The sequence below is a fragment of the Lathyrus oleraceus genome, chromosome 5, assembly GCF_024323335.1.
Source record: "Lathyrus oleraceus cultivar Zhongwan6 chromosome 5, CAAS_Psat_ZW6_1.0, whole genome shotgun sequence".
In the NCBI taxonomy this organism is placed as follows: domain Eukaryota; kingdom Viridiplantae; phylum Streptophyta; class Magnoliopsida; order Fabales; family Fabaceae; genus Lathyrus; species Lathyrus oleraceus.
Window position 1 is genome coordinate 299493342 of NC_066583.1, and position 72089 is coordinate 299565430.

At 36.0% G+C, this 72089-nt stretch overlaps 3 protein-coding genes across 3 annotated transcripts; all 3 read left to right on the forward strand.

The window, feature by feature from the left end:
* The first annotated feature begins 25808 nt into the window (after positions 1-25808).
* On the forward strand, positions 25809-27091 carry LOC127080295 (uncharacterized). Its single transcript, XM_051020619.1, has 3 exons — positions 25809-26554; positions 26639-26867; positions 27005-27091. The coding sequence occupies exons 1-3, from the start codon at positions 25809-25811 to the stop codon at positions 27089-27091; spliced, it is 1062 nt and encodes a 353-aa protein (XP_050876576.1).
* A 7576-nt stretch (positions 27092-34667) lies between these two features.
* LOC127080297 (uncharacterized) lies at positions 34668-38876 on the forward strand. The gene is made up of 3 exons (XM_051020620.1): positions 34668-34671; positions 38102-38171; positions 38405-38876. Exons 1-3 carry the CDS (start codon positions 34668-34670, stop codon positions 38874-38876), a joined length of 546 nt encoding a protein of 181 aa, XP_050876577.1.
* Positions 38877-38879: 3 nt separating this feature from the next.
* On the forward strand, positions 38880-40748 carry LOC127080298 (uncharacterized). Its single transcript, XM_051020621.1, has one exon. The coding sequence runs from the start codon at positions 38880-38882 to the stop codon at positions 40746-40748; it is 1869 nt and encodes a 622-aa protein (XP_050876578.1).
* Positions 40749-72089: the final 31341 nt, after the last annotated feature.

Genomic DNA, 72089 nt, shown 5'->3' on the forward strand with positions numbered 1-72089 from the left:
TGGAACACCTTTGTCTGGACCAGTCAATTGATGGTCAAAGTTATGAGCCTCAAAATCAATCGAATGATGTTTAGAGTGCTGATTATCTTGGCTATAGATGGTTGTTCAAGATATTGGTCTTTGCCTTCTTCATTGATTGGTTCAGTGGTGTTTTCCTCTACTAGAGTGTTGGGCGTTGTTTGTTGTAATGGTGAGTTTACAGTAGCTTCATTATCGGGGTAGGGGAAAATGACAGAAATAGGTAGTTCCTATAGAGAAGAGAAAACTTGAATTAGATTATAACATTGTGAGATGTGGATCAACTAGGAGGTGTAAATGAACTCAAAACACCTTATTTTCCTTAAATCTAGGACTCAAATTCTCACTCTCTGAGCTTTCATCAAGAGGAGTTTGCTTTGCTCGTTCTGCCTTCTTTCAAATAAGTTGAGGTGTTTCTTCTTCCTAGTCCTTATCATCAATGGTGATAATAGGTTCTTTTCTTGATTTTTTGGATGCACTAGCCTTAGAGGCTTGGCTTTTTGTTTTCTTTTTCTTGCTCCATCGAAGTTATAGATCCTCGATAGAAGCCATTTTCTTCTTAGCATCTCGCGAGTTTGAGGCTGTAATTTTTGTGAGGCGATGGTATGATATTTAGGAGGTATGGGTTGGGTAGAGACCAAGCTTTTGTTACTCTCATCGGTGGACTCGACTTCTTTATCTCTTTGTTCATATTATAACATGCATAATTATTTGTATAATAAAGAATGAAGGTAAAGAAATAAAAAAGAGTCAAAGAATGGTTTAAACTTGTGTTTATTCGCTATCAAGAGTTGCATATACTTTATATTTTTTGGCTTTATTTTTACTTGGAGTGGCAGTGGTGGAATTGCTTCCTCTTTTTCGACTCTGGAAAAAGAATAAACAAGAGAGAAAGCCAGACATGTTATCAAAAGAAAATAAAAGGTTTAGAAAATAGACTTGTTTTGCTTCTTAGGGTTGGATGGGCTTTTCATTAGTGTCGACTGCTTCAACTTCCTTCCCTTTCTTCGACCCTTTTGGAAGAGACACAACTGCAAGGTTTTGACACAAGTAAATAAGGTGAAAACATAAAGTGGAGTTAGTAAATTCTACAAGTTTTTAATTTCACCTTCTTGGATGGTTTCGAGGACTTGAACATGAACAATGTCAATTCTCAAGGGCAGTGGGAAATTGTGTATATTGCACTTAATTGAAACTACTCTTTGGGCATATTTTTTCAATTCATTGTTTAAAGCTTACAAAAACCCACAAATAAACCAATATGGAACTGGTGGATGAAAAGCCAAGCCAAATTTACAAGTTGACAATGATGGAAGTTTGGAAAAATAAAACTTTAAAGCAAAATCATACCTATCTTTTACATAAGGGGGAAATTCCAGTTCTGGGATATTTTTAGTAATTTTAAGTTTTAAAGAAAAGGTTGCATCATAGATAGTTTGACTAAGTTGACATGGGTTATACACAATTTCGAAGTAACATTCAAAAGCTTGAATTTCTTTTATGTGCATACCTCGACTTTAGTTCTTCCATTTAGTCTGCAGAGAGGAGAAAGCGTATGTTAAAAGTTATAAAAGAACTTAGTGTTCCACATAAACATCAAGAAAATAATCCAACCATCATTCTTCAAATTATTGTATGCATAAATCAGAAGCTTGAAATTTAAATGGGGTTAGAGTAAGGGTTACTTGGCATGATAGTCTAAACATGCTTGATAGCTTTCCTCCAACAGAGTATTGGTGGTCAAAGAGATTTCGTCCTGTGATACGGTGAACTGACTTTGTGTTTTTGCTTTGAAAAGTAATGTTGCGGATAGCAAGAGTCGCCACCGACTTTTCTTTTATCCAATAAGGAAATGAGGAAAAGAACAGGAAAGACCTCGATTAGATTTTGAGTTCGGGAGGTATATTATACAAAGGGAAGGTGTTAGCACCCTTTGTATCCATGGTTATCCATGAGCTCTTAATTGCTTAACTCACTTATGTTTTCCTTGTTTGAGAAAGTGTTTGAGAAATGTGGTGTGTTTAGAAAATATTTTGAAAGGAGAATTTAACTTTGTAATGATTCTTGTACGAATGTATACAAAGTGTTTGTCTCGTTTGATTTTGAAAGATGTTTAGAAAAATATAACTCGGCGATGATTCTGGCGCGAATGTATACCAAGTGGTGATTTTCTAAAAGATGTTTTGAAAAGTGTGAGGTGTGAAAAGTATTTTAAGCTGTGAGCAAGCATATAAGAGTTATACCTAACCAAAGTCTTTATAGGTATTTCCTATCCTTAGGAGGGTAAAACTGTCCTTACTATTGAGAAGTAAGTAGTCTTATCCTTTGGATGTAAAGGGACATCGTGGGGTCGTCGATTGGCTATTGAAGACAACATTTGTAAGGATACCTTAGCATTCGAAGGGACGATCATCATTTAATCGTAGGCTACAACGAAGGGTCATCGAGGGACAAAGTCATATATTCGAAGGCAACGTTCGAGGGACAAGGTCATATATTTGAAGGCAACGTTCGAGGGACTATGATTTATCTTGTAGGGACATTGACCTTTTGATCGAAGGGACTATGACTTATCTGTTTAGGGATGATGATGATTTAATCGAAAGGGTCTTTGCTAAGGGTATCCCCACATTCGCGGGACATGACCGTAATATCGTAAGGCAACAAAAAGAGCGTTACCCTAGAGGTGCAAGTGTGGAAATGATATATTATCTTGAATTAATTTATCTAAGTTCGATTATTTATCTTTCCATGCAATCCTATTAGCATACATCTAGTTATATTCATAGTATGGAAAAATTAAAGTGCGGAAAATAAGACTACGCTATTACATGGCTTCGGGATGGGGGGTACAACATTAAAAGGGCATACAAAATAATAAAACCTAATTAAACTAAAAAGAAAGAAATAAAAAAAAATTCTAATTAAATCTATTACATAGAAAGTTCATGACAAATGAAATAAATAAACTAAATTTAAGAATGAATTAAGAATATTTTTAGTCTATAATAATAGAAACTTTTTTTTAATGAATTTATGGAAAAACTTAGACTAAATTGATAGAAATTTTAAAAGAAAAGAGGAAAAAAATATATAATTAGATTTTTATTATTCAAAATAGCCCATTTTAATTAATTATAGTGGAAAGGGAGTAAACATAGTAAAACACTGAAAAGCTAAAAAATAGGTCTTGGGGGACCGAAACTAGGACCTCTACGTTGCAGTGAGGGGGGAGCTACCAATGAGCCATGTTGGTTCATTCGTTATTTATTCGCCTTCATTAAAATATATATTAATTCTACATGGATTTTTCCATTTTGACACAACACCACCATGCATGTTACAACTTTCTCTCTTACGGCAAGCTACTTTATTTTTTCTCATGCTGTTTCTTTCATGTGAATACAACAAACCTATAACTTCATCTTATATCAAACCACACACATAAAATAAGATCATATGTAATCATCATGCAATAATAAAAATAGCCATGCACAAATCAAGAAGCTTATATTATTTTACTCATGTATTAGTTCTCTTTACTGCAAGTGATAATGATAAAATAAACCTTACACATACATGTTAAAGACAACCAATGATTTATATTATCACCATTATATCATCATCATCATTATTATGTAATAACAGCATGTGAAATAAACATAATCATGCTAGAAACGACACTCATATAATAATAATTAAATGGCAGATATAATTCTTTAATCATGCAAACAGAATTTCTCCAACATGCTATGACATATCAAGAACAGATGCATACTTGAATAAAGCAATATCAACATCCACCAAACCATGAATACATCATCTCAATATATATATTAAACCAATATTATTCATGCATGAATTAAGGAGTATTGCAAGGTAATCATGCTGGATGCAAATTCCATAATGAACACTTACTGAGGATTTGATTCTTCTAGCTTGCTCACTGTATGTGTGTTGTTCTTACTCAAGATATGAGTGCTTTATGGTTGCTTCTCTTTTCCCTGCCCGTGAATCTTCTTGCTTCTGCATTGCCTTGTGTATCTTCTTCTCCTGTATCTCTCCTCTTTTTTCTCTTCCCTCTTGCTGCAGCCATATGAAGTATTTATAACGGTGTGGATTAGGGTTTAACCTTGCTAAATATTTGGATCCCTTCCTATACTTTAGGAGAGTTAGGATTTAACCTTGCTAAATATTTGGATCCCTTCCTATACTTTAGGAGAGTTAGGGTTTAACCTTGCTAAATATTTATTAAATACAAATATTATTATAAATAATGAATAATTTAAATAACTTTTAACAAATAAAAATTAATTTAAATTTTAGTTACATAATTGAATTAAAATTTAAACATATTTCTATTTTTACTTTCATCATTTAAAAAAAATCAAAATTATTCTTACTTATATCAACCAAAATTATTTTATAATTTATGGGCCTTTTTTTAAAAAAATGTTACTCTTATAAATAAATTTTATGAAGTAAAAACGTGAATTACTAAATAAATACTATTTATAAATAATGAATAAATGGAACATGAGTCACTAAATTATAAAAAATAGTTATTATAATTTAATGAGCTTTAACAAATAAAATTAATTTAAAATTTTAATTATACAATTAAAATTCAAATCTATTTTTATTTATCATTAAATTAAAACTATTTTATTTATATATATAAAATTTATTTATATCATACAGATAACCAAAATCATTATTATTTTTTATATCTGTATCACATAATAAATAAATTAAAATTTATAATTTATATGAGAATGTATGCTAATGAATGAATGCAAATGTGAAATGAATGCCATGCATGAATCAATTTATCATAAAAATTAACAGGCAAATTTTGGGGTATGACACGTCCTTATGAATAAAAAGGGACTTTGGTAGAAATTAGCTAAATCTAAGTTGTCTGGGCACCAGGTTTGGTTGAGAACTGACAAGTCCCATGCCAACTTTCTCTATTGAAGTTTTAGTCGATATGAGAGTGAGTGTAAGGAAGGCTGCTCAAATGTCGAGGGCTTTAGAATGGTGTTCAGGAGAAAGAGTTGGAAATTATCTATTAAACCAATCTAACACATATCTTTGATTGACAAATGGGGCCATGGAAGAAATGAATGCAGCAGTCAACGTACATAAAGAAATAGTCTTTGAAGGCCTTTTTAGTTGAACGACTGGTATCTTCTAGAGTAAGTAGAACGAGCCTAGTGCCTTCGGCCTGTCTATTTTCAACTTATCTTGTCAAATCATATGGGATGGTGACCTTCAAAGAGGGTTTGAAAATGACATTAAGATAGAGTTGTAGGAGCCACATGGGGCGTGATATCAAAAGCTAGTCATCAGGATGGTTTATGGATTTTATTTCGGAGGCAGTAATCCCTAACGTTTCATAAAGGGAACCTATGATTAGTTTGTTGAGACAAGTGTTTTTCCCCTCATGGACCTGAGTGGCCAAAGTTATGAACTTCTTGGCTTTCTGTAGAGAAACAGAGCAAAAGATGAAGTCGGATAGCCAGAGGATGAGGAAGGCAATGTGTTCATAATAAGAAATCTCTTCATCGTCCTCGTGATGGTCTTCAATATAATTACTGAAGCCTGGACGGGTGAAATAAAACTTAGGCTTGATTTTACTTTTGAGAATGGGGTCGAGGGTATCCCCAATTGGTTGAAGACTAGTAAAAGCAGCCACATAAAAAAGAGTGAGGGTTATCATTCCATAGCGGAGTTGAAAGGTGTTGGTCGAACCCTCCCAAAAGTATAGAGCTGAAATGTACATATCATGGTTGTATTTAGGATCAGTTATAGACAAGTGAATCAAGTCATATATACCTTGATTTTTCCATATTTTTTCTTTTTTTTTTCTTTTTTACTATGTCCAACCAATTGATATAAGCTTCATTGCTGATGGTAGGAGAAGAGCGGAACACACGTAAGGGTGAACTCATAAAACCTAATTCATATATAGTGTCTTCAAATGCACGATATTTGCAACGACGATGGCAAGGAAAATTTTTCTTTAATTTATCAGGTTCTACAATGAATATGGGAAATGGAACCAAGAACGCATGAACTTTTCCAGAAATGAAAAAAGATATTAATACTTGGGAATCCCAAATAATGCTCTTTTCCTTCTCTATCGGAGGTTCAAGAATGTCGCTTTAATTGTGGATGAACATATGTTCTTGAAGATCAGAAGCAGATGGGATATGAAGTTATTTCTTCGAACCAGAGGAATCCATTGTTGTTAGAACTTAAGAAGAAGATTGTTGAAGTTAAGTTTGCAGAAAAGTGAAAAGGCTCTTAGGGTTCAGAGAAGAAGAAGTTGGCGAAAAAGAAGAAATAACGAATGAGGGTCTATATATAGCTTGTGAAGTGAAACTTTTCAGTTTCCCCATCTAAATTAAGACCCACTAACATTTGATTTTCTGAATTAAGATTTGTTTTTAAAATGGTCAATTCTTATGGCTCGTGATGGCCTAGTAAATTGGAATGATGATGACATGTCGCACACACGTTCTTGGTGTGACGGTTTGGGGAAAGTAGTTATTATGACGATGACATATACGTACATCCATGGACAATGTTGAGAGTTATTAAAAATTCCAACTTTCTTCCATATTACAAACATGATCGAAAGTGACATTTTTGGGGACATCTGTTAGCCTGAAGATTTTAGTTTAGCATTTTTGATATGAAAGTGTGATACAAAAGCATGAGATGGTTTACCAACAATTTTGACATGTGGATTACTTTGACTGAGGTGGTGAGTTCGACTTTCCTACCAAGTGTTTTTGGACTTAGCGTTTTCTGGAATTCAGGTATTAGACAACATGGAGACCCACGAAACCTGGTTTGGAGGAATCTCAGGAATAGATCCACAAGATTATGATCACTCTCTCTTCAAAACATGTCCAGAATTTCGAAAAGGTTTGCAGTGATTTGACATATTTGATAGGATTGAGGGCAATAAAATAAATACGTAAGTTAAAACACAAGCAGTTTAATCACATTTCGACACCACTACAGGGTTTGATAGAAAAACTCCTCGACAAGAGCAATTTAGAGACCGTTTCAAAGACCAACACGTGGAAGCAAAATAGAGGATAAAAGGTCACGTAATGGTCTACATTTCGAGTGATGAAGAGTACACCGTTATCGACAGTTATGAAAATGTAGTATATAAGCAGATTTCATTCATGTAAGAATGGTTTACAAATTTTATCAATATCCTCTATAGAACTCGAGTATCCAAGTCATAGAGAGAAAAAACTTTGTAAAAAAAAAACATGTATGAATTTACGTCCCTTTTATAATTCTTTAATCATAGCACTTTATTTAATTATTTTTATTGTTTTTCTTTGTTTTATTTGTTATTGAGATTTTCACCCATTTTCTTTGCATTTAACTATCAAATACCCAAACACAAATATAGTTTTTTTTGTGTATAAAATATCTATTTTCTTTTCCGAATTTAATCATTTAAATGAACAAAAGCTTTTGACTCGATTTACTAAAAGCAAACACTAAATAATACGAAAGTGATTTTATTTTCTGAAAATAAAAAAATTTAAAAGTTTATTTATACTTTTCCTTACTTGTGGCAGATACTATTATAAAATAGTATAAAATGATCACTATAATAGAGAATTTCCATTAACAAGATGAGATTTCTCATTGATCGAAGAGCTGTTAGATATAGGTTCTCTTATTGATGGGCACGGTTCTATTTTTTTAATGAAGGTGTATCAATTAGAATGACCCTTCACTAATCAAGGTATCTGTTTAAGATTCAATACTCGTCACAAGACTAATAATCTTAGGTTTATTTATAACGGGAAACATAATTAATGTTGTCTACCTCTAAGGGCACAATATTGTTGATAACGTATTCATTGACATAAATCACTATTTAGAGTTTTTAAATGTTCACCCACCCACGCCTAAACCTGTTTCATTGCATATTTGAGACAAATAATTGCCACGAATATACGTGACAAATCAACTTGTCATAACTTGACGTTGAAATTTCATTAAATTAAGTTTATTGATTTATGTCAAATATACAACTAGCACCTTGAAATATTTATCAAGGGACGAAAATAGATCTATTAGCAGGCCCCGCAAATCACGCTATTTAACACGTTGAAGAGGTTTTGTATCATATACATTGCCTTTCATAGATACCTAAAAGTTACTACATAAAGTATAGACATGTACATTTCCTATATTGCCAATGATAATGAAGACATAGTCCACACTATTGGTGTTTTGTTAGGTACATATACTTGTACCTATGGCTTTGAAAAAGACTTATTTTGATTTGCCACACATGTCAATTTGCTACAAAATTCATTTCATAATTTTTAATAAAACTCGATTGATTTTGCATTTGGTAACCCTCTTACTAATATATTTGAAAGTGTCAAATTAAAAGTAAAATACATATATTTGAGGTGAATTTGAGGTTGAATCTCATATTTTCTCAAGAAAGTTGATTAGTAGTAAAAATTTCTGATTCAGGTTGAAGAAAATTGATACTACTAGTTTGTTCATATTATTATTTATTAATGTTATTTTAAAAAATATATATATAATAAAAGTTATATTAATGGTTATTTTATAACTGTTAATAAATTTAAACCATATCCCTTTAAATTAAAAAGTTGGATAATCATATAAATTTGTGAGTCAAAAGTAAAATAATAAAAATGTACATGTTATATATTTGTATATAACATAGCCTTGAGCTTTATTTGGCTAAAATGTGTATTCTAGTGAAAAATAAAAACAAAACAACAATGCTAAAATAAAATTAATCAATTTGAATTGGTTTTTCAAGAAAGATAACAAACCGACTTGTTTTTGTGGATTAAACGAATTGAACGCCTAATCAATTTTTTATTCAACCTCAACTAATTAAATTAGTCGATCTAATCTAATTTCTAAAACGTAATTGAAAAAGGATAATTAACCTGTGCTAATAGTTATTTGTATTAATTAATTAAGACAGTCATTGGAATATATATATATATATATATATATATATATATATATATATATATATATATATATATATATATATATATATATATATATATATATATATATATATATATATATATATATATATATATATATATATATATATATATATATATATATATATATATATATATATATATATATATATATATATATATATATATATATATATATATACTACCTAGTCCCTAATTATATAAACAAAAATTCTAATATTCTCTTATCTCAATCTTAATATAGATGAATGGTGTTGTCGCCGTAGTAGAGATAGGGATGACAAAATGGATCGGATATGTCGGATCGTGATTTTTTTCTCATTAAGAAAAAATGAAGATTCCTTAATTCTTCCGGAATTTGTAGTTAACGGTTGCTATTTGTCCCTAAATTTTTACTTTTCTTTTGTAACTGTTGGGTCAAGTTAAATTTTTTGATTTATTGCCTTAAGTTAGTCTGTGTCACCTAATCCCTTTAAAAATAAGATGGAGTGGGTTTTGCTCCTGAGTTTTTTTTTTTTTTTTTTTTATTTAGAATGAAATTTGACAAGTGTATTGAGGATGCCAACCCACTAATATTTTTTCTTTATTGATAAAAAACTAGAATTTAAATACTTATATCTAAGGTCGCTATGAATTTGAAAACTTGTTTTTATGTTATTTTGCTTAATGTGATAATGAATGCTAGTTGCAACCATGAAAACTAATAATTTATGAGATAGGAATTTAAAAATTGAAAAGTAATTAAATAGTAAAAAAAAAGTTATTGGTTAGTAAAATACTACAATATTTTGTATATATATTATTGTTCAGTGACTCTTAAAAGTGTGTGTTATTATTTGGAAGGTGATGACATATGGAATCAAAAATCAATAAGGTATAAAAGTTTGTAAATAAAATAGTAAATCAAACCGTAAATAGAGCAGTAAATCATATTAAAATTGTAAATAAAGTAGTAAATCAAATTGGAAAGAAAAAAAAAGAAAAAAGTTTGGTGGATCAGTTTGCCAACCCGCCAACTCGTTAGTAAATGGAGCGAATTTGACTTTTGTGCCCAGACATCTAAGTTGATTTGCCTCGCTTTTGAGTCACACGCTTTCCATCCCTAAGTAAAGACAAGATTTTTTTCGTTGTCGCCTTTGTCTATTAGATTTTCCTTGTTCTTAATAATCTCTTCGCTCTCTATGTTAAGAGTTCAAATTTGACCTTTTCTATCATTTGGGATAGTTGGACCCCTTTAAAGTGGTGATCTTCTCTTGACAACTTTTGGAAGATTGATTTTCCTTCAAAGAAGATAGTTAGGCCCCCTTAATGTTGTCTTGCTTGAAATCTCTTGCCCTTTGGATGCAGATAGAGTAAAGTGAGTTTCTCATTTATTTGTCACTTGTAAGATAGTTATGTCAGTGTGATATAAGATCTTTCATTAGTTTGGGTGATTAGTGGTTCTCCCAAGGGATCCTAGGCTCCATTTTTAGTTTATTCTCCCTTTAGGTGGTAGGACTAAGATCAGGAGTGAACTTGCTATGATTTCACATTATGTAGTTTGAATAATTTGGAAACCTCAAAATTATATAATTTTCTCTATCTCATCAACAAATATGAAAGATGTAGAAGAAAAAAGTATTTTCTGATGGATCATCATGAGAGGGAAGCATACACATTGGATCAAACACTTATCTAAAGGTCAAAGAATCACCCAAACAGGTGAAAGGGAACCACATTTTCATCCAAAATCTTAAGGTGATAGGTGTATGGGTCATCTTACTTATAAAGTACTAAACTGTTAGATGCCCAAAAGTGCTTCTTTGAGCTATCATATGTGGGCATCTTTCACTCTTATTCCTTGCTAATGTGGTCAAAACCACATTCATTTTACATAGAATGCATCACATTGATAAGCAAGCTTGGTGCCTTTGATTTGTGTGTTATTGTGCAGGAAAAGGCATGAACTAATTGAAAATGAAGACACAAGAAAATTGGCAAAGGAACCAAGTTCACAAGCATTCTATCTGCCAGCTCGCTAGGCGAGGATGTGGCGAAGCAAAACCTTCGCTAGGCGAGCTCCTAGCGAAAGGCTCCAGTAAATTGGTTAATTAATTCGCTAGGCGAACTGAAGGCGAAGTGGCAGCGAATTCAGTCTGTTTTGGTGAAAAGAGCAGCCAGCACTAGCTCGCTAGGCGAGGCTCTAGCGAGTCCCCAGCGAGCATTCCAGTAGCAAAACCTCTCAACCTCGCTGGGGCGAAGGTTGAAGCGAGTTCTTCGCTAGGCGAAGGTCTGTTCGCTAGGCGAGCATGACAGTTCCACAGGCCCAGTTTTCTCTGGGCGCAGGGGCATTTTGTGCCCATTTTTGGCCTTCGCTAGGCGAGCCATTCTGCTCGCCTAGCGAACGTGACAGTCCTGCACTTGTCTATAAGTAGCAGGTGCCACTTTTTGAGCCCATACCACTTTTTACCAACTTTTCCATTTTTTTGTACTTTCTCTTAGATATTTTACAGCATTGCTTTGTGGGAGATTTTATGCCCTAATTTCATTTCTCTTCATCTAGCAACCATCTTCCACAAAAAGAAGGTGGATTCCCATCCAACTTCGATCATTCGACTTGGATGTTGATCAACCCTCTTTTCTTACTTGCCGACCAAGCTACCATGAAAATGAGTAGCTAAGTCTCCATTTGTCAAGGTTAGATGTAGGTGATTTCCAAGCTTTGTGTGTAAATGTAAGGATCCTCATTTGTAAACTCTTTAACGGTAAATATATGATGAAAACTTTGTTTCTATTTAAAACTCTTTGTGTTGGTATTTGATCGAGAGATGTTTACCGATTCTTGACCTAGGTTTTCATCCAAACTTGTTTGTTAGCTAGAGATAGTAACGAATGATTTTGTTCACCATAAGGTTGAACCAAAACGTTGTCTTTTTGATAGATTGTGTTCGAGAGAAACAATGGATCAAAATGACAAAACTCACAATGGGTGTTCGAGAGAAACGCATTGAGAGGACTTTGTGAAATTATTTATCATCTAAAGGAGTTTATAAGATTGTTGACCGAGCAAATACATGCAAAGCAAATGTAATCATTGAAACCTAACTTTGACAATATTTCTCATATTAATCAAAACATAACTTTTACCGCAATTAATTACTTTGTATGCAAGATAACTTGATTAAAACCAAAACCCTAGTGTTACATTAAGTTAAGATTAATTCAACCATTGAACGGCAGTGATATCTTACAATCTCTGTGGATACGATAACAAAACCCGACACTTAAAAACTGTCTCAACAAAATGGCGCCGTTGCCGGGGATTGTAAATTGATATTGCGAGCATCGCATTGGTTGTTTAAGTTTTAGCTTGTGAATTTTTGACTTGTGCTTGTAATTCGTTTGGTTTAGTGTGCAGCTTACGTTTTATGCGAGGGAAAATCCCTGTGGACGAACTTCTTTTTGATCCGGAGATCGAGAGAACCGCAAGGAGGCTCAATAGCAAAACAAGACGTAGGAGGCAACAGGCTAGGCAACGCCAAGAGCAAGGAGAAAGTTCTTCAACCACAAATCCACACCCATTCGTACCAAACATGGAGCCACAACCACCACCACCGATTTCTACTCCATGTATCAACAGTCCAAGGAACACCGCTCAGTTTGCCAACCAAACTGGAAGGCAAGCTGAGATGAAGACGGGAACTCTGAATTTATTGTATGGGAGTCCATTCACCGGAATGGACCACGAAGACCCATTTGCTTTTCTCACAAAATTCTATGAGATAGCATTGGCTGCCGGAGTGGATCAGGCTCAGGAGCTTCCGTTGTTCAGACGTTTATTTCCTCACGCTTTGCTCGGTAAAGCAAAGGACTGGTACCTCGATCAAACACCTGCCGTAATGACAGATTGGAATGTGTTAGAGGAGAAATTCATTGAAAGATTTTTCTCTCATAACCGATTCATGGAATCAAAGACGGCCATCTCGGTGTTTGCTCAAGGAACCAGTGAATCGTTGAATGAAGCGTGGGAGAGATTCAAGTCCATGCTAAGAAAATGTAAAGGGCATGGATTTGATGAATTAACTCAAATCCATATCTTCAGAAATGGACTTCAACCAAACTGTAAGACGTTGTTGGATGCCACCTCGGGTGGCTCGTTGATGTCAAAGAGTGCCGAAGAAGCCACCAACATTATCAACCGTATGGCTTTGAATGATCTTCAAAGTCAAAGTCGTGGAAATTCTTTGAAGAAGGCGGGAGTGCTTGAGTTAGGGACGAATGATGCCATACTTGCCCAAAACAAGCTCATCTCACAACAAGTGGAACTTTTAACGCAACAAATCAAAGAGTTAAGAGAACCGTCAAAAGCTAAACAAATAGCTTGTTGTGAACTTTGTAAAGGTGAACATGACACCGGATTTTGTCCACCTCCCGGTTTTGACGAAGTAAATTACATGGCCAATCAACGGGACTATCAACCAAGACAACAACAACCTTATCAACCGCACCCTCAACAACAACAACAACAATTCCAAGGGAACCAAGGGTTCCAACCTAGAAGCAACTATTATCATAACCAAGGTTATGGAGGTGGTTCTTCTAGCCGTCAAAATCCTCCCCAAAATCCGTATCAATCTCAACAACCGCCGGTAGTCAATTCTAAATTGGAAGAGACATTGACGCAATTCATGCAAATGTCAATGGCCAATCAAAAGAGTAATGACGCGGCCATAAAAAATCTTGAAACTCAAGTTGGGCAACTTGCCAAGCAACTAGCTGAACAACAAACCGGTCCTTCTTTCTCGGCCAATACGCAAACAAATCCTAAGGAGCATTGTAAGGCGATTGTGACGAGAAGTGGAAGGGAGTTGGGTAGTGAAAACGAAAAAAGAGTGGAGAGTGAAAAAAGAGAGAAAGAGAAGGAGATTGAGGAGGAGATAGTGGAAGAAAATGTTGATGGTGAAGTAGGAGTGTGGAGTGATGAGGAAGTAGTTGAAAAGAATAAAAATAATGGTGAAGTTGAAAATGAAAAAAATGTGGAGATTGAGGAGAATAAAAATGATGAGGTAATAAGGGAGGTAGTGAAGAAGCCGAGATGGAAAAGCGCTAGAGTAGCGAAAGGGAAGGAGGTAGTGAGCGCTACTCCTGTCCAAAACCTTCCTTACCCTCATGCCTCTTCCAAAAGGGAAATGAACGGCATTACGCCCGGTTCATGGATATTTTTAAGCAATTACAAATAAACATTCCGTTTGCTGAAGCTTTGGAACAAATGCCAAAGTATGCCAAGTTCATGAAGGACATACTAACCAAAAAGCGGAGGTATACGGAACCGGAGACCATCGTCCTTGATGCGAGCTGTAGTGCCATCATTCAAAGGACGCTTCCTAAGAAAGAGGTTGATCCGGGAAGAGTTACATTGCCGGTTAAAATTGGTGATGTGTATGTCGGAAAGGGACTTATTGACTTGGGGTCGAGCATAAATCTTATACCTTTGTCAATTATCAAGAGGCTTGGCAACATCGAGATTAAGTCCATCCGAATGACATTACAATTGGCGGATAAGTCGACGACCCATCCTCATGGCGTAGCCCAAGATGTGTTGGTGAAGGTCGACAAATTCTTTTTCCCGGTGGATTTTATTGTAATTGATATGGAGGAAGATGATGATGCTCCGCTCATATTGGGCCGACCATTCATGAAGACCGCAAGAATGATGATTGATGTTGATGACGGTTTAATGAAGGTGCGTGTTCAAAATGAGGAGGTCACCTTTGATCTATTCGAGGCGATGAAGCATTCCAAAGATAGACATGATAGCTTTCGAATCGATGTGATCGAAGACGCTATTATGGAAGTTTCAAAGCATATTCACGAGATATCTCCTATGGAGTTAGCTCTCGACGACTCATTGGAGGTTTTCACTGTTGAAGAGGAGCTAGCTCTTGAGGAATGCTTGAAGGAACTTGATAGCTTGGAAGACCTACAACCGTGGGAAGTAGAGGAAGAAAATTTGAAGAAGGAGGTAATTGACGAGAAAGCGTCAATTGAATTAAAAGAGTTACCTTCGACTTTGAAATATGTATTCCTTGATGATACCGAGGACAAGCCGGTTATCATAAGCAACCTTTTGACAATTGAAGAAGAAGCCCGTCTTATATTTGTGCTAAAGACCAATCAAGAAGCTATGGGTTGGACTCTTTCCGATCTTAAAGGAATTAGTCCATCCTATTGTATGCACAAGATTTTGATGGAGGAGGATTTCAAGCCGGTGGCTCAACCACAACGCCGCTTAAATCCTACAATGAAAGAGGTTGTAAGAAAGGAGGTGGTGAAGCTTTTGGATGCGGGAATGATTTACCCGATCTCGGATAGTCCGTGGGTTAGTCCCGTGCACGTGGTTCCGAAGAAGGGTGGAATGACCGTAATCCGTAATGACAAAGACGAATTGATCCCGACTAAAGTTGCCACGGGATGGAGAATGTGTATAGATTATAGACGGTTGAATACCGCGACTCGTAAGGACCATTTTCCACTCCCATTTATGGATCAAATGCTTGAAAGACTATCGGGCCAACAATACTACTGTTTTTTAGACGGCTACTCCGGGTACAACCAAATTGCGGTTGACCCGGTTGATCATGAGAAGACGGCTTTCACGTGTCCGTTTGGAGTGTTCGCATACAGAAAAATGCCTTTTGGGCTTTGCAATGCGCCGGCGACATTCCAACGATGTGTCCAAGCTATTTTTGCCGATCTAATAGAGAAAACAATGGAAGTCTTCATGGATGACTTCTCGGTGTTTGGTGGGACGTTTAGTCTATGCTTGGCAAATTTGAAGACGGTGTTGGAAAGGTGTGTGAAGACTAATTTGGTGCTAAATTAGGAAAAATGTCACTTTATGGTGACCGAGGGGATTGTGCTAGGCCACAAAGTCTCTAAAAGGGGGCTTGAAGTGGATAAAGCTAAGGTTGATGTAATTGAAAAATTACCCCCTCCGGTCAATGTGAAGGGCATCCGTAGTTTTTTGGGGCACGCGGGGTTCTACCGGCGCTTCATCAAGGACTTCTCAAAGGTGGCTAAACCTTTGAGCAATTTACTCGCCAAAGATCAGGTATTTCTCTTCACCGACGATTGTTTGCAAGCTTTCGAGGTTTTAAAAGAAAAATTGGTTACCGCTCCAATAATAGTCGCTCCCGATTGGAAGGAAAATTTTGAACTAATGTGTGACGCGAGTGACTATGCCGTTGGAGCGGTACTTGGCCAAAGAAAGGACAAAATTTTTCATGCTATACATTATGCGAGTAAGGTTCTTAACGAGGCTCAAATAAATTATGCCACAACGGAAAAAGAACTACTCGCAATAGTGTATGCGCTAGAAAAGTTTAGGTCCTATCTTATAGGGTCTAAAGTCGTGGTGTACACCGACCACGCGGCGATTAAATATCTGCTGACCAAGCCGGATTCGAAGCAAAGGCTCATCCGTTGGATCCTCTTGTTACAAGAATTCGATGTCGAAATTAAAGACAAGAAGGGGTCGGAAAACTTGGTAGCGGATCATTTATCCCGCTTGGTGAATGTCGAGGTTACCGCATCTGAAAAGGAAATCCGGGAAGAATTTCCTGATGAAAAATTGTTTAAGGTTCAAGTTAGGCCGTGGTTTGCAGACTTTGCAAACCACAAGGCTAGTGGTTGTGTGCCGGCCGATCTAACTTCGAACCAAAAGAGGAAGTTCCTTTCGGATGCGAAGTATTATGTTTGGGATGACCCATACTTGTTTAAGTTGGGTAGCGATAACCTGTTAAGGAGATGCGTAACTGGTGATGAAGCCCAGAGCATCCTTTGGCATTGTCACAACTCGCCTTATGGAGGTCATTATAATGGGGTTAGAACGGCCACTAAAATTCTTCAATCGGGATTTTATTGGCCAACTATTTTTAAAGACGCACATACCCATGCGCAAAGTTGTGACAGTTGCCAAAGAAGTGGTGGGATAGGTAAGAGAGATGAGATGCCTCTCCAAAATATCCAAGAAGTGGAAGTGTTCGATTGTTGGGGCATAGATTTTGTTGGACCTTTCCCACCCTCTTACGGGAATGAGTACATGCTTGTAGCTGTTGATTATGTCTCTAAGTGGGTTGAGGCGATTGCCTCACCTCGGGCGGATGCCAAAACAGTGATAAAATTTTTAAAGAAAAACATCTTTTCCCGTTTTGGAACACCCCGAGTGTTGATAAGTGACGGAGGGTCACACTTTTGCAATGCACCTTTGGAAACAATTCTAAAACATTATGGTGTGTCGCATAGGGTGACAACTCCGTACCACCCTCAGGCTAACGGGCAAGCGGAGGTCTCTAATCGAGAGATTAAGAGAATCCTAGAAAAAACCGTGTCTAATTCTAAAAAAGAGTGGTCCCAAAAATTGGACGAAGCATTATGGGCCTACCGTACGGCCTTTAAAGCTCCAATTGGCCTAACTCCGTTTCAATTGGTATTTGGTAAAACTTGCCATTTGCCGGTTGAATTGGAGCACAAGGCCTTGTGGGCCCTAAAATTTCTAAATTTTGAACATGAGTTGGCCGGTAACAAAAGGAAAGTACAACTACTTGAGTTGGAGGAGATGCGCAATGCCGCATACCACTCAAGTTGGTTGTACAAGGAAAAAGCAAAAAAATATCATGACAAGAAGATCCGAACCAAAGAATTCGTGCCCGGACAATTGGTCTTATTGTTCAACTCCCGGTTGAAGTTGTTTCCCGGGAAGTTGAAATCAAAATGGTCCGGGCCATTTCGGGTGAAAGAAGTAAAAGAATACGGGGCCATTATCATTGAAGACATGGACGAGAAAGACAGTTGGACCGTGAACGGCCAACGATTGAAAGTGTATCTCGGCGGTCATGTGGATTGCGAGAGTTGTGCTCAGCCGCTCGATGCTCCTCTGTGAGCATCGCACCGTCGAGCTTAGCCGACGTTAAACAAGCGCTAGTTGGGAGGCACCCCAACATTGTAAGTATTTCCTGTTTTATGTTTGATGTTGTATGAGTATTGTGTGCTTTTTCAGGCTGGATGACATGCAAGTGCTGCATTTGCAAAAGCACTTGCTGTCATGCTCGCTTGCAGCTCGCTAGGCGAGGCTGCAGCGAGCGCTCTCGCTGGCTGCTCGCTAGGCGAGGCAGTAGCGAGCGCACCAGTACTGTTCTATTTAAACAGTTCAGCAGGGCAGTTTTGCCCTTACCCTAAAAATTCTTCTAAACTGCTCTGCTGAAGAGTGCGATTTGCCTTCTCAAATTCTCTACTGTGCATCCATATCAACAACATTTGTGTGTCGGTCAATTGCAAACACTTCCCACTTCTCCTTTCCAAATCCGTTTACCTCAAGGTTTGCCCTATTGCATGTTTCTTTTGTTGCATTATTTATTTCCAAATTTGAATGGTAAATAGGATAGGTGTGATAGGAACCTTGAGGTTGCATGCAATTTCGGGAGTTTGCAATGTTGTGCATTTAGGTTTTTAAATTGGGGATTTACTCTTACTTAGGTTTTCCATGAAATTAGGTATCCCCAATAGCATAGAACAATTCATAGTAATGAGAAATCATTGGGTTTGCTGTGGAAACCTTGTATGTACGGGTTTTGGGGGAAATAATTTTGAAAATGCAGAAAACCCCAAAACCCGTAAGGTTCGCTAGCACTCGCTAAGCGAACCTGGGGTGAGCATTCGCTGCCACTTCGCTAGGCGAAGCAGCAGCGAGCAAACCAGTCCCTTATAAAAACTGTTTTGGTTCTAATCTGTTTGTTTCGTGTTTGTTGCTTTATCTCTTGTTTTGCAGAATGGAGTCAAGATCTAGTGCTGGCAAGAAAAGAAAGGGTGCGGCAACTACTTCACGAACCGTGCCGATCCAATTCGATACCGACAAGTTTGTCGGTGCAAAGCAAGCGGCACGGTACATCGCTTTGGAGAAGCGAAAAATTTTGCCTGAGAAGCGTTTTCTGATCAACCCACAGGGCACGTATAGGAGTTTTGCCGGGTTGATCGATACAAAGAAATGGGATAGGTTGATAAATCCCTTGGAACACTATGACATCGCTACAGTGCGGGAGTTCTACGCTAACGCATTGCCAGATGATGATGAGCCCTTCACTTGGGTCTCTAGAGTGGCCGGTCGGCCAGTTCCTTTTGACAGGGATACGATCAACCAAATCCTCGGGGAGCCGCTTCAGCTGGGTGCTGACCAAAGAGACCAGTACCATATTGACCTCCGGCTGCACAAGGATGTCCCAGCAATTACGGCCGCCCTGCTTTTACCTGGGAAAACAGTTGAGCCGAACCCATATGGGGTTCCTGTGAGATATCATCGGGAGGACATGACTCCCATGGCTCAGCTGATTCTACTTCTGGTTTTGACCAACATACAACCCAAATCCCACACCTCTACTGTGCCGATCCCAGTGGCACATTTAGTACATTCCATCCTCGCCAATGTCGAGATTGATGTGGCGAGGATCATTGCCAATGAGCTGAAGACGGTAATAGAGAGCGGACTGAAGTCGGGGGCTCGGGTGAATTGCCCCCTTGCATTCCCTTGTTTGATTATGAGTCTGTGCATTAAGGCACGAGTGCGACTTCCGTCTCGGGGTCAGGTTAGGATCCCGGCTCCTATTGATGACCGGTATGTGGCAAAATACTGCAGAGCTAAGGCCACCGGCAGCAGTGCAGCCTCAGGTAGCACTAGGGTTTCTGATGGTCCTAGTGCTTCTACTTCCAGGGTCGATCCATACCTGCGGGCTGCGTGTGAATTCAATTTCGAGTGGATGGCAGCATCGCAGAGGGCTATGATTGACATGCACGACTCGATGCAGCGTTTGCAGCTGCAGGGTAGTGGTGCACATGCTTTGATGACACGGGAGCAGTTTCTGACTAATGCAAATTGGCCCGTGGACGTGCCAGTCTATTCTGAGGGGGTGGGAGCTGATGATGATGATGAGGATGATGATGAGGCGACCGGTTCTGAGGCCGGTAGTGAGGAGGAGTCTTGAGCCCTTTGTGGGTTAAGTTTTTGTTTTTGTATTTCAGTTTTTTTATTATGGCATTTTTATTTGTACTTTTGAATTTTGTATTTTGACCATGGGTTGTACTATTGGGGTGTTTTGTCCCCCACGAACAAAATTTTATTTTTCAGTTAATGTTATTTATGTTTGTTGTTAATTTTGTGTGTTTAATAAATTTTTGGTTGAATAAGTGGCAAACCCTTCTAGATTGGTTGCTCCTCAAGAAGTACCCAATGAAGGTGCATCCGAGCTTGGATGGCAATGATAAGAATAACAAGTGAATGAAGCTAAGGTACATGGTTACCGTCGGTTAGAATTTTAGAATGCATTAGGAACTTTACTCTTTTTGGTAAATAGAATATTGTCTTTTTGCAACATAATTGAATGAATGTTTCATCTAGAACTTAGAACCATATATTGTGAGGAAACCTCCATTGTACACTTAAATGCTGGAGTCTAATAAGTTTTGTTGATTCATTTGATTCATTATTTGTCTGTTATTATTGTGAGATTGTGGAAGCAATTAGAAATGATCAAGGCACTTGTTTTCTTTCGAGCACAACTACATCCAAAAACAACTTACCTGTGAGCAGAGAGAGTATTTGTTAACCCCTTTGAGCCTGAACAGTTGAATCTCGGCTTGAAAAAAAGCGGGATCTCAAAAATTTTTTTTTTACAACCCGGAAAATCGTGTCTATTGTTCTTTTGCCGTAAGAAGTTAAGAGCATTCACTTAGGTTGTGGAAGAAATAAGTTGGGGAGAACGAAAAAGAATCGGTAAATTCCACAACTCTTGAAAAAGAAAAGAAAAACCGAGCAAGCATAGAAAAATATATGTATAGAAAATGTAGAAAATAAACATCTGTTTTGTATATTTGATGTGAAAGAAAAGAACAAAAATAGAAAATGAATGCTTGCTTGGAAGAAAAATAGTGAAAAATAAAAGTGGAGTTGTGAAAATGTGTTGTGAAGGTTACAAATAAGAAACAAAGGAAACAAAGTCGAGTAGTGTGAATAATACTGTGAATGTCTCTTTTGCATCGGCACTTTCGTTTCAATGGCCTTAGAAATGTCCCTTGTTTGTTAACCCGACCAAGTTTCAACCGAAAAGCCCTTAGTGATCTTTATGCTTCCACAGTACCATTTATGATTGATTAGACATTGTATGAATCTGTTTGATTTCTTCATTATTTGTTAGAGAGTGAGATTAGTCCCGCGGTTGCAAACGCGCAAAATCTTCATTCCTTATTCGAAGAGGAGAGATAGGATGATTCATTCAGAATAGCATTGTTGTAGATAGATAAATATTTTGCATTGCTATTTAAGTTTTAGTTCTTATGTATTATTTTATTCAAAACCGTTGGAAACGTGTATTTGCGGATTTCGCTTGTGTTTGAGCCGTTTATCCAACTTCGGAGAAACCGTTTTCTTAAAAGCAAATCCTCTTGTTCTTCAAAGAGGCATACTTTGCTTGAGGACAAGCAAGAATCTAGTTGGGGAGAGTTGTTAGATGCCCAAAAGTGCTTCTTTGAGCTATCATATGTGGGCATCTTTCACTCTTATTCCTTGCTAATGTGGTCAAAACCACATTCATTTTACATAGAATGCATCACATTGATAAGCAAGCTTGGTGCCTTTGATTTGTGTGTTATTGTGCAGGAAAAGGCATGAACTAATTGAAAATGAAGACACAAGAAAATTGGCAAAGGAACCAAGTTCACAAGCATTCTATCTGCCAGCTCGCTAGGCGAGGATGTGGCGAAGCAAAACCTTCGCTAGGCGAGCTCCTAGCGAAAGGCTCCAGTAAATTGGTTAATTAATTCGCTAGGCGAACTGAAGGCGAAGTGGCAGCGAATTCAGTCTGTTTTGGTGAAAAGAGCAGCCAGCACTAGCTCGCTAGGCGAGGCTCTAGCGAGTCCCCAGCGAGCATTCCAGTAGCAAAACCTCTCAACCTCGCTGGGGCGAAGGTTGAAGCGAGTTCTTCGCTAGGCGAAGGTCTGTTCGCTAGGCGAGCATGACAGTTCCACAGGCCCAGTTTTCTCTGGGCGCAGGGGCATTTTGTGCCCATTTTTGGCCTTCGCTAGGCGAGCCATTCTGCTCGCCTAGCGAACGTGACAGTCCTGCACTTGTCTATAAGTAGCAGGTGCCACTTTTTGAGCCCATACCACTTTTTACCAACTTTTCCATTTTTTTGTACTTTCTCTTAGATATTTTACAGCATTGCTTTGTGGGAGATTTTATGCCCTAATTTCATTTCTCTTCATCTAGCAACCATCTTCCACAAAAAGAAGGTGGATTCCCATCCAACTTCGATCATTCGACTTGGATGTTGATCAACCCTCTTTTCTTACTTGCCGACCAAGCTACCATGAAAATGAGTAGCTAAGTCTCCATTTGTCAAGGTTAGATGTAGGTGATTTCCAAGCTTTGTGTGTAAATGTAAGGATCCTCATTTGTAAACTCTTTAACGGTAAATATATGATGAAAACTTTGTTTCTATTTAAAACTCTTTGTGTTGGTATTTGATCGAGAGATGTTTACCGATTCTTGACCTAGGTTTTCATCCAAACTTGTTTGTTAGCTAGAGATAGTAACAAATGATTTTGTTCACCATAAGGTTGAACCAAAACGTTGTCTTTTTGATAGATTGTGTTCGAGAGAAACAATGGATCAAAATGACAAAACTCACAATGGGTGTTCGAGAGAAACGCATTGAGAGGACTTTGTGAAATTATTTATCATCTAAAGGAGTTTATAAGATTGTTGACCGAGCAAATACATGCAAAGCAAATGTAATCATTGAAACCTAACTTTGACAATATTTCTCATATTAATCAAAACATAACTTTTACCGCAATTAATTACTTTGTATGCAAGATAACTTGATTAAAACCAAAACCCTAGTGTTACATTAAGTTAAGATTAATTCAACCATTGAACGGCAGTGATATCTTACAATCTCTGTGGATACGATAACAAAACCCGACACTTAAAAACTGTTTCAACATAAACCTCCACTTTTTCTAAGCAATGTGGGATTTAGAACTCACACTTGTTTCTCAACACAACTCACACTTATTTCCCAATAATCTTTCCCTTAAGTGTGAGCCCATCCATTATATTCTCCCTCAAGCGAAAGCTCTTTTATCCACATGCGTGTACCGCCGTTAAGAGACACCCTAACTCATCATGGACACTTCAACATAACACGCCATCTAACCACCATGTCAAGAAGACTTTCGAAACAAGGAGTCGATCCCTTACTCGAACCATTAACTTTGATACCACTGATGGATCATCGTGAGGGGGAAACGTACACATTGGATCAAACACTTACTTAAAGGTCAAAGACTCACCCAAACAAGTGAGAGAGACAACACATATTCACCCAAAACTTTTAGGTGATAAATATATGGGTCCTTTACTTATAAAGTGCTCAACCTCCACTTTTTCTAAGCAATGTGAGACTTAGAACTCACACTTGTTTCTCAACACAACTCACACTTGTTTCCCAATATTTTCCATACTTGGAAGTGGTATCTTAAACTTGTGTTCCTTCTCTGATTAACTTCAGAGCCTTATTCTTTGTCTTAACCAATAGCAAGTCGAGTGTCCATGACTTAATTCCAGAGTTAGTTAGTGGCCATCTTTCTTTTCCAGGAGATATTTATTTTTATTGATGGAGGTCTTAATGGAGTGACCTCTAAGATTTTTAAAAGTGTGGTTTTAATGCATGATTTTTTTTCTCTCTATAGGGTTTATTTGAGGTGGCTTCTTTCTTTATTTTTTATTGGCTTTTAATTGTCTTTTTTTATTTCTTTGTTTTACACAGAGTTTGCAGCTATAGGCACACATTATACTGATTGAAACCTCTTTTCTTATGCTTTGTGGTTGATTTTATTTTCCTTTTATCAATATATAATATTTTGTCATTCAAAATTTTTGTATCATAAAAGTCATAAAGTTTAAGATACATTAACTACTAATATTTATTTATACATGTTCCGTCGAGGAACCAGGAATACTTGAATTAGGTGATGAAAAATCCTGAATCGATGGTGTTGATCTTTGATATGGCGACGCAGGGGGTGACCTACAAGGTTAACACTCCAATTCTCAAGTCAATTCAAGATTCAAGATGAGTATAATTGAAAGTGGAGATCAAAAAAGTGTACCTTGCATTTTGTGTAAGATGACTTTTATATCTTGGGTCATGTGTAATGGATTTGCATATATTTAGGACTTTAGTCGGCCCATAAAAGTTTCCCCCAAGGCTTTTAGGGAACTTAGGGAGTCAGGGAAGTCTGTAGCGGTCATGGCCGGCCTCTAAGGATGTCGTCTGCTTCGAACCAAAAAGGAAAAACTTGAGTTAGTTAAAATATTAACGGAGAACATGCACATTAAATGCATTTCCATCATTGAAACGTTATGTCACTTCTCTCTGACACGTGGGATGAAGCGACTAGTTAGGGCATGAAGTTGCTTATAGAGCACTCGAGTTTGTTTACGTTTCCAAGGGAAAATCCATTTGTTGATCTTGTAATTTCTTTTAATAGCTGATCTGGTTCGTTTGATCACCTATGCATATATATATATATATATATATATATATATATATATATATATATATATATATATATATATGGGTTGTTAAGTGCAAATGAAACTTTTTATAATTCCTGAGTCAGTTTTGATTCACAAGTGTTGCTTATTAACAAGTGTCTTCTTCTCTTCCTTCCCGAAAGTTCTTATTAGAGCAAATGCAACTCTTTGCTCAAAGCTCCTACCTTTATCCATTACATTTTTCTTACCAACTTCTACTTACCAAGTAACCTTCTTAACTCAAACTTTTACGTTCAACATTTTTTGTTATTTGTTTAAGATGAGTGGAAGCCTTATTTGTATAGTTAGTGATTTTGAGAGTGATGTTTCTTCCATTGCGGGAATGAGGGTATCTCCCAATTCATATTCCCCCCATGGTCATGGTTTCATAGACCACGTAGTTGTGTCCTTGATCGATGATTCTGATTTAGAAAAGGTATATGGGAAACCCCTTAATGAAAAAGCTTCTCCCAAGATTCTTTTGTCGCCCTCTTGTGAGATATTGACATTGAGGAAGGTCACAATGATGTTACTATGCCCCCTCCTATTTTGTCTGATTGCGGAAATACAAGTTGCCATATTAAGGAGATAATGAATCGGGGATCTTATTCATGTTTATCATAGAACCTACAACTATGAACCTAGTGATGCTAAAACTAAGACCCACATGGCGCATAGGGGTAGACCAAATGTAGTTTCTCGGCTCATGCTCTACGAGCATTTAGAATGTGAATTGTGAAATTTGTGCAGGACCTCATTTGACTATATACTGTGTTGCAACTACGCAACAAATTGAAGAGATAAAATTTCTAAAGCAGGACAACCCTTATTCTAACACTTATAATCCAGGGTGGAAGAATCATCCAAATTTTTCCTAGAAAGATCAGAAAGAGAATGTTCCAAAGCAGGGTTCCATTCAATATCAGAACCAACCACATCAGTACCAATAACAACAAAAGTACCAACAACAACATCATCAATATCAGCAACGAGCACCCAAAAAGGACGATTGGGAACTTTCCATTGAAAAGATGGCAGCTCAAAATTCCTAGTTCCAAGAGGAAACAAGAAATAATCACAGGAACACAATCACTTCTATAAAAAAACTTGAAGTTTAGATGGGTCAGATAGCACAACAAATAGCAGGTTCTCGAACACAAGGTTCCTTACCTAGTGAAACATTACAAAATCCAAGAAATCATGATAATGTTAATGTTGTCACGCCGCGAAGTGAGAAAATTGCTAAAGATGAAGAAGTTATACCACCAATAAAGCCAGTTGAAGAGAAAAATAAAAAGGAGCCTAAACTTGTGATTAAGTTACCCTACCCTCAGAGAGTAACAAAGAAGGAACCTAGAGAGACAGACTTTGAGAAATTCATTATAATGTTTAAAAAGATAGAGAGTCATATGCCTTTTTTTGAAGCACTCGAGCAAATGCCCATGTACACAAAATTCATGAAAGAGGTAATCACCAAAAAGAGACCAATAGGAGATGGGTCGGTAGCCTTAAATGAAAAGTGTAGTGCAATATCACCAGGTAGGAGAATCCCAAGCAAGCAGAAGGATCCCGGAGCGATCACAGTCCCATGCACTATAAAAGACAGAACTTTCAAAAAGGTACTAATTAATTCTAGAGCCAGTGTGAGTCTGATGTCACTGGAAATCTACCAAAGGCTTGGTATTGGAAATGTCAGTAATACAAGGACAAATCTGAAGTTTGCAGACCACTTCATAAAGAATGCATATGGGATGGCAGAAGACATACTGATGACAATAGAAGAATTAAGTTTTCCTGTTGGTTTTGTGATCATAGACATACCTGAGGATGAAGAAACACCTATTATTTTTGGTCGACCATTCATGTAGACAAGTCGATGCAATTTCGACATAGACCAGGGCACACTAACTTTAAAAGTTTATGATGATGAAATAACCTTGAATGTTAGTGAAGACAGGAAGCTAGAGGTAGAAAAAGAAAATCACTATCAAGTAGGCATGATCAGGACAGATGTGAAAAGCCAAAGTAACATACCAACATCAGAAAAAGACTCAAGAAGGCCTTCTCAACTACTACCACCTCCATTAGCAACTCCAAGTGAAAAAATTCCTGTTCCCAGTCCAAAATCTACAATAAAGAGAGTGAAGCCTTATCACCAAGGACAAGGAACTAGCCTGGTGAAGAATGCTCATCGACATAGATAGTATGGTGAATCGTAGATCCATGCGACATTAAATGAAGCGCTTCGTGGGACGCAACCCACACTTTTACTTACTGATGATTTTTTGTTTTTGTATTTTTGTTTGTTTATTAGTTAGGTGATATACAGTCTCTTAACACGGGGAGAGAGAAGGAGATACATGCAATGGAAGAAGAGTCGATACAGAGAATGTTACCCTGAATAGAAATACCACACAGTCGGGAAAACGAGTTTTGGAGGAAGTATCAGAGGCCTACTACGGGTGCCCATAGCAGATGCTACGACCCGTAGTAGGAAAACCCTCCAAAAGCTGGTTTGAAATAGAGGCCTACTACGAGAGCCCGTAGCAGTGGCTACGGCTCTTAGCAGGCAACATACTGGGACGTGGTGACAAGTCAGAAGCTTACTACGGGCGCCTGTAGCAGTGGCTACGACCCATAACAGATGTGCGGGTAAAAATGAAGATTTTTGAAATTATAGAGTTTGAATTTCCAACCCTCTATATTCTCCCACCTTGGGCCCACTCACCATTCATTACCTAATCCAGCTCTACCATATCTCATCATATCCCATTAACCACCAATTATATCCCAAAATCATTACCTTAATATTTTCTCTCTCATTCCAATCATTCCATCTTCATATCCTCTTTCCACTTCTCTCTCCAACTTCTCACAAAAACCCCATTGTTGCCATCACCTAAAACTCTCACTTTTCTCCACATAACCACTCAAAAACTCAAACTCCTTTCATCAAACCTTCATAAAACCCCTCCTCAATATTATTCAGGTACAAATTTCTCTGGAGCTCAACTTTTGAACTGTCAACGTTTCAAGATGCCTCCAAAAAGAACCAATATCACAGAATCATCCAGGACAAGAAAGTGTAGTGCCCGTAACTCAAACCCTCACAACATTGTTTTCGAGGACGAGGAGCAAGCCAAAAGGTATTCGGGGCTCGCACGACGTAAAATTACGCCTTCTAGATACATGTGTGAACGAACTCTAACTGATTTAGGGTTGAAAGCTGAGGTTGATAGAATGTTTCATGTCATACGATTATTAGAGTTTATGCATTTTGAAGAGCCGACTTTTGAGTGCATTACTCTTGAATTTCTTAACACACTTGATTTTCAGCTGCAGAGAAAATGGCTGGGAAATGTGAGGTACTACTTTGGTACCCTAAAATTTTGCCTTTTTAATGAGAATCTTGAATTAACTATTGAGGAGCTCAGAAACATCCTAAAATTGCCCATCTACGGGCCCGACGATGTGCTGGATGATTTTCTGGTGAAACATTTTTGGTCTGAAATTACAGGTAGTCCTGAGTACGGTTCTGCAACCGCTAAGGCATCAATGATTCAAAACCCCTACTTCCAGTACGCCCAAAAGGGCCTTGCATACACTCTTTTTGTCCAGGGTGATAATACTGAGGTGGCCACCCAGAGGGAGTTATTTTTTCTGCACACAATGGCTAATAATGAGATTATTAATGTTGCTGCCTTTGCAATTAATTATTTAGGCAAAGTGGCCCGTGCACCACCAGAGGCATTTCCATGTCTGTGTGTGTGTGTGGTGGTGGGGGGGTATGATTACCCAAATTGCAGACCATCTCGGATATGCCCTCAATTTGTCCTCTGACACCCCTGTTGTAGGTAAAGCAAAAATTGACATGGAACCCCTCATTCACCAAAGGATGATTGTTGTTACTCATAACAGTTACTCACTAATGAGTCGAGGCCGGTTTGTACTTGAATTACCTGCCCCTAACATCGTAAGTATTATTGATCGTTCTAACTAGTTATATGCGAGTGCCGACCCCAATGAGGAGGACAACCACAATATAGATGATTTTGTTATAGGTGACACAATGGGGGAAGATTCCACCTACCAGCCACAATTTGTGGATGAAAACGGAGCTCGGAAACTTGAGAGCCGAGCAAACACGACAAGGAGTTGAGCAGATTCGGCAATGAGCCATGCTGGAGGAAATTCAATCCATGATGCAACAGTTGATGTTGCATTTTCCTCAGCCTCCTCAATAAGGGAACTGTAAGTCACCCCTCTCTCTTTCTTGTTCTAAAACATTGAGGCCAATGTTTAGTTCAGGTTTGAAAGAGGTTTACTAGTTTCTTTTTATTATTGTTTTTGTCTTATTATTTTTGCTATTATTAAGTGTTTTCAAGTAATACAGTTGTTGGATTTCAGTGTTTGAATAAGTGACGAAGGTTAGTAATAATAGGTGATTGGTTACTGCCAAGAAATTACCCCCGAAAATGTTGATACTGTTAAAGATGACTGGACACAACTTTCTTGAGCTCGACCAACAAAGGAACCCTGTACATCCCAACTTAAGAGGGAAGCTGCATCACACTAGAGGTATTAAGGAATTTGTTGGCTATATCAAACACAGTGAGAATTAAACGTCAAACACAATTTTCATCATGAGAGATAATTAAGGTATGTCTCTATCACTCATAGTTTGTGTAAGTTCTCTTCGAATTTCACTGCATTAGTACACACACTGAGACACATTTTTTTCTTTTAACCCTGAGCTTTTCAAGCCAACCTTATTAATTATTACCCTTTGTTCACCCAATTTGAGCATGTATCCCTTTGTTTGTATATATCACCATATTAATGTAACCCACGATCCAAACACTTCCTTACCCTGTTCAGAGAAAGTGTTATGTTTTTTAAGCTGTGTTTAATTCTAAGTTTAGGGTAGCTCCATAATAAACTGAAAGTAAGGTGAGTGCGGAGAAAATAAGAAAAACGACCATAAAAAAAGAAACAAAAGAAAAAGAAAAGAAAAGAGAAAATCTAATGGAACAAAGAAAATCACTCACCAAATGAAAAACACTTTGTTGGGTACAAAGCCAAAAACAAAAAGAACTGAGTAACTAAGCTGAAAATAAAAGAAATGTCAATGGTATGTTAGAACAAACACAGTGAAAAGAAAAATGACATTGACTCTGAACCCAAAAACCATCTATATCCCTTTCATATACCACCTTAACCCAAGCCCCGTTATAACCTGAAATACCTTGAAAGTGTGTGTATTATGCAGGTGAGATGAAAGGAGAATTCATTCAAGCTTACAAGTCGGTATTGCATACTATGAAATCATGAGTGCAAACACTATAGCCCCGAGAGTCTAGGCGAGTGTGTGAAACAAGCTGACAAGTGAATTAGTACTCCTATGTGGAAGTGTGGCGGAATAAATAATTGCGAAAAGCAGGGGACCCTGAAAGAAGAAGAATGAGCAAGTTGTGAAAGATCTCAGTAGTATTGTGGTAAAAGTTGAATCTTCAACTATTTTTGGGCGTGACTTGAGGTAAAAAAATTGTCTTGAAAATTGATTGAGGACAAGAAGTGAGATAAGTTTGGGGATGTGATCAGTCACTGTTTATGCTATGTATTTTGTCACTTATTCAACGAAAATCCATGTAACTTGTATTACTTTGTCTTAATTAATATTATGTTGAGTCTATTTATTTCACCAATAGTTAATTTTATTGTTTCATCATTTCTAGTGTCATTTCTATTTTTTGTCACATTTTACGCTTTGGGTATGTGTCTTTTCCGTATTTCAGGTTCAAGCAGATACTCAAGCACGATCGAATGTAGAAACCAAGGAGAAGCGAACAGAATCAGAAAGAGGTTTTCATGATCCAGTAGGCCTACTACGGCCACCCGTAGCACCTGCTACGAGCCGTAGCAGGAAGCCCTGAATACATAGAAGAAAACAATCCAAATAGGGACCTACTACGACCACCCGTAGCACCGGCTACTGGCCGTAGTAAGGGGGTCTGGCACAGAAGAAAACATTCACCAAAATAATGGTCTGTTACGGCTACCCATAGCACCTACTACAAGCCGTAGCAGGGGACCTGTGACATGACCATTAAAATAGTGGCCTGCTACGGCCACCCATAGCAGGCATGCGTGAGAAAAGTCCAATTTTGACTTTTCTATTGTGATTCCTAAGTGAGGGGCATTTTGGTAAATTGTGAGGAGGATGTGATGGACTTTTGTGGATCTGTTTGAGGAGAGAGAAGACTTTGTTATTAAAAAGGGAGTTTTCAGATAAGAAAGGGAGAATTTTTTAGAGAGCAAGAACTCATACGATTCAGGATTAGAGAAATCAAGGTTTTGGGAGAAACGAGATTTTTCATGAGCGGAAGCAATTGAAGATCAAAGTTGATCTGAATACTTGTAATGTATCCATTTTATATTTTTATTTTCTTGAATATTATGAGTAGTTAAACCCCCAAATGCTATGGGGTGTCCCTGAGTTGAATCTGTAATGACTTTGAGTTTAAATTAGCAATGACAATATTATTTTTCATAATTACTTCAATCTTGTGATGTGCTTAATTCTTTCTATTTCGGAACAATTGAGATTGTCATATGATTATCAATTAGGTTGGACCACCGTTGATAATGCTTTCATGAGATTATTCTACAGTAGATATTACCTAGGACTAGGGATACCCTGTAGGAACCAAATGGTTCTCGATATAATAAGGCTTAATTTTACCGGTAATTTTCTATGAACATAGAGATTATGGCTGAATGATTAAAGGTTTTCTCACCAAGGCCTTGGGAGAAAACACCCTTGAGAACCGGTAGTAATTAATTGATATTTGTTGATGCAATAGTGACTCAGAGTTGTTACAGAGATAAATTACACACCTCCCATAGCATATTACTCTATCTTGAAAACCCTTTTTAGCACTATTTATTTTATTTGCAATTATTTTTATACATTTGAATCTAAAAACCCTACACACATGTTTTTGTTTAATTGAACAACAATTAAAACTCAATATTTACGAGTAGTCCTTGAGATCGACATTCAGGGAACTTTCCTCATCATTACTATAAAGGAAAAATAGTACACTTGATATTTTTCCGATCACTTCCTCATCATAGACCTAAGATAATCCCAACTACCACAATCATTGACTTGTGAAAAATCCACCTTGAACAACATACAATTCTTCTTTTCTCTTTTGGCATAATCATGGATTTCATTAGCTACCAAAACTACATCTAATATTTGTCTTCCAGGGACAAAATCAATATGAGTATTCTATATCAACTTGCCAATAACCTTCCTTAGTGTTAAAGCAAGAATCTTGGCCACTATTTTATAGATACAACTAATGAGGCATAGGGCCTGTAGTTATTCAATTCATGTGGATTATCCACCTTAGGAATCAAAGCAAGGGAAGATGTTCTCATGGATTTGGGCATAATTGTAGTCTCATGAAATTCTTGTATAAAACTAACTACATTATTCCCCATAATGTTCAAGTTGTGGTTGAGAAAGTCCAAATTAAGTTCGTCTGGGCCTGGACTTCTATCTCCATCATAATCCCAAATGACTTCTTTAATTTCTTATTTTGAAAATTTCTCTTCAAAAGCTTATCTACCCCCCTCATCCAGTTTATCAAACTCAAGAATATCCAAATTAGGTCTACATCTATCTGGTTCAGTAAACCTTGCCTCAAAAAATTTCCTTGCAACTTCTTTGACATCAACAACACTGTCCACTCTTCCTTGGCTAGTTGGAAGCGAAATTATTATGTTTGTTCTTACTCTTTCATTATTGTATGGAAAAAAATGAATTTTTATCTCCATATTTAAGCCATGATAATCTTGCGTTCTGTTTCAACAAACTATCCTTCTGGTTCATGACTTTCCAAACATACTCTTGTGCTTCCATCCACTCCAATTTATCTTCTTCAATTGCCACATTGTTGCCATTGAGGAGATAGTCATCCATATAGTTAATTTTGGTTACAACATTTTCAACTATCAAGTCCAACCATCCATACACTTCTCTATTCCACCATCTAATTATTTCTCTCAAGAGCTTGAATTTTTCCTTAATCATGTAGGCCTTCTTACCAAAAATATTAATGGAATCCCCTTTAGATTTTACAAAATCCATGAACTTGTCATGTGCTAACCACCCTTTAATGACTTTAAAAGGCTCAGGTCCCTAGTTTAAATTACTTGATTTAATCCAAATTGGTCTATGATCAAAAATATATCTAGCTCTAATTTCTTGTCCCACTATGTTCCATGCTTATATTTCTCCTTCTGATATTAGTAGCCTGTCTAGCCTACTTACCACACCACCCACAACATTAGGCTAGGAAAATGTATTCCCTACAATTAGAAAGTCAATAAGATCCATTTAATCAATGAAATTACCAAACAACACCATCTCTCTGTTCATCCTATAAGCAATTTTTCCAAACTTCTCAGTTACATTTTTGACAACATTGAAATTGCCCCACCCATTCCCTAAACTCAACTTTATTTTTAAAACTTACTAGATCAGCCCATAGGTTTCTCTTATTTAGGTTGCATGGTGAGTAAACACCGATAAAATAAAAAATAATCCATTTCCATTATGCATTAATTTCAATGAAACCCATGCCTTTAAAACTATAATTGGGATTGATCGAACCAAGTTTCCACACAATCAAAACTCCTCCCGATTCACCTTCTCCCCATTTTTTCGACCATCCCAATGACTGACTCCCTCATAGCCCCTTGGTAATCTCTTCAGTCATCTATTGTATTTTTGTTTCTTGAATAAAGCATATATCTATGCTTCCTTTTTGAATTAGTTGGCTTATCCTTCTTCTTTTTGAGGCATTGCCATACCCTCTGATATTGAAAGTTATATTATCCATTTGACTTCAATTACCTTCGCCTTCCTTGAGATTTTCTCTTCATGATCTCTGTCTTCCATTTCTTTAATGACTTTCACGTATGCCTCATTACTTTTGGTAGTTGTAACGCCTAACCCTTTGATGTTCTTCCATACCCGATTTGGAACATCATTCTTAATTTCGTTCCAAAATTGATTATTACCTTGAAGAACACCAAACTCATTACACGAGTTACAACAAAGTAAAAAACCTCCTGAAAATCGCACAAAGCTCCTACTTATTTCCTTACTTTCGGACTTCGACCTCAATTTATGACTTTGTTGTTGAGGTTTTGAATTAGGAATATTATTCTTTGAACGAACAAGGGAAGCGAAATAATATGGATTAGCGTTTAAATTTTGATTAATCACAGCCCATGTGTCATTCATCCCAACAATATCCAACGGTGTTAGTATGTTGAACTTGCGGGCCATCAAAAATTTTGGACTCATAAGAATGCTTTTATCACCAATTTGGGCTAAAGTATTGGGCCCATAACCCCGTCGTTCTATGCATTTGCTGGCATTGTACAATTGTTCCTTGCAGACTTCTCCAAGTTTTCCTTCCCCAAAAAACCATCATTCTTAGAGCAGCAAAGACTCTTTTCGAGACACATAAAATTAGATGCTTTTTCACCAACCTTCATAATCCATCTTTTTCCACCACCAGACACTTTACGAATCACCTCCTTTTCCAAAGGCTCCTGAACTTCTTTCTCATTTTTGTCATTGCCTTTATCGCCTGGGCCACTACTAGCCTTCTAGCTATCTTTGACAAAATACCCTTTTGAGTTTTCATATCCACTATGATCACATTGTCTACACGTGCCATCTTCTTCACCGAACTAAGGTAATCATCATCCTGTTCAGAGTCCTCATCATTGTCTCTACCATATTCTTTCTCTTTAGCCATTACAATTCGTTTGGGCCCATAGTTATCCTCAATAATCTTAATCCTATGGACATTCACATTGACTTCCATATTGAAAGTTTGGTTCAAAACCATGCAATATTGTGTTCTTACAAGTATTCTTGCAACATACATATGGGTTTGCAGTGAAATTTCTTCGTTAGAGCACACATACTTGCCAACGGAGCATGTTATGCACTCAAAAAAATTTGGGCGCCACGCATGGCATGGGACACCAAAAAACGTAGCTAAGTCATTCTCCAATTATCAACATCATCCAGTTTCCATGGTCTAATTTCTTAAAAACCATTCACTTATCCATTCTGGTCCAGAATCCACTAAAGCCTTAAGCTCACCATCTTCATTTTCCACCATTAAACAAAGGTTAGCTCCAAGAGGGCTTATCTTGATTGTAAAGTGGCCTTTGGAATGAAACTTTTTCTGCATGGAGTACGTCGATCCAGGTTCAACTACGACTCTAGTGAATGCTTTATGGATCCAGTTGAAACCTTCCTCCTCAATATTGAACTACAGATGTACAAACAATGGTTTTTCCTTCCAGTGCATCCAAGATCGTGCATTTTTTCCGTCCTTTTCATCATTATGAATAACTTGGGCATATGATTTTTTCACGTTGTTTGTGCTTATACCATTTTGCAACCTTCAAATCACCGACCTATCAGTACCCCAGTTCTTCCCTTAATTGATTTTATTAAAAACAGATTTCATATTTTTTTTTCAGGTTCAAAACCTTGCTTATGGTAAATCCCATTCCTTTTGAATCGTGGGATGTTGGCAAAAAGTTTACAACCTTGTATGAAAATATTGTCCAGAGCCACAACCATCATTCTAACATCCCCACATTTCAAAATCTAACGAAACCATACATGTTGCCTCTCTTATCTCTTTTCGGTGGGATGACAACTTCATCAAGGATATCATAGTTTTCGAAAATATTAAACATCTCTTTCGCACCATGAGAGTTCGAAAAACAAGTAAAGAGAAAATATGTAGTTATATCCTCAGTAACTTTACTTTTTCCTCTAAAAGAATCCTAGCAAGTACTTGTTATACGTCAATGATGCTCTGAGTGTTTCGTGTAACTCTGTCCCAACCATCTTCGTCTAAACCTCTCCCACCAGATTGTATTGTCATGAAGATTTTAACACAAAAAGCTACAAAAACATAAGAAAACAAAAAAAATTAATACTAAGAGAAATAATACATATTAGATCCCTAATCCGAAGATTAGGACTTTAAATCTCATTATAACGCATGTATTCTTTCCTTTGCAACCTAAAACTCATTTAATTTTGAATTATCAACTTTGCATGATGCTAAGTTGCTCTTATTGTTTTTTCACCAATTTATACTCTTATTTTACAAGTTTTCAAAATTAAACTTAGCCTAAAGACTAATGGACTATGCAGTCTGATAAGTTAGTCCATGTTTCGCTCCTGTCATTTTAATTTAGAAATCGCAATGTAATGTACAATAAAATTAATTTCCTTTTCACACACACCAAGAAGAAATGACACAATATTTCTTTACAGAACTATATTTATAAAAACGTGATGTTCATGTGAAATTTGGATTGACAAGGAACTCAACGATATCATACTCATGTGAAAATCAATGCAGAAACATACCACAAATATTAACACCCATCAAATTAATCAAACAAATACCATATACAGATGCATGCAAACAAATAACTGCAAGTTTCAAATATTCAAAATAATTATTTATTTACAACTTATCAGAAGATAAAACTTCTTTACCATGCAAGAAATTGCGTACAATAATGATAGTCTGGACAATTTTAGAGAGTAAAAAATTTATATACTTATGCAATATATATGATACTAAACTAAGATTCATCGACAACTATTTTGATTGGAATTTTTACAATATCACATGCAAATATTGCAAATTGAGGAAATCAAACCCTCTTTAACTTCCAAAATTGAAAGATACCAATAACTTTCATAAGACATTTTCATCCAATTATATGTCACGTTGGATTATACTTGTGCTCATTTGAAATATATTTTTTGGAATTCATATAACTAGACATGCAAAAACTATTAAAATTAGGATTGAGTAGAAAGTTAAGGTAACAAAATAATATAAATTATATTACTAATAATTATCTTACAAAATGACATAGTTAACCAAATGAGTGGGTATAAGTGTTTTATAATGAACTAGATAAAAAAAATTGTTGCAATTTTATATGCATCAAAGAGCTGGTACAAGGAGGGCCAGTTCTTTTCCTGTGCAAGCTGTGCAGTAGCACATGGCCTCACTTTTTGTAGGGCCTCAAATTAACTATTATTAGTGAATATAAAAAAATAAAATTGTATCACATATAATAAATAAAATATTAAATGCTGAAAAATATGATATTTGGAAACCAAACGTTTTTTTCTCCTTTCTTACGCGTTCTCACTTCTCTCTCCTCTCAAACGTTATTCTCTTCTCTCTTTCTCTGTTAGAGCTGTTTGAAACCAGAAAAAAAAATCTTATTTTTCCTTTTCAATCCTCTCTTTTATCAAGTTAGTTTATTCAATTAGTTACTTTCCATTTATTTTTATTGTGATTATTTGATTTTGAAGGTAGAAAAAATAGTAATTTTAGATTTATTTTAAATTTTAGGGTGAAATCCTATTTTAGTTCCGGTATCAATATTGATTTTAGATTTTAGGGTGGAAATGAGAGTAAATTGTTTTCTTTATAAAATTATAATATATAAATAAATAAAATTTTAGGGTGAAATGGGATACTAGTATACTGTATATACTACTCAGTATAATGAAAATTCAAAACAAGAATACTGTTGGTGTTGGTGACGATTTTTATACATACTTTTTCTCATAAGACCAAATTGCAATTTGGAATGAGATTAATTACTATGCACTGTCAGTATAAAAAGTTTTATACAATCGATTCATCACCATCACCCGTTTGCATTACTTTATAGATTTTTAAAATAAAAGTCAAACTTGTTTCAACATCCAACAGTTATGATTAACTGACGGTGTAAAATCCTTTTACACTGTCAGTGTATTTCAATTAAATCCATTTGAAATCTTTCAAAGCAAAATTAGTATGTATTAGTATTGATATTTTTTATGATTAATTTATAATTGAGATTAATTGTTATGCACTGTCAGTGTAAAAAGTTTTACACTGTCAATGCATCACAATCATCCGTTTGTATTACTTTTTAAATGTTTAAAATAAAAGTCAAATCTTTCAAATAAATCAGTGGTTGTGATTAATTGATAGTATAAAAATTCTTTACACTGTCAGTGTATATAAATTAAATTCTTTATAATTTATTTAATTAAATGTAATTTATTTTCTTACTATTAATTTATAATTTGCTTTTAATTTATAATTATTAATTTTTTATGGTACTATATTAGAGAAGAACACAACATAATAAAATATAATTGAATATTAATTAAAGTCTTTTCTCCATGATTTAATTATTAATATTTTTTGATGATTAATTTATAAATTTTTTATTTAATGTAATTGATTTTTTTTTGTTATTGATGTAGGAACACAATTTCACAACAGGATAATTAGTAGATCATCGACGGACACAAAAGACATTGTGAGAAATTTCAGGTTTTTCTTATTATGCCTCCTAAGAATAGAAAATTTGAATGTGGAAATGATAAACGTAAGAAAAAGAAAAAAATTGAAGAGTTAATTCAATCTCAAGTAGGAGCTCTTGATAAATTTTTAATCAAAGAACCACAAGTTTCAAATGAAAGTCGTTATGTTGATAATATTGATAGTTTGCCTATTGAAAATGATAATCTTGATAGTGTGCCTATTGAAAATGATAATCTTGATAGTGTGCCCATTGAAAATGATAATCTTAATAGTGTGTCCATTGAAAATGGTAATCTTGCTAGTGTGCCAATTGTTGATGAAGTTAATAATGATGATGATGCCGATGATGGTGATGATGATAATGTTGATTATGATATATTTGATCCAAGAAATTGGGATCGTCTTCAACCTAAACTGATTAATTTATTAGTTGTGAAAGGTCCTAAAAGAGATAATTCTATTGTGAAGGGTCCTAGAGATAGTTTGAATAGACGTTTTACGGCTAATTTGTATACTAGAGCTTTAGCAAATGGAGAGGTGTGTGATAGAGATTGGCTTGTTTATTCGAAAGAGCTTGATAGAGTATTTTGTTTTTATTGTAAAGTTTTTAAAAATGGGATTGTTAGGGGACAATTAGCAAATGAGGGTTATAGTGATTGGGTACATGTTGGTGAAAGAATTAAAGAGCACGAGTTAGGCATGAAACATGTTTAAAATATGACTACTTGGTATGAGTATCGCAAAAGGCTGCAAAAATTTCAAACTATTGATAAAATAACTCAAAGATTAATTGAGAAAGAAAAGGATCACTGGAAAAATGTTTTAAAAAGAGTTATTTCAATAGTGAAATTTCTTGCTAAACATAATTTAGCCTTTCGTGGTTCTAAGGAGAAATTGTACGAAGATAGCAATGGAAACTTTTTGGGTTTGATTGAAATGTTAGCTGAATTTGACCCAATCATCCAAGAACATGTTAGACGTGTTACAACTCAAAAAGTTCATATTCATTATCTTGGGCATAACATACAAAATGAGTTGATTTCATTGCTTGGTTCTGCGATTAAAATTGAAATCATTAGAAAAATCAAACAGGCAAAGTATTTTTTAGTGATACTTGATTGTACTCCTGATGTTAGTCACCAAGAGCAGATGTCTTTGATAATAAGATATGTGGATATTTCTTCAGCTTCTGTTAGTATTGATGAATCATTTTTAGGATTTTTGAATGTGAATGATACAAGTGGTCAGGGGCTTTTTGATGTTTTACAAAATGAATTGAAAGAACTTGGTCTCGACCTATTTGACGTGAAAGGGCATGGTTATGATAATGGGTCAAATATGAAAGGAAAACACCAAGGTGTGCAAAAGAGATTTTTAGACATAAATCCGAGAGCCTTTTATACTCCTTGTGGTTGTCATAGTCTTAATTTGACATTGTGTGATATGGCTAACTCTTGTATTAAAGCTAGGATTTTTTTTGGAGTTGTTCAACGCATTTATACAATTTTTGCCAATTCTACTAAGAGATGGAAAATTTTGAAAGATAATGTAAAAGGGTTGACTCCAAAATCATTGTCATCCACTCGTTGGGAGAGTCGTGTAGAAAGTGTCAAAGCTATAAGAACTCAAATGTTAGAATTTACAGAAGCTTTGCTTGAAGTGTCAGAAAATGATCTTGATCCTAAAATACAAAATGAAGTTAAATCCTTAGCAACAAATGAGCTTGGTGATTTTGAGTTTTTGATGGCTATAATTATTTGGTTTGAAATATTATCTGCAATTAATTCTGTTAGCAAGCTTTTACAGGAAAAGGATATGCTTATTGATGTTGCTATGCAAAAAATTAAGGGGTTGATTTCGTATTTTGAGGGATATAGAGAAACATGTATTTATAAGGTATTGATTAACGCTAAGGAAATTGCGGTGGAATTGAATATTGCCCCAATATTTCCTCAAAGGCGTATAATTAAAAGAAAAAGGAAATTTGATGAGAATTTGAATATCCCATCAGTCGAGCTATTAGAAGAAGAATCATTCAGGGTTAATTATTTTCTTTACCTTGTTGATCAAGCTGTTGTTTCTCTTAATAAGAGGTTTGAGCAATACCAAGAGTATGAAAGTATTTTTGGTTTCTTGTTTACTTCTCACAAGTTACAATCATTAGATGATGCAACTTTGAAGTCTTGTTGTATTAACTTTGAGCAGGCATTGAAACATAATGAGCAATCTGATATTGAGGGGAATGAATTTTTTGCAGAGTTGAAGTTACTAAGAGAAATGTTGCCTGAAGAAACCATAAGACCTACTGATATATTATTATTTTTAAAAGGCTTGTATTGTTTTCCTAATACAGTTATTGCATATAGAATCTTATTGACTATTCCTGTGACAGTTGCTTCTGTAGAAAGAAGTTTTTCAAAATTGAAGTTGTTAAAGACTTACTTGCGGTCTACCATGTCACAAGAAAGGCTTAATGGATTGGCATTAATAGCTATTGAAAATGACATTTTGGAGACAATAAAATATGAAGACTTAGTTGACGATTTTGCTTCAAAAAGTGTTCGTAGGAAGACTCTTTTTATGTAGTTAGATAATTTAAGTTGTAAGAAATGGTGTTAGTAGTTTAAACAATACCTTTGAACTTTTTGGTACTTCATTTGGTTAATATATAATTTTATCTTTTGTTTGTCATTTTTAATCATTAAAATTATATATATATATATATATATATATATATATATATATATATATATATATATATATATATATATATATATATATATATATATATATATATATATATATATATATATATATATATATATGTCCATTTTTAAAATTAGAACAGAGCCTCTGAATTGATTGGATGTACCGTACAAGCCATCGTTTAGTTTTCTTTTTCCAGTATTTTCGTAATCAGTCCGATAAAATCTTCTAATTAGTTGGGTAAATTTTATTATAGAAAAAAAATACAAAAACTCAAACTTTGATGTTTGATCAAGAACATTCCAAGTGAAAAAGTGATTGAATGGCACCATGTTTATTTTGCCTCCTATAAAACACAAATTCCAACATTAAAACGCTTTAGAAAGTTACACCCTAAACACGCGAAAATAAGTCGGGACTTTAACTACTTTTAATCCGCTTATCTTTAGAAGTTCTTAAATCTTAGTTTCTCGAAGTCATATATTTGATCACATCAGATTTTTGATCGCATTAGATTTAACATTCAAATTTCATTCCATTCTTATCTCCATAAATACATCTTGCATGAAGTATAAGTTTGATGTTGTGTTAAACCCATAAATTATAAAAGGGAAAAAAAGAAACCACACATCTTCCCTGGTCTTTTAGACTCTTCAATGTTTAGATAAATATTGCTAATTTTATAATTAAAAATATTAAAAGAATGAAGAGTAATAAATAGTAAATAGTTGAGAAAAATTTATTAATGTTGTATTAATTTAGTGGCTAATATTTTTGTTGAATTGATAATAAAATCAATTTAATACATTATAATTATTTTCATGTTATTTAAAAGATAAAATAAGTTAAATTAATTGATTAGTGATAATAATTTATTGGTTTCATGTATAAACGGTATGTTTCACGGACCTTTTAAAAAACTTGTTTCTATAGAAATAACTTGAATAAAGTTGATGTCCAAAAAATGTAGTTAATATATTACAGTTGTTCGTATTTTTATTTTGAGAATATTGAAAATATATTATTTTAATTAATTAATTATTAAAACCCTTTGTTTATGTAAATTTGTTATAATAAATTCAAATTATTAAATTAAAATATATTTAGTTTTATTTAAAAGACATAAAACAAATACTAAATTTAACTAATTGATTAGTAATAAATAAATATTTATCATGTGTATAAATTGTTTGTGTCTACACCTCTATTATATCATATTTCATCAACTCAAATTCTATCATATTCCATATATTAAAATATAAAAAGGCTCGGGTGACTCATTTCCAAATTATAATGATAAATTTTACATAATATATTATAATTATTCTCTTTTTAAAATTTATGATATAAAAAATATTAATTTTAAATGATTTTTTTACATCATTTTTATAATAAATGCCAATTAACTAATTAATTGATTAGTTATACATATTTTTTTTAATGACTAATTTTTCAAAAAAATAATGAAATGTATATTTATGTTCACTTTTTATGTCATTTTTTTTTATAAAACAACAATTTTTAGTAATATATAATTGTTTCGAATATGTTATATATTAGAAATTATAATTAGTATTAGAGTTAATCTTATTTTTATTTAAAAGATATAAATAAATTTATTTACAAGCTTGATTTAAGAAAAGAAGTTTGAAAATGCAATGACATAAGGCCAAAGTTTCTATCTTTTTTTGCAAAGCGGTCAAAGTTTAGAACAAAAGTAGTTCACACAAAGAAGGTTTTAAAAAATGGAGGGAGAAATTTCGAAATTAAAGAAATGGGGAGAAGATGAAGAGACTATCCTATGTACAAAATTAAAAGTTTAGAGTTGAAAAGATCTGACCAAATGGGTAGCAATCCAATAGACAAGAATGTCAATAGAAACCCAGAATTCCCTTAGACTTTTAGAATCAAGCTACACACAAATGCACAATTATATTATCTTGAAGAGTAAGGCATCAAATAAAGATGGCCACATCCAAGCTTATCCATTCCATTATCTCCTTCAAAGTATCCCATGTAACAGATGAATTCCACAAGTCACAGGTTCAAAATAACATCTCCACAATGATCATGTTGCAGATGAACTCAAAAGGATCTTGAATGATGTATCAGATGAAGTTTCAGATTGCAAGCATTTGGTTTCTCAACAAGTTGGCATTGTCCAAGTCCTTTAGCATAGGAAGGTTGCCTAGATTCTAAGTCCATTTGTCCAAGATCAAGCCAACAATCCACACAAAAGTCTTTTAGGGTTTTTGTTGTTATTATGTACATTAATGGTCAAAGACCACACAAACAAGCAAAATATACACAAACAAAATATATCACACAATATGGTCCAAATGAACAAAGTGAAAATTGCATTAACATAAACAATTAGAATGATATGAACAATGGCAAGTGAATAGAAACAAAAATTAAATGGCATTAAAGTAAAGGACTTGAAATTAAAAGTTAGTAGTTAATTGGTTAGAAGTTAATATTGTTTTGCTTTTGCTTTTTAATTGAAGTCATTCTTTGGAGAACACTCAACACACTTATCACAAGCATGGATCCTTGAACCAAGACATCTTCCAAAGGAAGGAAAAAAGGCCAAGTTTCCACACAATACCATGAAAGAGGAAAGACTTACAATCTCACTAACTAGAATGCTTATCCCTTTTAGGTCACAAATTTAGCGTTATGTTAAGCAATCGTAATTGGACTTATGTAGAAGTCACAACTATTTGAGGTCGGGCAATAAAATTTTGGTATTTTAATTTAGCGTTATCCCTTTTGGCCTAATCTCATCCATACTCATGTCAATTTTTCAATCAACTAGCCTTAGGATTATGAGATATCATAGGCCAAATGAAATGAATGAATGAAGAAAGGGAATAAGATGAAGTGGGAGGGGAATGAATCAAAACACAAATTGGTCAAATGAGGACTTTTACCAAATTAATGTCATCCATTCATTTTGGGAGATGAAATGTACATTCCAACAATCCCCTAAATCCAATGATATTAATTTGACAAAGTCAAATCAACCTTGACCAAGACCCAACAACAAGAGTCAAACATAAATAAGTCATCACAATTGGTCAACAAATTTATTTGGCATTTATTCAAATTAAAATACTAAAATAGTGCATTTTAATTAAATATGGTTTGTCAAATTCCTAAAATCTCATCAAAACACCAAAGAAATGGTCATGAGATTTATCATAGGTCAAACAAGGTCAAATGACCTTCGAGAAAAAATTTCATAATTTTTTTACATTTAAAAATATTTTTAAACAATTAAAAACAAATGCAAAATCAATTAATTCATGAAAAATATTAATAATGATCCAAAAAATAATTTTAATTCAGAATATGAAAGATAAAAATATTTGATTTTTTTTTTGGTGAAAGTCCCATATTTTTTGGATCAATATTGAATTTAATATGAATTATTGAAAATAATGCAATTAAAATAAAAATTAAAACATCAGAAAAAATGTGAACCACTTGATCTCCCTCATTAATTGAGGTAGCAGATCAAGTGGTCAGAAACGCGCTATCCATGATGGACTCTAGTCAGCGCGCCATAACCTTGGTAATCAGAAAGAACGCTCAGGATTAAAACAAATTAGATGAATCCCATGGTTGTGAGAGATGCCAACACATCGCCGGAGCTGTAGCTCCGGTCTTCTTCTCCGGTGGACCTCACCGGACTGGTCCACTTCAACCATCACCAAAATTAAAAACAAGGACATGATCTCAAAGTAAAAATGGCACTGAGTTCGAATCTGGCCTCAGTTCACTCTAACTCCAAGTATATTGAGAGATACATGGAGTTGAAATTTGAGGTACATGAACTGAGTTGCTTCGATTTGGCCTCTAAGCAACTCAATTTTCTTGCCTACATTGGTAGGACTTAAGAGAACCAAAGAATCAATAGAATTGAGCAAGAATTAGAGAGAATCGAAGAGATCAAAATTTCTGGAAAATACCTTCAATGGAGGTCTGGATTCAACTGATCTTGCTCTTGCTCGTACTTGATCTCACTCCAAATGCTTGCAGAAGAAGGATTGAATGCTCAAAAGTTTGTGGATTCCTGGAGATTTGAATTGCAAAATAGTGGAAATTCAAACTCAAATTCAAGTGAATTTATCAGGTTTATCCTTTGCAATGTGAGGGTTAGAGTTAGGGGATCAAAGCTGGTGCGAATGTGTGTGAAATGCTGAGCATATGAGGCTCTCTTTATAGCTGAATCCATTGCTTTTTGCACACTTGAATTCACTTTCTAAATTTGGTCATTGATAATGCATGGGTGCATGGGCGCGCATAATCCCATAAAATCATTTCCATAAGTCCACAAATGAGTGCGAGATAGTCTGAATTCAGATTGGATTGCAAGGCAAGTGTACATTTTGATTTGAAGTTTGATCCTTGCCAAGTGATGACACCATGTTCATGCCATGCGCAACCTATGCATTCCTTGTCCAAAATGAATGAATTTGAGCTATTTGAAAAGGTGAGATCAAGAGGAATAACTTTCATGTTCAACACTTTTCCATTTGGAGTTTGTATAATGAAGAAATTTGAGGTGGGAGTTTGGAAATTTTTGACATATCAAAATTTTCTAAGTGTCAAGCCATATGTCTCAATATTCCCCCTTGATTGACTTTTTATATGAACTTCAAATGAGAAAAGTGTCTTCATCAAAGTTTTAGATCTCTCAAATACCTTTAAAATGGTCACCAATTTAATTTAATTTGGATTTGAAATGATTGAGTTATGCATTTTTGAAGTTTGAAAAAATCACTTGATCAATGGCATAGGTCAAAAGTGACCTATAATGTAACCTCATATCACATGCTCAAAAAAGTTGAATTAGCTCCCACCCCAAACATCAAAGTTGGAGTAGACACATTGAATTTGATTGTTCAACATGGAAATCTTTCATCTCATAAAAATTGAGCAAGTTATGGCCTTGGGAATTTGACTTTCAAATTAGGGTTTAGACAAAATGACCTATAATGTTTCAACATAGAAAACGATTTTCCAAGAAAAACTAGCTCTATGTATCAACAGAAAGTTGTTTGGAATGTAATTTAGAGTAAGGTTTATCTTGGAATCATTTTAATATAGTGAAAATTGTAGGAGATAGGGTCTAGGGAGACCTAGTTTTGATCAGATGAATTCATCTGGCCAACCACCATCAACCAACTTGCTAACTTCCAATTATCTTGACTTTCTAGGCTCATGGTAGATCATATATGCATAATATGATGAATTTTTAAGTGTCCCTTGAGAAATTTAATCAATTGGTGAGATATCTTGTTAGAGAAGTGACTCAAGATACCTAGTCAAACTAGGGTTTCCAAGGCAAATCACCCTCAAACTCTTGAAGAAAACTTGATCAATATAACATGTAGAGAACATTGGGACTAATATATGATGATCATAACCATTCTTGGATCAATTATTGGTTGTGCTATTTGTTCATGATGGTCTCAAACCCTAGATGTGAACTTGATAGATCGATGGAGATCACACCCTTCCTACAAAAGAGTTAGGCAAATGCAAAGACATATTTTTGATATTTTGGTTAGTGAAATGATAAAATACAAGTATGATGCAATCACAAAGTGCTTGGTGATCTCTCCCAGAACAAACCCAATGAAAGAGGGGTAAGGAGGATGCCAAGGTATGATCCCAATGCTAATGCTTATAATGAAATTACATGAGGGATCTTAGGGTCAAAATTGGGGTCTTACAGCTGCCCCTATTTAAGGTCATTCTATCTGAGGAGGTGAAGGTTAAAATCTCCGGCTCGACTCAGTAGAATGTGCTTAAATAACAACATAGAGAAACAAATTTTGGTCCCTAAGAGATCTCATGATGCATATGACATGAATGCAAAACTTAATGTTATGTGGGGAAATATTGCCACAAAAGAAATCAGAGAGACCGAAGATCCGCAGGAGCACAATGCATTCCGTAAGGAAAACTCACCGGGGAGACAGAGACTCTGGTGGGGGGAGGGGGGTAAATGGGGTTATGCGTAGGCCAGGCTACAACTTAAAACTGTTGGGGGACTCGAGGAATTCCATATAAAATGGAAAGACTCAACCAGGGAACAAACAACATCTGCAAGGGACATGAGTAAGTCAGGATAAATCTGAGGTACTCGAATCATGCAGGGGAAAAACGATTTCACTAAGGAAATGCACACTCAACTCAACTGGGGAAGATAAACTTCAACACAGGAGGAGCAGAAATCTATTATCTACTACCTGTTACTAGGTAAGGAGATAATAAAGATCTGACAGAGAGAACATCCATTATCGTTTAAGATGAACATATCAAGGATGACTCGCTGAGGATTCCAAGAGAGGAAATTCATTACTGGTTACTAGGTAAGAATAACCTTGCTGGGGAAACTGCAGAAAAGATAGGATTTACAACTACCAGTTACTGGGCAGAAGACAAAGGGTAAGAGTATCCGTCATCGATTATGATGAACATATCAAGGATAAACTCAACAGGGAAGAAAATCCATCATCGGTTAAGATGAACATATCAAGGATAGACTTGCCTGGAAATGCCAAGGAGGATACCCGTCATCGGTTAGGATGAACATATTAAGGATATACCAACTAAATAAAAAGGGTAGGAATTACATCTATCGAAAGCTGGATAGAAAACCGTCGGAGAGAAAATCTGTCACCGGTTAGGATGAACATATCAAGGATAGACTCTGCGAGGGGACAAAGTAGGATTTACAACTATCGGTTACTGGGTAGAAAACCACAAGGAGAAGAAAACCCGTCAACGGTTAAGATGAACATATCAAGGATTAACTCTCTTGGGAACAAAATAGGGATAACTACCTTTTTACTAGGTAGAATACCAAAAGAATAAGAATATCCGTCACTGGTTAAAGTGAACATATCAAGGATAGACTCAGGCAGGGGAAAAAAAGATATCCGTCACCGGTTAGGATGAACATATCAAGGATATACTTCCTGGGGAATAGATCCATTGGGGACTCTACTGAGGAGAAAAATAAGGCTACTTTTGCCGGGTATTGGGCAAGAAGTAACAAACTGCAAACTAAGAAGAATATTACCAGTTACTGGGTAATAGACTCTTAGAGGACCAAAGTATCTATCTAGGTAAGAGCTAGAAAGAAAACGGTCAATCAAGACTCAACCCAATGAGGACATAACTCAAGGGGAGTAATTCCATCCAGACAATCCACTGGAGAGGAAACTGAAATAACAACCACCCACGAGGAAACAAGCTCAGTGGGGAAACGGAGAAAGGTTAAAGTCTTTTTGCTTAAGAGGATGACACTCTACAATTGAAGGAGGACAGACACCAGATTTGGTATAGGGATAAAATACCGCCAAAACAGAGAATAAGAATCTCAAACAAATCAAATATGAGGATGCAGGATATGCAAATTATGAAATTATATGAATGTATATGTATATGTATATATGATGATTATGCTGACAAAATGATCACAAAGGATACAAAGGTGTCACAAAGAATTTGAACCACCGGTACAATCCTCGATCAATCCACAAAATATGGAGACAACTGCTGGAGAACAGAGAGATCAACACCCCAAAGGCTCAACCCTAGCTGGGGAAGGAGGAGATCTGCTGAGGACAGAACATCCAATCTGTGGGGAATTTTAGGTCAACACCATAAAAATGGGAGACAACCCTACAGAGAAAAAAATTCACAAAAAGCTGCTCAGAAACTAGGAGGAAACTCTGACTAGGAGCAAGTTGATTGGCGATTGGTGGGGAAACCAAAGCGATATACTGGGGGAAGATCAACAATCTCTGAAGATCAACCCTGCTTAGGAAATACAAACTTCGTTGGGGAAGGCAGAAACTTTGTCGGGGACAACAACACGCCGCAGGGTATCTGAATCAACCAAATCAGCTGGGGACAAGGAAAGGAATTCCACTGAGGATTAAACACTCTGCCGAGGAACTGAATCAACACAAACATCTAGGGATATCCTAAGGATTAACTGCTTGGGGAACCTCTGATGTCTCGCACTTAAGGACTTGCTATCCATTGAAATGCTGTTGATATTCCTTTTACTTGCTTTGGAAAAATTCTTGCTTTTATATGAAAAAAACTTGTTTTTGACTTTAAAAATTTAATTTCAAAATGATCATAATAAAATTTTAAACTATTGGCTGAAGTAAATAAGAATAGAAACGATTTGGATAAAAGCTCAACTTTATTTAATGGAATGGTAGTATGTAAATGACAAGACTCCATGGATTTTACAAAGTTGAAAATGGTAATTTACAATGGAAAAGGGTTACATTGAATACAAATGATCCTTAATCCTTCTACCAACTCTCGATATCCACTGTGCTCTTGACCGCTGCTGGGGACAAACTGATGTCAACCCTTGTGCTCAAACAAGTCTTCAAAATCACTGAAGATCAGGAGAATGCAGTTACTTGCCATAATCCCTAATTTTAGCATAAGTTGCCCCAAGGTGGGGTACTCAACTTATCAGGAAATTCTTTCTGTTTTATGTCTCTAATTTTTGCCTGGATCGCCCTTTCGGGTTTTCAATCCACCGAGACGCTCATTTTTGCCTAAGCCGCCCTTTCGGGTTTTCAACTTAGCGAGCTGTTCTTTTATTATTTAGGCGAAGTATTTCTTGACTGCATCCGTGTTCACAGGACGAGTGAACTCTTCACCATCCATAGTTGTAAGAATCAATGCGCCGCCTGAAAAGGCTCTCTTAACAACATATGGGCCTTCATAATTAGGAGTCCATTTTCCTCTGGAATCTGGCTTGAACTTCAAAATCTTCTTGAGCACAAGGTCACCTTCTCTGAACACTCGAGGTCTGACCTTCTTATCAAAAGCTTTCTTCATTCTCTGCTGATATAATTGACCATGACACATGGCAGTTAACCTCTTCTCTTCAATCAAATTCAGCTGATCAAACCTGGTCTGACACCATTCAGCTTCAGTCAACTTGGCTTCCATGAGCACACACAATGAAGGAATCTCAACCTCTACGGGGAGTACTTCTTCCATACCATAAATAAGAGAGAAGGGGATTGCCCCTGTTGAAGTGCGGATGGATGTACGATACCCATGCAAAGCAAAAGGGAGCATCTCATGCCAATCCTTATATGTGACAACCATCTTCTGGATAATCTTCTTGATGTTCTTATTCGCAGCTTCAACAACCCCATTCATCTTGGTTCTGTAGGGAGAAGAATTATGAAGTGCAATCTTGAAGTCTTTGCAAAGAGCTTCCACCATATTGTTATTCAAGTTCGATCCATTATCAGTAATGATCTTACTTGGCACACCATAATGGCATATGATCTGATTCTTGATAAACCTTATAACAACTTGCTTGGTCACATTTGCATACGATGCCGCTTCAACCCATTTTGTGAAGTAGTCAATTGCCACTAAAATGAAACGATGTCCATTCGAAGCTTTAGGCTCAATCATCCCAATCATATCAATTCCCCACATGGAGAAGGGCCATGGGGAAGAGATAACATTCAATAGTGTCGGAGGAACATGAATCTTATCAGCATAAATTTGACACTTGTGGCACTTCTTCATAAATTTGCAATAGTCAGATTCCATTGTCAGCCAATAGTAACCTGCTCGCAACATCTTCTTCGCCATTGCATGTCCATTGGAATGAGTACCAAAGGAACCTTCATGCACTTCAGTCATCAACAAGTCTGCTTCGTGTCTATCCATGCATCTGAGCAAAACCATGTCTAAGTTTCTCTTGTACAGTATATCACCATTCAAGTAGAAATTGCCGGCTAATCTTCTCAAAGTCTTCTTATCTTTCAAAGATGCCCCATGCGGGTAAATCTGACTTTGGAGGAAACATTTGATGTCGTAATACCACGACTTCTCGTCTTTAATCTCTTCAACAGCAAACACATGAGCTTGCCTATCAAGATGCATCACAGATAAATTGGGAAATTCATTCGATTATTTTACTACAATCATTGACGCCAACATTGCAAGAGCATCTGCCATCCGATTCTCATCTCGAGGGATATGATGAAATTCAACCTTTGTAAAGAATGTTGAAATCCTCCTCTTATAATCTCTATATGGTACTAAACCGGGTTGATTTGTCTCCCATTCTCCTTTGATCTGATTCACAACCAAAGCCGAATCACCAAAGACATCCAAATACTTGATTCTAAGATTCATGGCCTCTTCAAGTCCCATAATGCAAGCTTCATATTCTGCCATGTTGTTTGTACACTTTAAAGTTAATCTAGCTATAAATGGTAGATGCGTGCCTTGAGGAGTAATAATCACTGCCCCAATGCCATTTCCATATTGATTAACAGCTCCATCAAATACCATGCCCCAATGGCAACCAGGTTCTGGCCCTTCTTCAAGCAATAGTTCATCACAATCTTTCATTTTCAAGTACAAATCTCTTCATCAGGAAAATCATACTGCACTGACTAATAATCTTCAATTGGTTGGTGAGCCAAATGGTCAGCCAAGATACTATCTTTGATCGCTTTCTGAGATTGGTATTCGATATCATACTCTGATAACAACATCTGCCAACGGGCAATCCTCCCAGTTAAAGTAGGCTTCTCAAATATATACTTGATTGGATCCATTTTGGATATCAACCGAGTGGTATGGTTCAACATATACTGGCGCATACACTTAGCAGCCCAAGCCAATGCGCAACAAGTCTTCTCAAGCATAGAATACCGAGTCTCACAGTCGGTGAACTTCTTACTGAGGTAGTAAATTGCAAATTCTTTCTTTCCAGTCTCATCTTGCTGACCAAGAACACAACCCATACTATCTTCGAGCACAGTCAAATACATGATCAATGGTCTTCCTTCAACAGGGGGAGACAAAATCGGAGGTTCAAGCAAATATTCTTTGATACTGTCAAAAGCTTTCTGGCAATCTTCGGTCCAATCATAAGACTGATATTTTCGAAGAAGCTTGAATATAAGTGCACATGTGGCAGTCATGTGGGAAATGAATCTGGAAATATAATTCAAGCGGCCGAGAAACCCTCTGACTTGCTTCTCAGTTTTGGGCGCATGCATCTCTTGTATTGCTTTGACCTTGGCAGGATCAACTTTAATACCCTTCTCGTTGACAATAAAGCCCAACAACTTACTAGAACGAACACCAAAAGTACACTTATTGGGATTCAAGCGGAGTTTATACTTCCTCAAACGTTGGAATAACTTCAACAAATGCTCAACATGTTCCTCTTTATCAATTGATTTAGCAATCATGTTATCGACATATACTTTAATCTTTTTATGCATCATATCATGAAAAAGAGTAGTCATTGCTCTCTGGTAAGTCGCACCAGCATTCTTTAGACCGAAAGGCATCACTCTATAACAGAATGTTCCCCAGGGTGTAATGAATGTGGTCTTCTCCATAACTTTGGGTGCCATCTTGATCTGATTATATCCGGAAAATACATCCATAAACGAAAAGACTTTGAATTTAGCAGTATTGTCTACCAACATATCAATGTGTGGCAGAGGGAAATCATCTTTCGGATTGGCTTTATTCAAATCTCGATAGTCAACACACATGCGGCCTTTTCCATCTTTCTTTGGCACATGCAAAATAATGGCCACCCATTGCGGATACTCATTGGTCACAAGGAAATCGACATCAATCTGCTTCTGTACTTCCTCTTTGATCTTCACAGCCATATGAGGATGCGTTCTTCTCAACTTCTGCTTGACTGGCGGGCATTCTGGCTTCAACGGCAATCTATGCTCCACAATCTCATAATCCAAACCAGGCATGTCTTGATAAGACCAAGCAAACACATCTGAATACTCTCGAAGAAGATCAATAAACCCTTTCTTAGCATCTGGACACAACCGAGACCCAATATTGACTTCCTCCACATCATCTTCGGAACCTAAGTTGACTAGCTCAATCTGCTCTTCAAACGGCTGAATAATCTTTTCATCTTGCTCAAGAAGACGAGTCAATTCATCACTCACTTCTACATCACTTTCCTCCTCGGCTTCAAACACAGGGAATTCAAAATTTGGAGAAGGAGAAGGATCATTGTATTCAATAGGGTTAGGAACCAACCTGTATAATAATTTGATATTTTGATTTTAGAGAAGTGAATTTGTGACCAAATATTATGCAGATGGACAATTATATTGTTTATTTATGTTTTTTGTGATTACCATTTTCAGAATAAAGCAAAAAGTAAAACAAACATCAAAGATGTGGATGAATATAATTAATTTTATTAATGATTAATTTAAAATGCCCAAACAATGTTCACTTCTCCCTTAGGCATATGAGAAGGATTTTAAAATATAAAAGTAATTACTTAGATCGATGCAAAATAACAGGAATATCAACAGCAGTCCAATTGTTTCACATCTTTCCATGCGTAACAAAGTTAGTGCAGTCTTCCTCTTCGATATCCTCTAGCACATCAGCTAAGTGTTGTTTATTGTCATGAATGAACCCTCCACTACGGAAGCTGAGTTGCATATCTTCAGATCTTGCAATTGATGAGCCTTTCTGGAACCCCAAACCGGTTCTGCCCTTGTTGTCGAAGACCTCTACCATGTGCCCCCACTGATCAACAGTACCTTCTTCAACAATCTTCTGAGCATCTTTCAACGAGGACATAGGTGCCCTGACTCTCTCCATCTTTGTGCGTATTCTTTAAATGTCTCTTTGTCCTTCTGAGACATAGATCTCAACTGGTCTCTCTCCGGCGCCATGTCCACATTATAATTGTATTGCTTCACAAAAGCCTCTCCCAAGTCGTTGAAAGTGAGAATTCTTGCACTATCCAACCCCATGTACCAACGGAGTGCAGCACCAGTCAGACTATCTTGGAAGTAGTGAATAAGCAATTGATCATTGTCGGTCTGAGTAGACATCTTGCGGGCATACATCACAAGATGACTGAGCTGATAAGAGTTCCCCTTATACTTTTCAAAGTCAGGCACTTTGAACTTCACTAGGATCTTGACGTTGGGCACTAAGCACAACTCAGCAGCACTCTTTCCAAATAAATCTTTACCACTCAGCGTCTTCAATTCCTTGCGCAACTCAAGAAACTGATCTTTCATCTCGTCCATTTTCTCAAAAACATTCGTACCCTCAGACGACTCGGAATGATAGATGGTATCCTCTACGCGAGGCAAAGTGTGCACAACGGGCGGTGGCACGGACATGACCGGGCTAGATGCCGGCATGGAAGCAAATGTAGGCGCAAAGCCTTCGGGCACAAAGTTGGTCGACATTCCCCACGGGAATCCGGCAGGCATATTCGGCGCGAAGTGGACGGTAGCAGTAGGCATGGTAGAGGTAGTCACCTCTGAAGTAACATTCCTCGTGGGAGGAGTTGCAGGTGTTGGAGAAGCTTGATTCTGAGCAGCAAGTACTGACTCCATCATGACAGTCAGGCGGGCGATCTCGTCCTTCAGCTCTCTGTTCTCTTGCTCTAAATGTTCCATGATTTTCAGATGATTAGCTCGGGTATTGTACTGGTGAGTCAGCTTGGCTAAAGCACAAAAGAAACACCAATCAGACATCTGGAAAAAACCTGCTTATGCAAATGATGCATGAAATGCAATGCTTGATTATTTTTATTTTCAAGGAACTTACTAATATCATTTTTAAATATATAATATTTAAATGGCAATTGCAACAATTTGATATGACCGAAAATCTCTTTTTATTTATATAAATTGGAAGGATTACACTGAGTACAATTTCAGAAACCAAAATAAAAAGATACAAGAGAAAAGGAGACTAGTCATCCTAAGGATCCCTAACAACAATGTCAGAAGATCTGGCTGAAGGCGCGTCCTTCCTTCGAATGTGATGGATCTCAGTCTCAAAAGAAGCCTTCATCTGAGTCTTCTTGAGGACAAGCTGATTAACAATCTTCTTCCAAGCAACGGAAGGCTGAGGCATGCTAGAAGATGAAACCTCTAGCTCTCTCTGTATCTTCGTCACTCGGTCTTCAAGTAGCTCAATAAGTGCATCTTTGTCCTTAGACTCCAACTGCAACTCTTCATGCTTCTTGCTCAAAGCACGTAAACACTCTTCCCGCATATCCTTCTCTTGCTTCATCTTGGCGAGCGCGTCTTCCAACTCCCCTACATCTTGGTTAGGGAGAGTTAATGGCTCAACCACAACCATAGACATAGGTCTTTCACAAGGATAAGGCATCTTCAAATCCATAGCTCTCTTCTTCACCCAAAGAGTGTAAGCTTCTAAAGCTACACAATTGCATGGACCAAGCTCGGATCTTCCTTTCCTATGCACATTATGCTAAGCATGCACAATCTTATGCTTCAAATGTTGGGAATCTTTATCCTCTTGATAGAAAAGACCTTTTAACAACATGTTATTAGGTTTGTCTCTCAAGGGGAACCCAAGTTGAGGACGAGCCAAAGCAGGGTTGTAGTTAATTCCTCCTTGTGTACTAATGAGAGACACATTAGAGAATTCACCACAACTATCAATAATCTCCAAACTGCTTAAAGATGGGTCATACCAAACTATATCATCATTAGTGAGAGACATAAGTCTCTGAGACCACCTTAGACATTGTTTGTTCTCCACAAAAGCAGGGGTCTGAGGCAAGTGCGAAATAAACCACTTATACAGAAGAGGAATGCAAAAGACAATCGTTCCACCACCCTTAGAATTCTTTATATGCAAAGATAAATACACATCACCCAATAAAGTAGGTGTAGGATTCCAAATCAAGAAAAGTCTAATGGCGTTAACATCAACAAAACCGTCAATGTTAGGGAACAAAGTTAATCCATAAATGAGCAACACAAAGATAGCTTCAAAAGCATCCACACTACCAGCTTGAGCAAAAGTAGTAGCTTCCTTGATGAGGAAAACAGATGGCAACCCAAATAACCCTCCTTTCTTCACCCAATGAGCCTCTATGTCAGACTTCTTCAAGTGAAGAGCTTCAACAATAATACTAGATCGGGGAATCTCCTCCAATCCACTAAAAGGCACTCTACTAGAAATAGGTATCCCCAAAAGATGAGAATACTCCTCCAAGGTAGGCACAAGCTGAAAATCTGGGAAAGTGAAACAATGGTAAAGAGGATCATAGAATTGCACTAGCACACTCAAGAGTCCTTCACCCACATCAGCAGACAAGATGGACAAAAGCTTCCCATGACATTGTTTGAAGTCCGAGGGATCTAATACAAAAGATGCTAGCTTCCTTAACTCTTTCATGTCGGGACATCTGAAACTCTACTTCTTAGTGTTCCTTCATCCACAATCCATGGTATGAAAATATTTGCAAATGATACCTTAGTTCCTTGAAATTTTCGTGTGATGAATGTTATGATGCGCATGAATGCATGAATCCAACAATCACAAATAAGGGATCACACACAAGGCAAACAAAGGTCAAGGGATGAATTAAATCTTTGTTAAGATCAATTATCCATTTTGGTGGATTATGGTTTACACCTTATCAACACCTAAGTTCCATTGATATTGACAAGACTTGATTGGATCAACCAAGAATCAAGGGTTTGTTGAAAGTCACGAGCATGGAGTCTGGGTAAGAACCATCCCAAAGGAGTGAACTAAGGATAAAAACCTATAGATCATGTTCTAAAAAGTTCCCAGAGTCTTAATTTCATCTATCGGATATTACAGGTTAAGATGACTGACTCATCGACCCATAATATTCTCAAGAGAAACTCATCTGAGTGTAGTATCTTGTAACAACTGTTATCAAGTCTACACTTGAACAGTTTCCGCACTACGTCCTAATTAGGCCAAGATGGGTTAAATGTTCTAACGTCCTCAGCTTCTCTAACCCAATTAGAAATAGTAATGCCTAACCTCAAATACTTGTGTGACATTTCCAAATCCAAAGGAGTCTCCACTGAGCAGATGGATCTAAAGCCAACTTGTTAAGGACTACTCCACACAAGTCGAACATGACTATACCATCCTCCTATCTTAATTACACTCAAGTTCGGGTTAGAACTTATCTCACCACTCAGAGATCACCAAGCATAACAAGCAGATTATATCACACATACATATATACAAACATCACACATATACAAATATATACACATAAAAAGTAGGCTAAACTCACTGGAGACTACTCCCCAGCAAAGTCGCCACTTAATTTCTGTAGCGGTAAATTCATGATCATCATCCTACTTACAAGCTAGAGATCAAGTAACAAGAGTCATCACCGCACTTTTATTGTTTCCAAGGGAAAAGGGAAAAAGTACGAACAAAACCCAAAAGTAAGAAGTTTTCAAATCAAAACTAATAAAAAGTCAGAGATTATAGGTAAAGGGGTTGGTTACACAGAGGGAAGGTGTTAGCACCCAAAGTATCCTAGGTACTCCTAGGGAGCCCTTTTTGTGTGCATATGTACTTGGTATAAAGTGATGTTTACAAACAAATAGAATGGGGAGATGAGAAAAAAATTCATTAATTAAATTTTTGTGTTTGACAAGACCTTCGATCTTGTGCCAACGTACCAACATAAAAATGAGGGATCAAAACCTCGTAGTTCGTGATACGAATTTCAAAGTGGATGCATTGCTTTTAACAAAAATTAAGTTTGAAAGGCACGAAGGCCTAAAAATGGTTTGAATGAGTTAGTTCTTTTTGGCTCTTTTGAAAGTTTACGTCAAGTATAGTTAAATTTATTTACAAGCTTGATTTAAGAAAAGAAGTTTAAGAATGCAATGGCATAAGGCCAAAGTTTCTATCTTTTTTTGCAAAGTGGTCAAAGTTTAGAACAAAAGTAGTTCACATAAAGAAGGTTTTAAAAAATGGAGGGAGAGATTTCGAAATTAAATAAATGAGGAGAAGATGAAGAAACTATCCTATGTACAAAACTAAAAGTTTAGAGTTGAAAAGATCTGACAAATAGGTAGCAATCCAATAGACAAGAATGTCAATAGAAACCCAGAATTCCCTTGGACTTTTAGAATCAAGCTACACACAAATACACAATTATATTATCTTGAAGAGCAAGACATCAAATAAAGATGGCCACATCCAAGCTTATCCATTCCATAATCTCCTTAAAAGTAGCCCATGTAACAGATGAATTCCACAAGTCACGGGTTCAAAATAACAGCTTCACAATGATCATGTTGCAGATGAACTCAAAAGGATCCTGAATGATGTATCAGATGAAGTTTCAAATTGCAAGCACTTGGTTTCTCAACAAGTTGGCATTGGCCAAGTCCTTTAGCATAGGAAGGTTGCCTAGATTCTAAGTCCATTTGTCCAAGATCAAGCCAACATTCCACACAAAAGTCTTTTAGGGTTTTTGAAGTTATTATGTACATTAATGGTCAAATACCACACAAACAAGCAAAGTATACACAAACAAAATATATCACACAATTTGGTCCAAATGGACAAAGTAAAAATTGCATTAACATAAACAATTAGAATGATATGAACAATGGCAAGTGAATAGAAACAAAACTTAAATGGCATTAAAGTAAATGACTTGAAATTAAAAGTTAGTAGTTAATTGGTTAGAAGTTAGTATTGTTTTGCTTTTGCTTTTTAATTGAAGTCGTTCTTTGGAGAACACTTTACCCACTTATCACAAGCATGAATCCTTGAACCAAGACATCTTTCAAAGGAAGGAAAAAAGGCCAAGTTTCCACACAATACCATGAAAGAGGGGAGACTTACAATCTCACTAACTAGAATGCTTATCCCTTTTATGTCACAAATTTAGCGCTAGGTTAAGCAATCGTAATTGGACTTATGTAGAAGTCACAACTATTTGAGGTCGGGCAATAAAATTTTGGTGTTAATGCATGTTAGAGACATAGTATAATGGACTATGCTCATGAAACATACCACACACAAAAAGAATATGCAAAAGGTGTGCCCTAATCTCATCCATACTCATGTCAATTTTTCAATCAACTAGCCTTAGGATTATGAGATATCATAGGCCAAATGGAATGAATGTATGAAGAAAGGGAATAAGATGAAGTGGGAGGGGAATGGATCAAAACACAAATTGGTCAAAGGAGGACTTTTACCAAATTAATATCATCCATTCATTTTGGGAGATGGAATGTACATTCCATCAATCCCCTAAATCCAATGATATTAATTTGACAAAGTTAATCAACCTTGACCAAGGCCCAACAACAAAAGTCTAATATAAACAAGTCATCACAATTGGTCAACAAATTTATTTGGCATTTATTCAAATTAAAATACTAAAATAGTGCATTTAAATTTAATATGGTTTGTCATAGGTCAAACAAGGTCAAAGGACCATGGAGAAAATTTTTCATAATTTTTGGACATTTAAAAATATTTTTAAACAATTAAAAACAAATGCAAAATCAATTAATTCATGAAAAATATTAATAATGATCCAAAAAGTAATTTTAATTCAGAATATGAAAAAGAAATATATTTGAAATTTTTTGGTGAAAGTCCCATATTTTTTGGATCAATATTGAATTTAATATGAATTATTGAAAATAATGCAATTAAAATGAAAATTAAAACATCAGAAAAAATGTGGACCACTTGATCTCCCTCATTAATTGAGGTGGCAGATCAAGTGGTCAGAAATGCGCTATCCACGATGGACTCTAGTCAACGCGCCATAACCTTGGTAATCAGAAAGAACGCTCAGGATTAAAACAAATTAGATGGATCCTATGGTTGTGAAAGATGCCAACACATCGCCGGAGCTGTAACTCCGGTTTTCTTCTCCGGTGGACCTCACCGGACTGGTCCACCTTCAACCATCACCAAAATTAAAAACAAGGACATGATCTCAAAGTCAAAATGGCACTGAGTTCGAATCTTGCCTCAGTTCACTCTAACTCCAAGTATATTGAGAGATACATGGAGTTGAAATTTGAGGTACATGAACTGAGTTACTTCGATTTGGCCTCTAAGCAACTCAATCTTCTTGCCTACATTGGTAGGACTTCAGAGAACCAAAGAATCAATAGAATTGAGCAAGAATTAGAGAGAATCGAAGAGATCAAAATTTCTGGAAAGTACCTTCAATGGAGGTCTGGATTCAACTGATCTTGCTCTTGCTCATGCTTGATCTCACTCCAAATGCTTCAGAAGAAGGATTGAATGCTCAAAAGGCTGTGGATTCCTAGAGATTTGAATTTCAAAATAGTGGAAATTCAAACTCAAATTCAAGTGAATTTCTCAGGTTTATCCTTTGCAATGTGAGGGTTATAGTTAGGGGATCAAAGCTGGCGCGAATGTGTGTGAAATGCTGAGCACATGAGGCTCTATTTATAGTTGAATCCATTGCTTTTTGCACACTTGAATTCACTTTCCAAATTTGGTCATTGATGATGCATGGGTGCATGGGCGCGCATAAGCCCATAAAATCATTTCCATAAGTCCACAAATGAGTACGAGATAGTCTGAATTCAGCTTGGATTGCAAGGCAAGTGTACACTTTGATTTGAAGTTTGATCCTTGCCAAGTGATGACACCATGTTCATGCCATGCGCAGCCTATGTATTCCTGGTCCAAAATGAATGAATTTGAGCTCTTTGTAAAGGTGAGATCTAGAGGAGTAACTTTCATGTTCAACACTTTTCCATTTGGAGTTTTTATCATGAAGAAATTTGAGGTGGAAGTTTGGAAAATTTTGACATATCAAATTTTTTCTAAGTGTCAAGCCATATGTCTCAATATTCCATCTTGCTTGACTTTTTATATGAGCTTCAAATGAGAAAAGTGTCTTCATCAAAGTTGTAGATATCTCAAATACCTTTAAAATGGTCACCAATTTCATGTAATTTGGATTTGAAATGATAGAGTTATGCATTTTTGAAGTTTGGAAAAATCATTTGATCAATGGTATAGGTCAAGAGTGACCTATAACGTAACCTCATATCACATACTCAGAAACGTTGAATTAGCTCCCACCCCAAACATCAAAGTTGAAGTAGACATATTGGATTTAACTGTGCAACTTGGAAATCTTTCATATCATAAAAATTGAGCAAGTTATGGCCTTGGGAAGTTGAGTTTCAAATTAGGGTTTAGACAAAATGACCTATAATGTTCCAACATAGAAAACGATTTTCCAAGCAAAACTAGCTCTAGGTATCAACATCAAAAGTTGTTTGGAATGTAATTTAGAGTAAGTTTTCTCTTGGAATAATTTTCATATAGTGAAAATTGTAGGAGATAGGGTCTAGGGAGACCGAGTTTTGATCAGATGAATTCATCTGGCCAACCACCATCAACCAACTTGCTAACTTCCAATTCTCTTTACTTTCTAGGCTCATGGTATATAATATATGCATAATATGATGAATTTTTAAGTGTCCCTTGATAAATTTGATCAATTGGTGAGATAGCTTGTTGGAGAAGTGACTCAAGATACCATGTCAAACTAGGGTTTCCAAGGCAAATCACCCTCAAACTCTTGAAGAAAACTTGATCAATATAACATGTAGAGAACATTGGGACTCATATATGATGCTCATAACCATTCTTGGATCAATTCTTGGTTGTGCTCTTTGTTCATGAGGGTCTCAAACCCTAGATGTGAACTTGATAGATCGATGGAGATCATGCCCTTCCTACAAAAGAGTTAGGCAAATGCAAAGACATATTTTTGATATTTTGGTTAGTGAAATAATAAAATACAAGTATGATACAATCACAAAGTGCTTGGTGATCTCTCCCAGAACAAACCCAATGAAAAAGGGGTAAGGAGGATGCCAAGGTATGATCCCAATGCTAATGCTTATGATGAAATTACATGGGGGATCTTAGGGTCAAAATTGGGGTCTTACAGGGGTCATAAATCGACACTCCCTTAACTAGGTATGTGACTTTATGTTTTTTTTCAAATTGTGCCAAAGGACGTCAATGAAACACTCATTGAAGAACATCTTCCTCTTTCTATGCAAGACGAATTAAATATATTTAAGAGAAACATGTTTGGGAACTTATTCCCAAACCATTGTCTAATTTAATGATTGGCACCAAATGAGTCTTTCACAACAAATTGAACAAACAAGGAAATGTTTTAAGAAATAAAGTCAAGCTTGTTGAAAAAAATATCATCAACAAGAAGACATAAATTTAGAAGAAACATACGCCCATGTAACTAGATTAGAAGCCATAAGGATGCTTTTAGTTTTTTCATGCATTTTAAATTTCAAAGTCTTCCAAATGGATGTAAAGAGTGTGTTCTTGAATAGTTACATCCAAGAGGAAGTGTATGTGTTTACTGGTGTTTTTGGTAAACAATAACGAGTATAGTTCACTTAAAAGATTAACTCGAAAAATCTCAGACAATTTGTGCAAAGACAAATTACGGTGAAAAGTGTGTGTGACTTAGTTTTAAATGTTTGGATAGTGACAAATTGAATGCATAAGATAGACTTTGAATAAAGGAAATAAACGATAAATAAAGTAAATGAAGTAAATGTCATTTAATATAAATGCTTTGAATACAAAAAGATTTGCAGAAAGTTTAAATGATGGACGTGGACTCACATGTATCAAAAACCATTTTGCTCTGTGACTTTGGTACTTTGGTTCTATAGAGAACTGGTGAGAATTTACGACCTTGACTATAATGCATAAGCTTGCATTATATACTATTACAAAGAAAACCGTCAAATATGGTTAAACCCTATAACTCCGACACGTATCCTAATACTTAACCCTTCGTTTTCCAACTTTCCTCAATGCATCTTCAAGGATGTAATTGCTGGAAACCAACCAAAACATGGCGATAACTGGTGATAACTATCTCTGAAAGCGTTACTTGCCTTTGTCGAAGGTGGATGCATCTCCAAATCACTTAGTCTTAGGACTTAAAAATATCTTAAGTCCTTAACACTAAAAAATATTAACTTCGACTTCATATCGAAAGGTTGATATGTGATCTTTCAAAATTCTGAACATGTTTGAAAGAGAGAGTGGTCCTAATCTTGTGGATATGTTCTTAAGACTCCTTCAAACCATTCTTTCCATCGACTCTACTTATAGCTTAGACGAACCAACATATCAATATAGCCAATATGTCAAAGCTTTTATCTTAAGCTTTTAGGAACTTAGTAGTGTCAACGTAGCTTGGCCATCAATTTGTTGACTTTTCACTTAGCTAAAAATCTTAGCTAACAGATGCCCCCCAAAAATTCCACTTTCGATCATATGTATTAGATGGAAGAAAGATTGTGTATTTTGTAATTGCTCAAAACTGTTTAGATTAGCTACACACGTCACATCAACTACACGTTTTTAGTTATCATGACCATTTTCCACTAAATTGTTACGTCACAGACTATGTGTAGTTAACCATCATTGCTCTGATTTCTTAGGATATTAAATAGCCACTAAATTAAATTAATTTAAAAGAATTTATTTTATTTTATTTTTCCAACAGATTTAAATGCCATATGTCGATTTGGACATGCCACTTGTTCCAATTTTCTGGAGGGAAACTCAAAAGTTTCTTCTTCTTGGTGGATATTTATAGGCTTCTTCATCTTCTCCCATTTTCTTTCACAATTTTCTTCTCTAAAAGCCTAGTCATCCCTTTGAAAAACTCCACATTTCTATTTTTGTTTCTCAATCACTCCATTTCTATAAAAATCTTTCAAGACCCAACAATGGCTGCTAGTCGTGTTGTCAAGCTTCCTTGCCACATCCCTTTTGTTGATGACATCCATAACCTTATCCTCATAGATAATGTGGTATTCTCATATTCTGATTCCCTATTCCATTTCAGGTACCACTTACACATTTATGGTTCATTTTCTTAGGCACGTCAGAAAACCCCAAGTTTTGAAACATTTCTTCCCAATGTACCCTTCATGTGAACCCTTAGTATTCCTGCGCAAACCCTTTGATCTTAACTTTATGAAGAACTGTGTGCTTCTGTCATCTCCCTCGACTGATAACCGCTCTTCATGTATCAAACAACTAGATAGGTATGAGCAAAAGAAGAATCATGTATGGAAAGATCAGTGTATTTTTGACCTGATATAACTCTCAAGAGTTGGCCCTAGGTACAACTCTTACGTGATCACTGTAGTTATCTACTTCTGGTTATTCACCACAAATACTTTTCACTTACCATGTGACATGATCACCCAACACTCTTCGACATAACAACTATTGTTGGTCTTCAACCAACTAGATAATTCTTTGATCACTCTAGGACCACCAAGATTAAACTCGTTTTCATTCTTAATAACCCTGCTTATAACACATACTTAGAAGAACATTATGCTTTGATTCAGAATGTAGGAGGCTATGAACACATAACTTTTCTCACCTATTGTCTCTCTCGCTATGTTTTTTGATCTAGATCCCTTAAAATGGCCAAAACATTTGTGTATTTGTCCACTCAACTTAACGATAAAAGGAACATTTGCCTTAGCAGAATGTTCTTGTGCGGCCTTTATGAACCTCTGGGGCTAGATTCTTGTGATCTTAAGTCTCGGTAAAATCCTTAAAGTCACCTGGTATCTGGCCCTAGCTAGCTCGTGCAGCTGTGGTTTAATGCCACTTTTGAACCTTCTCTAAATACCATAGTCTCACCCAATTTGGAGGGTGGTGCTGAAGGTTTAAGGCTTTCTCAACTCACACCAGATGATGAAAAATATGCATCAAAGGAAGCCTTTGAGACCTATTTTTATCTATTCACTACTACGGAAAACACATATCACAACACTTGGAAAAGGGATACCACCACATTGGACCAACTATTGTGAGGTAAAGTGTGATTGTATGTATGATGCTTTCCACCATGGTCATGAGAACATGATCATAATTCAAGTAACGCACTACCTACTACAACAATTACTTTAAACAACTGTTGTTGTATGTCTAAACATATCACAACGGTTACTTTAAACAACCGTTGTTGTATGTCTTTCAATAAATAAATAAAAAATGCAGCAGTAGAACAACAACAACAACAATAACAAGAACAACAAGAACAAAAACAAGAATAACAAGAACTACAACAAGAACTATAAAAAGAAGAACAAGAATAAGAACAAGAACAAAAACAACAACAACAAGAAGAAGAATAATAACAACAACAAGAAGAAGAAGAATAACAACAACAATAACAATAACAATAACAAGAACAAGAGCAACAATAAGAACAACAACAAGAATAGCAACAAGAACAACAACAACAACAACAACAAAAACAACAATATCAACAACAAAAAGAACAACAAGAACAACAACAACTAACATTGCTAACTTGGATCCATGTTTTCCTTGTCTCATTCAAGTTGAAAGAAATTATGTTTTCGAGTTTTTTTATGGGAGAAATTATGTTTTCGAGTTTTTTTATGGGAAAAATTATGTTTTCGAGTTTGGTTTGGTGGATAAATAGAGTGTCATAAATGGAAGAAGATGTTTAGAGGTAGAAGATGAAGTTCATCTAAGTTTTAGGTTTCACGCAGATCACTAATGGTAATGTCTTAAGTGTTGCTACTCATTAAATGGACAAAAAAAGATTTTTTTAAGAACTGTGAAGAAACAAAGTAAACACGCTTATATAAAGTGGATTAAAAATAAATAAAAACAAAATTATAGGTTCCAAACTAACACAACGGGTACTTTAAATAGCTATTGTTGTATGTCTCAACCTATCACAACGGTTACTTTAAGCAACTGTTGTTGTATGTCTTTTAAAAAATAAATAAAAACAAAACTGTAGGTGCTAGGATTCTAATTCATGACCAGGTGCCACTTTTCAACACAGTTAGAAGTTTCAACCGTGGTCAAAAGTGGCTTAAAAAAAAACTATAGGTGTTAGGATTCGAACACATGACCAGGCGCCACTTTTCACCACGGTTGGTACCTATGACCATTTTGAAATTTCTTTTAGTAAATATCAGAAAACAAAAAGCGCAAAAAAAACTATTACCACAATTAACAGGAAGACCATTGTAAAATGGGTGTTACAAAAGGTCTATTTTGTAGTAGTGGTTTTACAGTTGTAAAGCATTTGTTTAGACTATGGTGTCATTTTCCGATAGAAATTGTGGACCTGCCTGGTTCAATAAACCATTCCCAAATCATTCACCTAATGAAGAGAGAGAGAGAGAGAGAGAGAGAGAGAGAGAGAGAGAGAGAGAGAAATTCACGCCATCTTTCTAGAGTGTTCCTAACCTGCTCCTCTGACGACCAAAATCTATTATTCTAAATTAGGTATAAGGGAGGCTGCCTATCATACAAACTTGGTGGCTAGGAAGTTTAGTCTCAGATAATTCCTACCAAAATCCCTTATTCCAAAAGCAGATGTTATCTTCATTACTACCGATGAACCAAATGAAGGATGGCTTTGGAACCGTACTACCTTCTTCAAGAAAAAGTATGTATTTCTCAACCCTCTTGAATTTTGGCTTTCTATATGCAATACTAAATAATTTAAGGACTGATGGTCTGCTTACTACAACAGCGTGCAAGATTCTTGTCTTATGGTTGAACGTCTGGTTGATGCCTTTTTGTTCCTATAGAACTTAGAGAAAAAGGGCAAAGGTAAGTTTTACAACACGCTTTAGAAGGTGACAAGCAAATCCTCTTAGGAAAAAATTACTTAATTTATCTTTTTTCCCTATTCATTTATTTTTGTCGACCTTCTTCAGGGCTTCCATCAATCCAACATCGTCGATATATGTACAACAAGAAGCCAACACTGCATGTGGAAGATCTGATCCAACAAAGGAAACCTACCATGTAGGTTCTCAAAAAAATTCTTTCCTTTAGGCTATAAAGCTCTTGTCAATTTTCTCCCCTTTGACATTGATGGTGATGAAAGCCTGTATTTCCCTTCGCCTATTCCTCCAGACTAACTCACTGACGTAACTATTGGAGTTGCCGCTGAAAATCTAAGAGATCAAGGGAAAGACAAGGTCTTTGCTGAATCTTTTGGCCTTTAAAAGAATAAGAAGAAAAATGATAAGTAATTAATCTCTGAATATCGTGAAAAAGAGGTTAGAGCGGAGCCAATTATTGTTTTTGATGTGGAAGGGCATGCAGAAAATGAAGACTCTGGGATAATAAAGAAGAAAAGAGGCCGAACAACGCCACACCAACCTACCCCGAGCCCAGGAAGTGCTTATTCAAGCCAAAACCCTGAAGCTTTTGAGGTACCTTACTACCTTCTTACATCATTTTCCTCCCCCATCTATCTTTGATCTTTGATACTAGCTCTCTTCTTTTTTTAGGAGATGCCTCTCGATGTCGAATTTCCAGCAATTCGGGCTCTGTTGGACAAATTGTGCTCCCATACTACTTTCTCCAACATCAAATGGACAACCCGTGTGACAACTAGTTCACCATTAGTTCAGCTAAACTCTGACATTGAAGATGGTGAAATAGTTGTCAATTAGTTGGAACCAACGACTAGAGGGAACTTGGACCCTGTCGAAGAAAACGTTGAAGCTCAAACAAGTGAACCCATGTCTGAAGAGCCCAACAATCAAATGTCCGAACACCCAATTTCTCAGATTGCATATCCTATTCCTGACCATTACCCTGTTGTTTCTAACGAAGAAGATCCAAGACCAGATACCATTAAAAAATATAATCATCTACAATAAGGTTCAATACCTAACTTGTTCTCAATCCAATGGGGGTGTACATGAACATACATGTTCATCTCCTACTCTAAAATCCTGGTCTGAATCTCTTGAGAGCCTTAACACTACATCAACTTTCGATACATATGGGTCTACCTTTAATACAATAAAAATGAAAGATAATCAGGTGGAAGAACCAATTGAGGATTTCAAGAAAATTGTGAGTCACCAAGAGACCTCTGGTGGCGAATCTCCTTCTTTGCCTGATGTTTGCACAATGACTTTTGGTGATGATTTTTTTATTTGTTCGAGCAATTAAAGTCAAAGCTTGTTGACATGGACCTCATTCAGACATTGAAGATAACTCCTTTTCCCTCTTTGAGATTGTAAGACCCCAATTTTGACCCTAAGATCCCTCATGCTATTCTCATCATATGCATTAGCATTTGGATCACACCTTGGCATCCTCCTTACCCCTTATTCATTGGGTTTTCATTGGGAGAGATCACCAAGAACCATGTGATTGTATCATACTTTGTTTTCCTTTATTTACTAACCAAAATACCAAAAATATGTCATTGTATAGTTTAACTGCTTTTGTAGGTAGTGTGTATGCTCACATATGCTCTATCAAGCTCATATCTAGGGTTTGAGACCCTCAATGCAAGGAGCACAATCAAGAATTGGTCTACATTGGCTCTAAGTGTCATATATGAATCCCCATGATCTTCACATGTTATTTTGATCAAGAAATCATCAAAAGTTTGGAGTTGGTTTGCCTTGGAAACCCTAATTCATCTGGGTATTTTATGTGATTTCTTTAACAATTGATAAAAAAATTCAAGGGATACTTCACATAACATCATCTTATGCATATATGATCCTCCATGAGTCCCAAAAGTCAAGAGAATATCAAGCTAGCAAGTTGGTTCATGGTGGTTGACCATAGGAATTCAACTAGTCAAAACTGAGGTTCCCTAGACCCTATCTCATACAATATTTATCATATGAAAATGATTACAATAGAAACGTTACTCTAAATGACATTCCAAACAACTTTCATGTTGAGGTCAAGAGCTAGTTTTTCTTGGAAAGTCATTTTTTATGGTGAAAGATTATAGGTCATTTTGTCTAAACCCTAGTTTGGAGGTCAACTTCCCAAGACCATAACGTGCTCAATTTTTATGATATGAAATCCATTCAAATTTCATTATCAAATTAAATATGTCTATGTCAACTTTTATGTTTGGAGGAAGTCAAAATTCAACTTGCAAATACATGTGATAAGAGGAAACATTATAGGTCATTTTGGGCCAATACCATTGAACAAGTGATTTTCCTCAACTTCTAAAATGCATAACTCCTCCATGATAAATCCAAATGAGGTCAAATTTGTTACCAAATTGAAGGGATTTGAAATATCTACAACTTTTATGAAGGAACATTTCTCATTTGAAGCCCATAAAAACGTTATTCAAGACGGAAGAAGTGAACATATGGCTTGATACTTAGAATTTTTTTGATATAATTGATTTTCCAAACTTCCACCTCAAACTTAATCATGATCCAAGATTCAAATGAAAAAGTGTTCAACATGAACATTGTTCCTCTTGATCTAACCTTTCTAAAATGTCCATTTTCATCTCATTTGGACAAAGTATGAATGACTTGTGCATGGCATAAAGTTGAAGGACCATTTGGATAATTTGAAGTTCCACTTTTCATACACAATTGCATGGCTTTTCCATATGACTTCAGCATTGCTTACACATAATTTTGGACCTAAGTGCATCACTTTATGGGCCTATCACATGCCCATGCAAGCATGCAAGTGATCTATCCAAATTTGGCCAAAAATGGAAGTGTGCAATTATCAATCTCCTTGGCTATAAATAGAAGCTCCATTGCTCAGAATTGAGAACCCTGTCGCGCAAGCTTTGAATCAGCCACTCTAAACCCTCACATTCAAAGGATAAGCTTGAAGATTTTCTTTGAAAATCAAGTTTGAATCTCCCACTTTTTTTGAGATTGAAACTCCAAGAGTCCCCCCATTTCCTTGATCCATTCCCACTCCATTAAGCATCTGAAGCAAGACCAAGCATAACTGAGAGCAAGACCGTGTCAATCTGAAGCTACATTGAAGGTAATTTTAAAAAAAATTCATCTCTTCGATTCTCACTCAATTCTCCACTATTCTTGTTAATTTTAGGTTGTCTGAAGTCCTACCAATGTAGGCAACAAGGTTGAGTTGCTTAGAGGTCAAATCGAAACAACTCAGATCATGATCCTCAAAATTCAACTCCCTGTATCTTTTTATATACTTGGAGTTAGACAAAATTGAGGCCAGATTCGAGCTCATGAGTATTTTTTCTTTAAATTCATGTCCTCCTTTTTCATTTTGGTGATGGTTGAAGGTGGACCAGTCCGGTGAGGTCCACCGGAGAAGAAGATCGAAGCTCTGGCTCTGGCGATATGTTGGCACGCTTCTGAACCACATGATCCTTTCAAATTGTTTTAATCTCATGTGTTGATTGTAATTACCATCCCTGTTGCGCTGTTGACTAATGACCTTGTGGAATGCGCGCTTGGATCCACTTGATCTGCCACCTCAATTAATGAGGGAGATCAAGTGGTCCATGTTTTTTTGATTTTTTGATTTTCTCTTTTAATTGCTTTATTTTCATTAATTCATATTAATTTTAATATTGATCCAAAAAATATGGGACTTTCACCAAAAAAATTCAAATGTTTTTCTCTTTCATTTTCTGAATTAAAATTATTTTTTGGATCAATATTAATATTTTTCATGATTTAATTGTTTTTGTGCATATTTTTAATTGTTTAAAAATACTTTTAAGTTTCCAAAAATTATGAATTTTTTTGTCCAAGGTCCTTTGACCTTCATTGACGTAGGATAAATCTCTTGGTCATTTATTTGGTGTTTTGGAGAGATTTTAGGTTTTTGATTAAACATATTTTAATTTAATGTATTTTTTAATTGATTTTAATTTTTTAAATTGTGAATAAGTTGTGTTGAGCTATTTTTATTGACTTGTTGAGTTTGACTATGTTGCTTGGGACTTGGTCAAGGTTGATTTGACTTTGTTGGATTAAAATCATTGGATTTAGGGGATTGATGGAATGTACATTCCATCTCCCAAAATGAATGAATGATTTTAATTTGATAAAATCCTTCCCTTGTCCAATTTGTGTTTGTCTTATTTCCCCTCCCTTTTCATCTTCAATCCCCTTCTATCCCATTCATTCCATTGACCTATGATATCTCTATATCCTAAGGCTAATTGGTTGATAAACCAATACAAGTATGAATGAAATTAGGTCCACCCTTTTGCCATTTTCTTTTAAGTGTGGTATATTTTAGGAGTATGGTTCATTATACCATATCTTTAACATGCATTAACACTAAAATTTATATTGCCCGGCCTTAGATAGTTGTGACTTCTACATAAGTCCAATTACAATTGCTTAATATAATGCTAAATTTTGATCCAAAAGCATATCATTCTAGTAAGTGAGATTGTAAGTCTCCCCCCTTTCATGGTATTATGTGGAAACTTGGCCTTTTTTACTTCTTTTGGAAGATGTCTTGGTTCAAGGATCCATGCTTGTGAATAGAGGGTTGAATGTTCTGCAAAGAATGACTTAAACAATTAAAAAGTAAAAACAATACTAGCATCTGATCAACTAACATTCGACTAATTTTTAATTTCAAGTCATTTATCTTATGCACTTTAAATTCAAGCTATTTATCATTTGTCATTATACATATCATTTAACTTGTTTATTTTAACGCATTTTTACTTTGCTCACTTGAGCCATATGTTGTTAATATATTGTGATTGTATACTCTTGTTTTGTACCTTGTTTGTGTTTGTGGTCTTAGGAACTTAATGTACATAATAACAACAAAAACCCCTAAAAAATGTTTGTGTGAACTGTTGGATTTGATTTGAGACTTGGACTTAGAATTAGGCAACACTCGCTATACAAAAGGACTTGGCCAATGCCAATTTTTCTGAAGCCAAGCCATTGTGAATTGAACTTTCATTTGATGCAAGTATTGAGATCCCTTTTGAATTCATCTACCACATGGTCTTGATGCAAATGTTGCTTTGAACCTGTGTCTAATGCCTATTTCTGAGCCATTCAAGGAGTATGTCATTTGATACATGGGGAAGATTATGAAGAAGACTATGGAGTTTCTAGCTTGGATGTGACTATATTTATTTGATGCCTTGCTCTTCATCTTGTTTGCTTGTTGATATTGCTTGATTTTAAAGTCCAAGGGAAAGTAGGTTTTTTATATGACATTCTTGTTTGTTGGATTGCATCCCATTGGTCAGATCTTTTCAACTCTTAACTTTTAATTTTATGCTTAGGATTAGTCTCTTCATCTCCTCCCACTTATTAAATTTCAAATCTCTCCCCTCTTTCAAAATCTTCTTTGCTTGTGTTTTTCTTTTAAAACTCAGACTTTATTGCAAATTAGAAACTTTGGCCTTATGCCATTGCATTTTTGACCTCTTTTTCTTAATCAAACTTATAAATGAACTTAACCATCCTTGACTTAAAATTTCAAAAG

What these genes read in the sequence shown, in the direction of transcription:
- LOC127080297 (XM_051020620.1), top strand. An exon ending in GACATTGTGAGAAATTTCAG is followed by an intron (nt 38,172 to 38,404) that starts GTTTTTCTTATT and finishes TAATCTTGATAG; the next exon opens with TGTGCCCATTGAAAATGATA.
- LOC127080298 (XM_051020621.1), top strand. Translation starts at nt 38,880, where the DNA reads ATGACTACTTGGTATGAGTATCGCAAAAGGCTGCAAAAATTTCAAACT.
- LOC127080295 (XM_051020619.1), top strand. Translation starts at nt 25,809, where the DNA reads ATGGGTCAGATAGCACAACAAATAGCAGGTTCTCGAACACAAGGTTCC. An exon ending in ATTTTTGGTCGACCATTCAT is followed by an intron (nt 26,555 to 26,638) that starts GTAGACAAGTCG and finishes CTTGAATGTTAG; the next exon opens with TGAAGACAGGAAGCTAGAGG. An exon ending in AAGGACAAGGAACTAGCCTG is followed by an intron (nt 26,868 to 27,004) that starts GTGAAGAATGCT and finishes TTTGTTTATTAG; the next exon opens with TTAGGTGATATACAGTCTCT.